Source organism: Drosophila rhopaloa, unplaced genomic scaffold, assembly GCF_018152115.1.
Source record: "Drosophila rhopaloa isolate 14029-0021.01 unplaced genomic scaffold, ASM1815211v1 contig_203, whole genome shotgun sequence".
NCBI lineage: Eukaryota > Metazoa > Arthropoda > Insecta > Diptera > Drosophilidae > Drosophila > Drosophila rhopaloa.
This window is the reverse complement of record NW_025335088.1, coordinates 2,688,948-2,751,781: the sequence shown is the minus strand read 5'-3', so window position 1 is coordinate 2,751,781 and position 62,834 is coordinate 2,688,948. Positions and strand designations below refer to the sequence as shown.

At 36.9% G+C, this 62,834-nt stretch overlaps 1 protein-coding gene across 9 annotated transcripts; it reads right to left on the bottom strand.

The window, feature by feature from the left end:
- Positions 1 to 3,979: 3,979 nt before the first annotated feature.
- On the bottom strand, positions 3,980 to 45,341 carry LOC108040160 (zinc finger protein 646). Of its 9 annotated transcripts, none has more exons than XM_017117446.2 (10): positions 44,972 to 45,341; positions 39,987 to 41,079; positions 34,828 to 34,905; positions 24,822 to 25,107; positions 12,503 to 12,687; positions 12,166 to 12,298; positions 7,839 to 8,177; positions 7,711 to 7,778; positions 7,011 to 7,580; positions 3,980 to 4,971 (listed from the first exon to the last, which is right to left on the bottom strand). In XM_017117446.2, the coding sequence occupies exons 2-10, from the start codon at positions 41,064 to 41,066 to the stop codon at positions 4,327 to 4,329; spliced, it is 3,384 nt and encodes a 1,127-aa protein (XP_016972935.1). In that variant the 5' UTR covers positions 41,067 to 41,079; positions 44,972 to 45,341; the 3' UTR covers positions 3,980 to 4,326. The 9 variants fall into 9 exon arrangements, with proteins under 9 accessions (XP_016972935.1, XP_016972933.1, XP_016972934.1 ...); XM_017117444.2 differs by having other exon boundaries at positions 12,166 to 12,331; positions 44,972 to 45,339; XM_017117445.1 differs by lacking the exon at positions 44,972 to 45,341 and adding an exon at positions 44,374 to 44,471 and having other exon boundaries at positions 12,166 to 12,331.
- Between the last annotated feature and the right edge of the window lie 17,493 nt (positions 45,342 to 62,834).

Below are 62,834 nucleotides of genomic sequence, written 5' to 3'. Positions count from 1 at the left end.
GAAGCGATAACTTTACACAAATAAATTCAATGGTATTGAATTCCTCAAAAAATAACTCCTCTGACGGGAGGTTTGAATCAACTTCAACTCCACCTCCCCGTCTAGAGGGACGGTCATACCTATATATTGTGTACTTACCTGGAAACACTTCGGAGCTAAAGATCTCCGGCTTTAATCAGGTTTCTGTAAACACAGTAATATGAGATGCAAAGGAAAGGCTATCAGAATACAAATACAAGGAGTATGGACACACCAGAACATACTGCACACTTCGATCAGTATGTGTAGATTGTGGAGACTTTCACAATTCCGCCAATTGCCCTGCCAACAAGGAAGACCCCTAAAAGAAGAAATGTGGAAACTGCGGAGGAAATCACACGCAAACTACAGGGGCTGTGTGGTCTACAAGGAGTTGAAAGACCGCATGCGACGAGTGACAACAACGCGTGACCAAAACACGCAAAACGTGTGCACTTACTCAAAAACGACGCCGGAAGTATTTTTCGGGACAGTTCCTGAATGAAAATACAATTTCCAAATAAGAGGCTACACCTTCTACCGCACAGATCATCCAGATGGTAAAGCCCACGGCGGAACAGGCATCCTAATCAAAAACCACTTTCACGAAAGGATTGCAACTAATTACTTGCAGGCCACGTCTATCAAAGTGCAGTCAGATAGCGGTCCCCTTTCCATAGCCGCTGTCTACTGCCCGCCTCGCTTTACAATTACTGAAGGACAATTCATGGATTTTTACAACTTACTTGGAGATCGCTTCATAGCAGCAGGAGATTATAATGCCAAGCATACCCACTGAGGATCACGACTCGTGACTCCCAAAGGAAGGCAATTATATAACGCAATTATAAAACTAAGCAACAAATTGGAATATGTTTCCCCAGGTAGCTCCACATACTGGCCAGCAGACCCCATAAAGGTCCCAGACTTAATAGATTTTGCGGTGACAAAAAACATTCCACGTAATATAATAAGCGCCAAAGCGCTTTCGGACCTTTCATCTGACCACTCGCCAGTGCTAATAACTCTTCTTCAAAGCTCAGAAACTACAGATCACCCCCAGAGACTGACATCGCACAGAACAAACTGGTTAAAATATAAAATGTATGTAAGTTCTCACATCGAACTAACCCCACAGCTTAACATCGAAGCGGACATTGAAAGATCCACTGATACTCTTGAAGATGTACTCGTTGCAGCAGCCATTATTTCAACACCACAATCGAATCAAGCATTTCAAAACTAATCGACGTGCTTGGCAAACCAATAGATCGCCATCTTCAAAACAACGTATTAAGGGAGCAACTCGCACACTAAACCGAGCCCTGAAGAAAGACGCTGAAAATGCACAGCGGTACATCGGAAAACTTTCGCCAACCAGTACAAAACAAAACAAAAACAAAAAAACAGAGGGCTCACCCAAATCTGAGCTCTTCAATCGAAATCCATCAGGTAGCTGGGCCCGCAGCGACGAAGATAGAGCCGAAACTTTTACTTCACATCTCCGAAGCGTTTACCAGGCGAACCCGGCCACTTGTCCATTTCTCCTACCACAAATTGAATCCGAAACTATATCCTTACCAACATTGGTTCAGCCAAAAGGGATCGCGAAAGTGATCGGGGATCTGAAACCGAAAAATTGAACTCCCAAACTCTGCTATTGAGGCTATTTGTAAACTCTTCAATGGGATCATACGTCTCGGCTACTACCCGAGCAAATGGAAAAATCTACTATCATAATGATACCGAAGCCCGGAAAAGTCCACACAATTCCTTCATCCTACAGACCAATAAGTTTACTATCGTGTCTGTCTAAATTGTTCGAAAAATGCCTTCTTACACGCATAATACCATATCTGGAAGCACACAATGTTATCCCGGCACATAAATTTGGCTTCCGTCAAAGACATGGTACAATCGAACAAGTTAACAGAATAACATCGGAAATCCGCACTGCCCTTGAGAATCGGGTATATTGCAGCGATATATTCCTCGATGTATCTCAAGCTTTCGATCTGGCTCGATGACCTCATGCATAAAATCAAAACACACTTGCCTACATACACTCATAAACTACTTAAGTCGTATCTGTACTACAGAGAATTCGCAGTAAGGTGCAACACAACAACATCTGACGACTACATTATCGAAGCTAGAGTCCCGCAAGGAAGCGCACTTCGGCCCTCTGTTCGTCCTATATACAGCGGATATTCCTATAAACGAGCAGCTAACAACATCTACGTTCGCTGACGACACTGCAATCCTCAGTCGCTCGAGGTCCCCAAGCCGAGCAACAACACAATTAGCCAATCACCTCATCGTAGTTGAGAGGTGGCTATCTGATTGGCGTATTAAAATAAATTAACAACAATAAAGGAAAGCTAATTTCGGGCGGAGCCGAAGATGATATACACTTGCAGAATATTATGTACATTATTTTCTCCAAAATTATTCATATGATGCATTCTTAATACTCATAAAAAATCCCAACTTCCTAACTTTAACAAGAGAGAACACTATAGTCGAGTGCCTCGACTATTAGATACCCGTTACTCAGCTAAACAACTTAAAATAAATATGCCTTCTTGAATGTTTTTCGTCGCTCGAATTAGCACCTTGGCCAGCTGTTCCAAAGTCATCCGTTAGATGGCGCTATTGTATTGCGTTTAAGCGTTTAATGGGTTTTTGGGCGTTAGAGTGGGCGTGGCAAACTTTTATTAGGCCAATCGATAGGTATTGACGAAACAAATACATATCAATTAATATTTTCATAATAGCATCAAAACTGTGACCACAGCTTGTGGCTTGTGGGCGTCAGAGGGGGCGTGGCACCATTTTGAAACAAACTTGCGCTGCGTATGAACTCCTAAAATCTACATGAAAATGCCAATCTTCTAGCTTTTATAGTTTCCGAGATCTCAGCGTTCATACGGACAGACAGACAGTCGGACAGACGGACATGGCTAGATCGACTCGGCTAGTGATCCTGAACAAGAATATATATACTTTATAGGGTCGGAAACGCTTCCTTCTACCTGTTACATACTCTTGCACGAATACAATATACCCTTTTCCTCTACTAGTAACGGGTATAAAAACACCAAAGTTATGGCATTTCCAATCGTTCAGTTATATGGCAGCTATGGGATATAGTCGGCCGATCCCGTTCCGACATATATACTGCGTGCAAAGGTAAGAAGGGTGTGTGCAAAGTTTCAATTCGATATCTTTAAAACTGAGAGACTAGTTTGCGTAGAAACAGACAGACGGACAGACGGACATGGCTATATCAACTCAGGAGGTGATCCTGCTCAAGAATATATGTATATACTTTATAGGGTCGGAGATGTCTCCTTCACTGCGTTGCACACTTTTGACCAAAATTATAATACCCTCTGCTAGGGTATAAAAATGTAAACACATAAAGTTTATTCTCAAAAGGCAAACATGCCCTCCACTATCATTGAATAGTACTCCGATTCCCAAAGTCAACGGAGTAACTTAACTCGGCGTCCACCTAGACAGACGACTAGCCTGGAGAAGACACATCGAATGTAAGAAACTACATCTAGAACTAAAAAATAAATAACACATTATTAAAAAATCAAAACTTGAAAAAACAAGTGTCAAAAAAAAAAATTAAAAAGGCCGTCCCAAAAGCGGGTGTTGCCGAAAACCGGAAAGCTTTGCTTAAGAAGTAATTTTGTTCTGATGGAGATCACCCATTCGACCCCCTAAACAACAGCGGTTGCGTCACGACCACGTTGTTGTGCAGTTTAATTAATCTTCAGAAAGTCACGACCGCGACGATCCGCACCTTAAGCCCTAAGCGAGAGCAATTCTCAGTAGGTGGCGCGAAATGCTCATTTTCCTCAGCCACTTAATTATCGATTGATAATTTCCGGACGATTATCGAATTAAAGTGCAACATGCTATTGACCCAATAAAAATCGATTTTAAATGATTTTCGCGCTTTTGTCTTTACTCTTATAATAAACGTAAACATAACACGAAAGTTTTTACATATATTTATCTGCCGACATTGACGTTAGTTTATAATATTGCACAATGAATGGGATCGTTTTTATAACTTAGAGCGTAGTTGTATATTTAAACTTACATACAAACATAATCTCATTTACATCAACGCCTTTTCCATAAATTAATTTATTTATAGAGGCTTACGCATTTATATGTATTAAATCCTATAGTTTCAACTGAAATCGACGCAATAGGGAAATCGTTGTACTTGATTTTGTATCTCCAACATCAATCCACACCTGCCCTACCGGATTCCATTACCAAACTTCACGAGCTCGATGGCAGTTGGTGCTCTTGCTGATGCGAGTGGAATCGATGCTGTTGGTCATTGCTGCTGGCAGTGCCACTACCATTGTCGTGGCTACTAAGCTGCTGCTGATCCGCCTCGCTCTTTACTCCAGAGCCGGGAATAGTGCCGGTGGCCAATCGGAACGCTGCTTCGGTGTGGGAGCGCAAGATCGCTTCAGCCTGGTGCATGCGGAGCGCTGTCTCCGGATCCGGATGGTGGTGGGATGTGTGAAGCGCATGGGGGTGCGGATGCGCCTGCTGGGTGGTGGGGGCCACCGCATGCTGTGAATAGTTGGACGACTGGTGGTGGTGGTGCTGCTGCTGTTGTTGGTGGAGAACTTCTATTGGACGCATTCCACCCACACACGGGTCTGGCTCAAGGGAACCGCGCATCATATGCACGTTCATGTTCATTGCAATCGATGCGGCGGCAGATGATTCGTTTTGCAAACTTGGTACATTTAAATTTGGCGACCGTTGTGAGCGGGAGTTGCTGTTGCTGTGGTGGGTATGCACCAGCAAATGGGACAATTGTTGCTGCTGGTGTTGAGGAGCCTGCTGCTGTTGATGATGATGGGGGTTTAAGTGCGGATGTGAATGATGCGACTGAGTATGATCGCCATGCTGTAAAGTGGGATGGAACATTAATAACAATAATAAAGATGAAGTATAAATGATCAAAATTTCTTCTAATTTTAAATGAAAACGGAAAATAACTTATATTTATACCCGTTACTCGTAGAGTAAAAGGGTATATTGTATTCGTGCAAAAGTATGTAACAGGTAGAAGGAAGCGTTTCCGACCCTATAAAGTATATATATTCTTGTTCAGGATCACTAGCCGAGTCGATCTAGCCATGTCCGTCTGTCCGTCTGTCTGTCCGTCTGTCTGTCCGTCGGTCTGTCCGTATGAACGCTGATATCTCGGAAACTATAAAAGCTAGAAGATTGGCATTTTGCATGTAGATTTTAGGAGTTCCTACGCAGCGCAAGTTTGTTTCAAAATGGTGCCACGCCCCCTCTGACGCCCACAAGCCACAAGCTGTGACCACAGTTTTGATGCTATTATGAAAATTTTAATTGATATGTATTTGTTTCGTCAATACCTATCGATTGGCCTAATACAAGTTTGACACGCCCACTATAACGCCCAAAAACCCATTAAACGCTTAAGCCTGGCTAGCGCCTACATTTCCGCCTTTCATGGCGCCATCTAACGGATGACTTTGGAACAGCTGGCCAAGGTGCTCAACAGAGTCAACGTTAATTCTCGATAAGGATTTCTATTAAAGGAAATTGAGATGGTTTGCATTTGTCAATACCGAACTATATCCCAAGAACTATGCAAATCAAATCAAGTTAGCCAAATTGGAGGTCTTGATCAAACAATGGCGTATGTGTGCATGCTGGTGCAGGACAAAAGCTGTCTGCGCTAAAGCAGCGCTGGTGCTGATGCTCGTGCTGTAAAGCTGCCAGCGCTAAGAGAACGCCTAATTCAAATTGATAATTTGAACTTTTTGTCCTTTTTTCCTGTGGTCACTCTAATTCACATTATGTTAATGCAAAATCTAAAGTTGTTTAGCTGAGTAACGGGTATCTAATAGTCGAGGCACTCGACTATAGCGTTCTCTCTTGTTTTATAATAATACAACACGTGCGAGCTATAAAGGTTCAATGACTTTAAAAAATCAAATAATTACTGTTATTTGTGATCCAAAAATATAAATCTAAAATTACTGATAACAATGAGTTTTTTATTTTACGTAAAAAATATAAAATATTTTCTATCACTCCATGTACCAAAAGCTAATCGCCGTGAAATGTAGTACTGACGTAGACAAAAAGCTACCAAAAAAGAAATCTTGAGCTTTACATTGGTTGGTAAATTTTATGAACCATAGAGCCTAAGGGAACAAACAAAAAAAACATCGATTTTTTCAGAACTTTTAATATTTTTGAAAAGAAACTTTGGTAGAACAGCCACAGTTGCCTTACGTTTTGTTGCTTCAAAATGAACAGCTCACAATAATAGAGGTTAATAGAAAACTGTTATCTTTCCTTGTAGGGAAAAAATTGGAAGAGACCACACATTTTCATGTAGGATTACGCTGCCATCCATACTATATGTGCCACAAAGCAGTTTTTGGAGGACTGTTCAGTGGGCCTCATAAACGGTCGCCTAATTTAATTCACATTAAGTCAATTCTCAAAGTATGGATATCTTAAAGCTAATTATTCTACTGAAGTTGAATGGCTCGACGAGTTAAAGGATTTTTTTCGGCTTACCAAAGTTTGCTTTCTTTCTTGCTTAACTTTCGTGAAAAGTCATTAAATAATAGTTCTTTCGATCAGAATAGAAAAGTTATTTTTTTGAATAAAAGTAGAAAAATATTCATGACTTATAATTAAACTGTGAAAACAACGATAAAAACATATTTTTTAATTTTGAGAACTCAATTTGACCGTATATGTCATATGTGCAATTTTTCGGGCCAAATCTTGATTAGAAATCAAACAGCTTTTATTTGGACCAAAAATGAAAATTATAAAGCAAACTTCAATTATGTTAATAGGAAAACACATCTTGTAAGCAAATCCATTTTCGAGTGAAAACCAAAGTGAGCATGCCAATATGATTCTAAATAAAAAGATTTGATTCTCACATGCTGTTGGTAGGCTGTAGGGCCGTTGCTGGGATTGTTCATCCGCATGGCAGCGGCCAGATTAACCACAGCGGCTTGAACCGCAGCGCTCGGAACTGCTGAATTGTCGACTCCGTCCTGGGGTCGTGATGCAGCAACGGCCGCCGCAGCCGCGGCCATCAACGACATCCTGTTGGCGACGTGCATATCCGTGTCCATCGTGTATTGACCTGAGCTCGGAAGTCGCAACTCGCTCATTTTGTTGGAGTTGTTGTTGTTTGTGCAATTGTTGTTGTTGTTGGTACTGCTGCTGGTGTTGTGCTGGTTGCTATTCTCATTCTCACTCAAGCCATGATCGATGTCCTGGTCTTGATCAGACGTCGTCGACGAAGTAAGACGTCCATTGGAAGAGCATTCGGAGTTTGCCGAAGGGGATGGGCACTTTGAGTTGGATCCCTCCGAGTTGTGAGTCCCTAAAGGTAGGACGATCCCGGCATCTGGAATTCCAATTCTGCCGCCAGTGCCACTGTTGGCAGCTAAGGTTACCGCTAAAAGGGACTCGCGCTCTCGCTGTTCTGCAGCCGCTCGAGACTAAAATGTTAAATTGAATTGGAAAGGAAATGCATTATTATGTATTTTATTCCGAAATTAGAGCTTTATCCATGTTGTAATTCTGCTTTATGTTGGGCCTGCCAAGTTACAATGCATTTGCTTAACATACCAAAACGTACTGAGCCGCAAATTGATGTTTCGGATCCATGCGCATTGACTCCATGTGAGTAAGAAGGCCTTTAAGAAAGAATAGGATTATTTAGATTTCCCTTCTGGATCAAGAACTCTAATGGGTACCATTTTCATGAGTAAAGACTGCCTGGCAAACACTACAAGGCCACATTCGCAGGCTGTTTGTAAGCTGGGAGGTCTCGGCGTGGCATTGTAGATGTTTTCTTAGAGATCCCTCGTTGACATAATGTTTGCCGCACACTGGACAGGGATGGTTGGCTGTTCTTCGTTTGCCTAAATAGCTGTCTATTAAGTTGGAGCCTCCAGTAGTTGCCTGATGGGAGCTTTGTGCGCAGTTTGACTCAGATGTGCACTGTGTAGAGATCTGTTCGTTGCCAATTCCAGTTCCATTTCCGTTACCACTGCCCGTAGCTCCTTGATTTAGCTCGCTAAATTGAGATGAGGCTAAGTAGAAAATTGCATATTTACTTAGAATCATTGAATAAACTTGCTTTGTCAAAATGCATATAGTACATGTTCATAACGGCGGTATTGTGCGCATTGGTGCATCTACCAAAAGATATTTATGGAAAAAATGCGTTATAGGGTCTGCGCAATAAATTGGCAACGTTAGTTATGTAAAAAATATTGTTTTGTCAGACAGGTTTAATTCGTAACGCATATTACTTCAAAAATTTTGTTGGGTTTCGAAAAAGTTCATTCCAGTTCAAATGTAAGTTTTTTTAGCCACTTTAATGCACATACAGTTGCTTTCAACGAAAGGGAAGTGCCTGACTCAGAACTTTGAAAACTATGATAACCTTCTAGTCTTCCAAAATGAGCAAGCGAAAACTTTTTAGAAAGCATAGAATATAAGCTGCAGAAGCCCAGAGAAATCTGTTAGGATTAGCAACTTTCTATGCTTGTATCGATAATGAGTTGAGACATTCATCTGCAGAGCGTGAGGTTTTTACATGCGAACCGTGTTCCTCAGTGGAGGAGACGTCTTCGACCCTATAAAGTATAAATATTCTTGATCGGTATCATAGGAGATCTAACTATGTCCGTCTGTCTGTCTGCCTGTCCGCTTCTACTTCTCTGGTCTCTCAGTTTTAAAGCTATTTATATGAAACTTTTCCATTCGGACGACTTTAATATAAAGCTCCCCTAGGAAAAATTGCAAAAAAACGGGAAATAAAAGTATAACTTCGTTCTTTCTTAACTTATTCCCATAAACTCTGAGATATAGCCATTTTTAAAGAGTTTTATACCCTTGCAGAGGGTATTATTATTTTTGGTCAAAAGTGTGCAACGCAGTGAAGGAGACATCTCCGACCCTATAAAGTATATATATTCTTAAAAAGGTTTAAAGTTTACCACGAAAATTGAATATCGGTTTTTATACCCTTGCAGAGGGTATTATAATTTTGGTCAAAAGTGTGCAACGCAGTGAAGGAGACATCTCCGACCCTATAAAGTATATATATTCGTGATCAGGATCACCTCCTGAGTTGATATAGCCATGTCCGTCTGTCCGTCTGTCTGTCCGTCAGTCTGTTTCTACGCGAACTAGTCTGTCAGTTTTAAAGATATCGAATTGAAACTTTGCACACACCCTTCTTTCCTTTGCACGCAGTATATAAGTCGGAACGGCCGGGATCGGCCGACTATATCCTATAGCTGCCATATAACTGATTGATCGGAAATGCCATAACTCTGCTGTTTGTTAAGTTAGGAAGTTGGGATTTTCTATGGGTTTTATATTTGGCCAATTAATCCGACCTACCAAATTTCAAAAGGATCGGCCGACTATATCTTATAGCTGCCATATAACTGATTGATCGGAAATGCCATAACTTTAGTGTTTGTTAAGTTAGGAAGTTGGAATTTTCTATGGGTTTTATTTTTGCCCAATCAATCCGACATATCAAATTTCATAAGGATCGGCCGACTATATTCTATAGCTGCCATATACATAACTGAACGATTGGAAATGCCATAACTTTGGTGTTTTTAAAGTTAGGAAGTTGGGATTTTTTATGAGTATTAAGAATGCATCATATGAATAATTTTGGAGAATATAATTTGCAGAATATTCTGCAAGGGTATTTCAACTTCGGCTCCGCCCGAAGTTAGCTTTCCTTTCTTGTTTTATCTAAGAAACATATGTTTTCATTTATTCAAGAATATATTTGAACTAAATGTTACTGCATTTTCATTTTCTATTACAAATTAATTTATGCAATGCTTATTTTAAATGGTAAAAGAGTTTACTTATTATTATAAGTACTTGTTAACCTTAACTTTTTTCAAACTTACAAATTATGTTGACGGGATCGGTACTCATTTTTAGGTCTACTACCATTTTTAGGTCTAATCACCGATTTTGCAAGCATTTAGCATTCTTCATATATTTTTTATTCAACACGAATTGTCCTTCATTTCTAAGCAAAAGATTATGAAAATTTGAATTTTAGAGTAAGGAGACATTTGCGACCCTACACAGAAAATAGAATTAGTCTTAAATTTTATATATTTCCTATAAAAATGTACTTTTTTCTAAATCAAAGAAAATACATATTGATTCATAAAATCTAGAAAGTATTTCTTAAATGTAGACACTTTTTCCATAAACTAAAATCGCTCTAAATACAAGAACAAACGCCACTACAAATTGTCTTTGGTTTTGCCATGCGATTCTGAAGTTAAGAATTAGTTCGATAGAAGGTACTTTAAACTTTGGACAGCCATACAAAATAGATGGTGCAAAACTTGGAATAAACGCTCGTTGTTGACTTTGGCTCCTCCATCGAAACTTTTTTTATTTTTAAAAAATGGATGGTATGTTTGTCATGAAATGAATCATATTATGTTATATTCCGTGGGATAACAGAACTTTTACATAACCAAACAGTTATCAGTAAATTACCAAAACAACTAATTAAACACACAAGCACGGTGGCCAGAGATCGTTTAAGGTGATTGGCATCGTCCTGACGAAACTTTTCTAGTACTTGAGTTGCTGGATTATGGCATGCAAAATATGGATTACAGTGATTGGGAGGTATTTGTCAAAAGTATTTCCTAAACTGAATCAGTCAATATCTATAAATTATTTTTTTAATTGGTTAGCTGAGTAACTGGTATCTTATGGTCGAAGTATTGCGGTTATAACATAAACTTCTGATGCTAAACCAAAGCACCTCCTAAAATGTAGACACATACGATATAGTCGCCCGATCCGGCTCTTTCCGACTTATATACTACCTGTAATAAAAAGACAACATGGCTAGATCGACTCTCCTGGTGATGCTGATCAAGAATATATATACTTTATAGGGTCTGAAATGTCTCCTTCACTGCCTTTCAAACTTTTGACTGAAATTATAATACCCTCTGCAAGGGTATAAAAAAGAAATAATAACCAGAAAGGAAAGCTAATTTCGGGCGGAGCCGAAGTTGATATAACCTTGCAGAATATTCTGTAAATTATATTCTCCAAAATTATTCATATGATGCATTCTTAATACTCATAGAAAATCCCAACTTCCTAACTTAACAAACACCAAAGTTATGGCATTTCCAATCGTTCAGTTATATGGCAGCTATAGGATATAGTCGGCCGATCCTTATGAAATTTGGTAGGTCGATTGATTGGCTAGCGTTGCATACTATTGACGAAAATTGTAATACTTCTGTAAGGGTATAAAAATATATTGATATAAAAAAAATTATGTTGTTCTTTTTATACCCTTGCCGAGGTATTTATTTAAATATTATTGCCGGTACCATTTAAATATTATGTAATCACGGTTTTAATTAAATTAAAATCGGACAACAATATCATAAGCTGCCACAGAAACGATGGCAAAATGCTGCGCAAAGTCGACAAGGCTTCATTGTTTTTAGTAATATAGGCATATAAATCGAAATGTAGTAGATTTGTAACAACTGCAAGGGTATATAAACTTCGGCTTGCCGAAGTTTGCTTCCTTTCTTGTTTATGTATGCATATGTCTTACGATGAGTTTGCTGAGCCAGAGTTTCAGTAAAGATTTGGAAACAGTTTAAGTTTCAACTTCACCTTTTTTCGATCAAGGTAAATATATTTAGGTTTTTATAGTACAGTGTTCAATCTCTGATGTAAACAGTACTAAAATTGTTTTCTAAGACTGGATACTATATTTTCTAATAATAAAAATATTTTTGAAGACACAAAAATACTTTTCGGTAGATTCCGAACTTTCTGAGTGTATATTTTTGTGTCAACATTATTACCCGCATGCCACACAAAATACTTCTCTTGGGCCAAAGCACAATGTTTATTTAAAAATGTTGGTGGTTTTTAGAAAAGCAAACTCTAGCTTTGGGTCCTCTTTACCCGGGCTGGAGCATATTATTATTTATTTAGAAACGAATAATATCAATAGGTTCATTTCGGACTCAATCTTACCTGGTCCACTGGGAGTAGGGCTCTTTTCCTTATGCACGTGCTTCATGTGGTCCACAAGAGCCTCGGTGCCGAGGAAGAGTTTATGGCACACAGGACAAGACGTGGCGTTTGGACCACCTATTAGTGCGGCGTGCTGCTGCAAGACACCAAGATGCAGCTGTAGCTCCTGTTCGTAATGCGCGGTGTTTTTCGGTTGCAACAGGGTTTGTGATGGATCGAGAGGGCAAATGGGATCAATACGAAGATCAGATTCGAGGTGAAGGGCGATGTCGAAGGATGTAATATAAAAGCCAATGAAAAAATGCACATGACAAGCCAGATGATAACGCATACTTACTTTCGATGTGTGTGTGCGCAGGCTGGACTCTGTGGCGAATCCCTTTCCACAAATGTTGCAGTGGAACGGACGATTTTTCGCACGTTCCACCTGAGCGTCGTGGTTTCGTAGATGTTGCTGCAGGTTCGAGAGCTGTATGAACGCTCGACCGCAGTCTGGCAAGTGGCATTTGTAGGGTCTTTCTCCTAGAAACAGCAATTATGTAATTCGTTTTTAATATTTCTATATTATTCAAGCGGTAATAAGGGTTAAAGTCCAGATGACAAATGACAAAAAGCTATATAAAGCTGTATATACATATATGATCCGTAAGGACTTAGGATTAAATTTGTATTTTTTAATTTTTAATTTTTTTTTTTTTAATAATTTAAACAAATTTAGACTTTATAGCGATGTAAGCATTGAAATCAAAAATTGGTTATATGTTATTTAAAGTCTGACTCAGTTTACTCCGATGCTTATAGCTTTTTATTCCTTTTGTCTTAAGCTACAATAACCTTAAGGGGGTACAGTATTTAATTATTTTGTTTTCATTTGTTTCTGAATACACAACATTTCAACAATATTGTGCTAACATTTTAGATCGATCCGAGTTAAACTTCTAAAGTTATGGGCAGTTGAACAAAGGTATATTCGATTTTTGGGTGCCCAAAACTTTAAAACGCTCTTTTAAAGAGTTGCCATTTTTAAAGTCGGTTTACACAATCCTGTAAAATCTACTGAACTAATTGTTTTGCACAGTATTTATTTACAAAATTCCTCAGCTAACGTTGCCGAGTTTTCGAGGTTTTTGACATTCAAGTGACTTTAAAATCGGAATTAAAAAATAAAAACTCGACAGCGTTACCTTGGGAAATTTGTCCTTTAAATAATGCAATTTGATTATTTAATTCAGATGATTATGTGATTAGTTACGATGTACACCTCAAACCACCTTTTTTCGACGTGCCGCCGGAAATTGCCTATATCTTACTCACTTTTCAATATTTTTGGATGCAAATTTTCACACATTTGGTTAAGAGTTGTATTATCACACGGGAAAACAAAAGTTTTACTGAAAATATTCGTATCGCAGTTAAAAATGCTTTAAAAGTTACCAATTTTGAGGCTTCCACATCTTAAGTCAGATTTTTATAAAACTAAAATCATATTGCTGAAGTGACTGTGTCCATATATAATAACGATATTTTGGTTTATATAGAATGAACTGTTTTGGAAATATAGATGGCTTTAAAACTTAGTGACTGAGCCGACGACCAAGCGGGCAGACGGACACGGCTATATCAACTCGTCCAGTGCTGCTTATCAAGATTACATTTACTTTTTACACTGCGTTGCCAGCTTTAGACTTAAATTATGCACGGGTGTAATTTTAAAAAATTTCTAAAGCAAAGTAAAAATTTGGTAAACTTATTTAAAATTGAAACAGAAAAGATTTGTATATATATAATTTTGTTTTCAACGGAAAGTTGGTACCGAGTACTTTAAGACCGTACACTACTTTGAAATGTGTCCCCCTCGTAAGTGCATATTTTTTAATCACAAAACGTAGTCCTAATGTTGTATAAAGAAAAAAAATTCAGGGCATTTTAAAAGAAATAAAGTTTAAGGCTAAAAGGAGAAAATAATTTTAAGGAAGTGGGTTGCTCTCGACAAAAAACTATTGATTGTTGACGGTACACTTTTTCCAAATATTAGCAAATCATACTAAAACAAGAAAGGAAGCAAACTTCGGCAAGTCGAAGTTTATATACCCTAGGAGTTATTACAAAACCTCTACATTTCTATGGGAGCTATATATATTCGCCCGATCCGGCTCGTTCCGAATTATATAATTTAGCTTTAAGACTGAGGGACTAGTTTGCGTAGAAACGGACGGAAGGAGCACATAGGCAGGTAGGGTATAAGTCGGAACGAAGGAAGTTTTTTTCCTTACTTGTTAGAAATCAAAACTGAAAGTGGTGTGTGAAGTTTGTCTTTTTAAGCCGACATACCAACTAGACACGTTTTTTAATGACTTAAGCCTAGTATCCAGATCGACAAACGATTACGCTAGCGTAAAAACTTTAGTCTTTCCAGTGTGACCAAAAGTTTGAGAGTTCATCAGATTTAAGCGTGCTACCGTCGTACTGTCAATCAGCTGGGTTTGTTGACAAGCGGTTAAAATTCAAATATCGTAATTGCGGGAAAGAGCCTTTAAAAGATATTATCAAATACCTTGGCAAAACAAGTCTGCCGCTGTACAAAGAAATTAAAAAACAATACAATTTAAATTTAACAGTTGTTTGTTTTAATTTACTGATAATTATCTGCTAATTTAAAGTTCATAGCTGCACTTTTATCGTGTTTTTTCGTACATTCTTGGCCTAAAAAACATTTTGCTCTGACAAGAGGCACCCCAGATAGTATTAATGTTATTTTGTCCTCACATGTAAACACCTGCAATCGACTTTTGTGAGTTTTTTGAGTTTTTCCCACGCCAAAAGATTAAATTTTTTAATTTTTTCGCTAGGGTTCACCCAAAGTTTATTTCCGCAGACTGGCAACGCTATGGAATTTTCTGGTATTTTTTTCGTCGATCAGGGGACCGACGTGAAAAAAAGGCCCGACGAAAAGTGAACGCCAGCTGTTTGCCTCTCGCTCTCTCTCATGACTGGCGTACGGTTTACGTCGAAGTAGATACTAGGCTTTAATAAAATGCCATTTCTGTTTTTTTGGAACTTAGAATTTTAATTAAAATGTTAATTGTTAATGTTAATGTTACGTCCAGGGCTCTCAACAAATTTAAAATACTTAATTTTTTTTGTAAAAGCTCCCTTCCCTTGAATCTCTTTACATTATTTATTTACGATCTCCCTCTAGTCTAGACCTAAATAACCAGCTTACTCTAGTATACATCTTCTAATTAATTTACCATCCAACCTTGGAACGAAGCTTGACAGTACTTTTATTAGAAAACTTATTCAAAGTCTCGAGTTACACGGTCGCGTAAACTTCTCTGTGCCTAATATTTCTCTTACTTTAAATCATTGTAGATCTTACTATGATTTGCATTACCTTTAGAGTGCTGTGTAATGCCTATTATATAGTGTATAGACCACTATTATTTCTACTACCGACTGCTTGACAATCTTAAAAGCATTAATTTAATTAGTATTTTATTTCGTATGATTTTATTTCAGCAAAGATTAATCAGATTTTGTATACAAATATTTAAATGTATAAAAAATATTGTTGTATACATAATATTTTTTAATTAAAGAAGGATATTTTAGGAAATGTCGAAAAAGTCACTTCTGGAGTATCACTTCTTCGTGACTTCTGGAAGTATTCACGACAGGGCGACAGGTGCTAAATTCACTAAATAGTGTCTTCCACGATTGAAAATGCATTCATAAGCAGGCTTAACATTGTTTAAAAAAGTTACATCATTTGTAAAACTAGTGATTTGAAAATGCTTCGTTTTAAAGAGGCTTATTTTTATAAGTTTTAGATAAATATACAACCTACAATATAAAATATAATTTTGGAAAAATTGAGGTACAGCAGTTTGCGAAGTTTTTATATTAAATATGTTCGGAAATGTCTACTTCACTGCAAACTTCTCAGTAATAATTTTTGTTATTTTTTAAGGGGGCAAGTGTATAAAACGACACAGCTTTAAATAACACCAGACGCCCCAGATTCTTAGCTATGTAAAATTGCTGCCCAAAATAGCTAAAGGCTCTTAATTGACTGATTGACTTCATTTAACAAGATTAAAGGAACGCTCGCGAAAATGATGCAGACAGTTGCTTGGAATATTTTGTAGCGCCTCCGACACAATCAAGGCGGTGCAAGAACGGGGCAATGACGCATTTCAGATTTGAAGCCAAATTAATTTCATTTAATCGCGCAATTAAATGAAAAGTGGAAGGTCAGTAACAACTAAGGGGACAGAAGAGCCTGACGACTAAAACGTTTAAGCTACTTAGTGTCACTTTGCCTTCGAGTAACATTAAATACAAATAAATCGTCACAAAGTGCAGTCGTGTAGACGAAACTGCGGTCGAGTCCCGCACTTGGACGCTGAACAACCCTTCGCCAAGTCGTCTAAGGCGACTAAGGAGCTGAACTAAGGAATAGCTGCTGGTTCACACCTCGCAGGCACGTAGTCAGCGCCCACTTCATTTGACCTGTCGCTTTAAGCGTCTTAAAGACTGCACTGGCTGGGTTGCAGCTCCAACGCCTTGGCGGCCCTTCCCGCCTAATGGGTTTCGCTATCCATTATCCATTCCAGCCCGCACCCCGCACCCCGCACCACGCACTTGAGAAAAAGGCCGGCCCGAGACCCTGCATGGTATAATTACCCAATCCAACTCTCGGCGGCGGGAAACGCCGTCCGTTAAAAGGTGGAATTCGGTCGCTGGCTGTGCCACTCTTATTACTGGGGTAAGAGCAAACTGGTTTTCAATTAAAGCGCATTTGATTTCTGGTTCCTGTGTCCCAAAAAGGAGAAAAGGCTCATAGTCAAAAGCGTGGAAATAAAAATCATAAATAGCAATTGTAAAGTTGCAATCAGGTGTTAAAGGGGAATGGTGAGGCTAAGCGGAAATCGGCGGATGTGGAGGATGCGGAGGATCGGGCCGGAATGGGGAAATTAAAACACATTGAATGCAGCTAATGACGTTGAATATTTTCTAGTACTGCCAGATCTGCACATCTATTCATTCCTTTCAGCTGTCCTGAGTCAACAAGCTTCGTGGATTCAAGGAGTAATACGAAGGTGGCAGGGGAGCGGCTACTGACTCAAAAAGCCCTCCAAGTTGATTCAATTATCTTTGTCATTGCCATTTGCAAGTCGACCCGCCGGTTCTGCCAGCTGCAAAGATGTGTTGAATGCGAATGCAAAAGATTTTTAAGAAGAAGTCGAAGACCAAGGTCAGACACGGATTTTACGAGTGCGGAAATCACGAGGATGGCGTTGGACTGAGACTAGTTCCCGTTTTAATTATTCAAGAACGAGCCCTAAGCATTTTTCATCATCTCGGTAATTAAAATTACAATAATTAGAAATAACTCACAAATTGTCAAAATGATGGAACAAAATAACAGACACTTTTTAAAGCCTGGTCGAATTTATTTAAAAGCAGATATTTTCCCCAAGCCGAAAGTTTTGTATCCCTACACGGTCCAGTTTCTCGTCTCACTGTCAAAATTGATGACATCGGATGATGTTGATACCAAGAAAATTTAGTTTTGCCCGAAAAAATAAAACCTGATTAGAAGAGAGCAACTTAAGCAAGTGAAACCATTTCCACAATTTTCTCATTCTATCTGCTGCAGAACCTTTTTACCCATCTAAACCGAAAAAAAATTGATTTTCAATATTAAAAATGTTCAAAATGATAGTACATCTATCATCAATGGAATAATTTTAATCTTAAATTAGTGACAAAAGCATTTCAAATAATTTAAACATGGGGTTGACACAAAATAAAATTCATTTTTACCAGCAGATTATAAGTTAAGTACATAGCTTAATTTAACAATTTTGTTTTGGTTTTTATGGGTGTATTTTTAAAAGTGTAATTTAAGGCGGTAGCTCTTGAATTTAACCAACTTAAAATTTGTTGGCATCTACATAAGGAACCAAAAAATGAACTCAAATCAGTTTCATATTTAGACGGAATAGTGTGAAATTTACTATAAATTGATTCTACAAATAAGTCAATGTATATTGACACATTGGCACGCAAAAACACATGTTAATATTTTTGAAAATGTCAATTGTTCACCATAGATGATTTATTAAAGATTTTGTACCACTTAATAGGGGCACTTTGATACCTAAATGACTTTGTTTATTTATTGATGAATATTTTTTTCAGTGTTGGTATGTCTGACAGCTTACCGACTGAGAAAATCTTAAAAGGAAGCAAACTTTGTCATCCCGAAGTTTACATATCCTTTCAGTTACTACATTTCGAATTTTATGCCTATATTACTAAAAACAACGAAGCTATTTCGATTTTTGCTGCATTTTGCCATTGTTTCTATGGCCGCTATATGAAAGCGTAATTCTGATATAGTAAATTATTACTCTATCTTAAAGGAATATTTTAATAAATAGAAAAACAGCAAAATACTAATTTCTAAAAATTTTGTGATTTTCCTATGGGAGCTATATATGTCCGATTTAAATTTAATTAAAACCGTAATTCCATAGTATTTAAATATTACCAAATCCCAAAAAAAAAAAATTAAAAACATCAAAACGATGTCAAAATGCAGCTCGAAATCGACATAGCTTCATTGTTTTTAGTAATATAGGCATAGAAATCGAAATGCAGTCGTTTTGTAATAACTGCAAGGGTATATAAACTTCGGCTTGCGAATATATTCAATAATATATTCAAAATTTGTTATATGTTTCTTAGTAAATTTTAGACTTTTAGGAAAGACTTTTAAGTTTTTCGGTTGAAAATGTAATATTTTGAAAGTTATATAAATTTAAACTTTGTTTCGCAATTCTGACTTAAAGTTGTAACAGACATTTTAATAGACATGCTATGGTAAATTACTTTGTTTAATTGGAAATTTTGATGTTGCTGTAAGGTACTCCCAATTTTGAATCCTAATATCCTCCAGGTTAAGAGGGAATATTTTCAGGTCGATCAAGGATTTAGTTGATTTTTCTCGATGCGCTTTGTCACTACACTCATACCAAAATTAACCCTAAAAACAAGAAATTCGCCTTATTTTTGTCTTCAAAGGCATCGCACCTTAAATTTTAGGGTACATTTTTCTAAAATTAAGGGCGTTACTTTCTAAAATCTAAGGCAAAGGGCCCTAACAACAAGAAAAACTTTTCTAAAAAATAGAAAAATATTTTTTAAAAGTTAGATGCGCTTAACCATAAATTTTAGGGTATTTTTTCTAAAAAATAGAAAAATGTGCCTACATTCATCATGTGTAATTTTTCATTCAGGATTTATGGACATATGTATATTTATCAGTGGCGGATCCACGGGGGGGGGGAAATTAGGTAAATTTCCCCCCCCTTGGAACCGCAGAACCTGAAAATTTCACTTGTTTGCTAGAAAAATATTCTCTGTTCAAATATTCTCATTCAATTTCCCCCCCCAAGAATCGTCTCTGGATCCGCCACTGTATTTATGTATGTGTATACATATGTACATATATGATTTAAGCACTTCGTTTTTCATTCAGAAAAGTCACAAAGTTTGTATTAGTATTGCACTATTGAATTGCCAATTCGATATTTCAACTGTAATTCTGTGGGGTAGAGAGAGAGAAATTGAGTACAATTATGATTTATTCCAGTTCTTACAAGTAAAATCCGATAAGTATCTTATCCGCAAAAACTTAAATTTTATTCGTCCGTCGGTGGGATTCGAACCCAGGTCTCCCGCGCGTGAGTTCAAAGACTTTGAATGGAGTCAAGAAGAACGCACGGCAAACCAAATACTATATGATGGGGCGTTTGCGAAGAATATTAGTTTAAACGAGGACGGAAGCTAACTTCGGCAAGCCGAAGTTTTAATACCCTTGCAGACTTTGCCGAAATTGCTAAAACTGAAAAAGTAGCGAAAGGAATAAGGTATACATAAATAAACTAGATTTGCATCGTTTAATGTCAATTGCTTTTATACTGCAAAAATGTCATATAAAAATAGAAAAAAAGGGATACTTTCGCAGCCTTTAACTATTTTTCCTACGGAAGCTATAAGAAATAGACGTCCGATCGGCAAGCGCTTTTACCCTAATCCAGATATGCGTAAATAAATAAGACTTTGAAAAATGTATGTCAATAGCTTATACACTGCGCGAAATATTCTAAAAAACATGAAATTTTTACCGATTTCACCGTATTGTTCCTATGGGAGCTATAGGATATTGACGTCCGATCAGCACGCGCTTTTACCTTGATGAAGGAATGCATAAAAAAATACGATTTGAAAAAATGTACAGCAATAGCTTTTACACATCGCGAAATATTCTGAAAAACATCAAATTTGGACCGATTTTACCCTATTGTTCCTATGGGAGCTATAGGATATAGACGTCCGATCGTCACGCGCTTTTACCCTGATCAAGGTACGCATAAAAAAATAAGATTTGGAAAGATTTATGTCAATAGCTTTTACACTGCGCGAAATATCCTAAAAATCATTAAATTTTAACCGATTTTACCCTGTTGTTCCTATGGGAGCTATAGGATATAGACGTCCGATCGCCACGCGCTTTTACCCTGATCAAGGTATGCATAAAAAAATACGATTTGTAAAGATTAATGTCAATAGTTTTTACACTGCGCGAAATATCATAAATTCTTGCAAGATATATCCAATTGTTCCTATGGGAGCTATAGGATATAGACGTCCGATCGGGGCGATTTTCAAACTTGATCTGCGTACACATGTTTTAGGACGATTGTGAAAGTTTCAGATCGCTAGCTTTTAAACTGAGCTCGCAAACGGTATTGAAACAGACGGACAGACGGACAGACGGACAGACGGACATGGCTATATCGACTCCCCTATTGATCCTGATCAAGAATATATATACTTTATGGGGTCGGAAACGTCTCCTTCACTGCGTTACAAACTTCTGACCAAAATTATAATACCCTCTGCAAGGGTATAAAAAGTTTTTAGAACTCGTTAAGTCGAAACTGTGAAAGTTGAAATATTTAAAATAAATTTTCTAAGATGATATTTCATATGACAAAAATTATTTTAATTACTTTTCAATAAAGGGTTAAAGCTTTAGTCGTTTTAAGCATAACTTCTCATCTGTGTTTATAACACAAGTAAAAACGAGGACGGAAGCTAACTTCGGCAAGCCGAAGTTTTAATACCCTTGCAGACTTTGCCGAAATTGCTAAAAGTGAAAAAGTAGCGAAAGGAATAAGGTATACATAAGTAAACTAGATTTGCATCGTTTCAAGTCAATTGCTTTTATACGGCAAAAATGTCATATACAAATAGAAAACAAGAAAGGAAAGCTAACTTCGGGCGGAGCCGAAGTTGATATACCCTTGCAGAATACTCTGTAAATTATATTCTCCAAAAATTATTGATATGATGCATTCTTAATACTCATAAAAAATCCCAACTTCCTAACTTTAAAAACACCAAAGTTATGGCATTTCCGATCAATCAGTTAAATGGCAGCTATAGGATATAGTCGGCCGATCCTTATGAACTTTTGTAGGTCGGATTGATTGGCCAAAAATAAAACACATAGAAAATCCCAACTTCCTAACTTAACAAACACCAAAGTTATGGCATTTCCGATTAATCAGTTATATGGCGGCTATAGGATATAGTCGGCCGATCCTTATGAAATTTGGTAAGTCGGATTGATTGGCCAAATATAAAACCGATAGAAAATCCCAACTTCCTAACTTTACAAACACTAAAGTTATGGCATTTCCGATCAATCAGTTATATGGCAGCTATAAGATATAGTCGGCCGATCCTTATGAAATTTGGTAGGTCGGATTGATTGGCCAAATATAAAACCCATAGAAAATTCCAACTTTCTAACTTTACAAACACCAAAGTTATAGCATTTCCGATCAATCAGTTATATGGCAGCTATAGGATATAGTCGGCCGATCCCGGCCGTTCCGACATATATACTGCGTGCAAAGGAAAGAAGGCTGTGTGCAAAGTTTCAACTCGATAGCTTTAAAACTGAGAGACTAGTTTGCGTAGAAACAGACAGACGGACAGACGGACATGGCTATATCAACTCAGGAGGTGATCCTGATCAAGAATATATATACTTTATAGGGTCGGAGATGTCTCCTTCACTGCGTTGCACACTTTTGACCAAAATTATAATACCCTCTGCAAGGGTATAAAAAGGGATGCTTTCGCAGCCTTTAACCATTTTTCCTATCTCCTTTAAGATATAGACTTCCGAGCGGCAAGCGCTTTTACCCTAATCAAGATATGCGTAAATAAATAAGAATTGGAAAAATGTATGTTAGTAGCTTACACACTGCGTGAAATATTCTGATAATCATCAAATTTGGACCGATTTTACCCTATTGTTCCTATGGGAGCTATAGGATATAGACGTCCGATCGGCACGCGCTTTTACCCTGATCAAGGTATGCATAAAACAAGAAAGGAAAGCTAACTTCGGGCGGAGCCGAAGTTGAAATACCCTTGCAGAATATTCTTCAAATTATATTCTCCAAAATTATTCATATGATGCATTCTTAATACTCATAAAAAATCCCAACTTCCCAACTTTAAAAACACCAAAGTTATGGCATTTCCAATCGTTCAGTTTGTATATGGCAGCTATAGAATATAGTCGGCCGATCCTTATGAAATTTGATATGTCGGATTGATTGGGTAAAAATAAAACCCATAGAAAATCCCAACTTCCTAACTTAACAAACACTAAAGCTATGGCATTTCCGATCAATCAGTTATATGGCAGCTATAAGATATAGTCGGCCGATCCTTATGAAATTTGGTAGGTCGGATTAATTGGCCAAATATAAATCCCATAGAAAATCCCAACTTCCTAACTTTACAAACACCAAAGTTATGGCATTTCCGATCAATCAGTTATATAGCAGCTATAGGATATAGTCGGCCGATCCTTATGAAATTTGGTACGTCGGATTGATTGGCCAAATATAATACCCATAGAGAGTCCCAACTTCCTAACTTAACAAACAGCAGAGTTATGGCATTTCCGATCAATCAGTTATATGGCAGCTATAGGATATAGTCGGCCGATCCCGGCCGTTCCGACTTATATACTGCGTGCAAAGGAAAGAAGGGTGTGTGCAAAGTTTCAATTCGATATCTTTAAAACTGAGAGACTAGTTGGCGTAGAAACAGACAGACGGACAGACAGACGGACAGACAGACGGACAGACAGACGGACAGACAGACGGACAGACGGACAGACGGACAGACGGACAGACGGACATGGCTATATCAACTCAGGAGGTGATCCTGATCAAGAATATATATACTTTATAGGGTCGGAGATGTCTCCTTCACTGCGTTGCACACTTTTGACCAAAATTATAATACCCTCTGCAAGGGTATAAAAATACGATTTGGAAAGATTCATGACAATAGCTTGTATACTGCGCGAAATATCCTTAAAATCATTAAATTGTAACCGATTTTACCCTTTTGTTCCTATGGGAGCTATAGGATATAGACGCCCGATCGTCACGCGCTTTTACCCTGATCAAGGTACGCATAAAAAAATAAGATTTGGAAAGATTTATGTCAATAGCTTTTACACTGCGCGAAATATCTTCTATTCTTGCAAGTTATATCCGATTGTTCCTATGGGAGCTATAGGATATAGACATCCGAACGGGGCGGTTTTCAAACTTGATCTGCGTACACTTGTTTTAGGACGACTGTGAAAGTTTCAGATCGCTAGCTTTTATACTGAGCTCGCAAACGGTATTGAAACAGACGGACAGACGGACGGACGGACAGACGGACATGGCTATATCGACTCCCCTATTGATCCTGATCAAGAATATATATACTTTATAGGGTCGGAAACGTCTCCTTCACTGCGTTACAAACTCCTGACCAAAATTATAATACCCTCTGCAAGGGTATAAAAATAAAATAAGAAAGATGTCGGCAGCTGAAATTGAACTTGTGGTGCTTAGATTTCTGGTCAGACGTTTAGAACAATTTTATGGTCATTTTAGAACATGTTTCCTATGTTATAGAAAATATTTCTATATTTTGGGATTAATTTTTATTTTTTAGATAATATTTCTATATTTAGGAAAATATTTCTATATTTAAGAAAGCGTTTCTATTTTTTAGGGTTATCGAATTTTTAAGGTTAATTTGAGAAAAAATTTTTAATTTTTACGGTAAATAATTTTTTAGGGCAGAATTCCTAATTTTAAGAAAAAAATTTCTAAAAACAAGTACCATTTTTACTAAAATATATTTATATTTTTACTAAAATTTCTACATTAGAGAAACACTTTCTTGATTCAAGAAAAGTTTTGTTGTTTTGAGAAAAAAATTCCTTGAAAATAGAAATCTTTTCTTGGATTAAGAAAAAAAAGTTTTATGACGAATTTCTAAAATTTATGGTTAATTTTGCTATGAGTGTAGGCGGACGGCTATCCTCAGTGCTAACAATAATGACTATACAACGCTCTTACGCTTTTGTTCACTGGTAGCTGCTTGAAATAAGTGTTTAGAGGCAGAAATCGATTTCTGCATCGGGACCGTGCCTCTAGGACAACAAGACCCTACCTTTCAGGGGCCGACTGCGCAGTGCGACTACTCACCTGTGTGCAAGCGCGTGTGCTGCTGGACATGCGACAGCTGCTTAAATCTACGATCACAGTAGGAGCACTTGTAGGGCTTCTCTCCGGTGTGCACGCGGATGTGCTGCACGAGCTGGTGGTTACTGGAGAAGCTCTTCATGCACTGCTGGCACTGGTGCGGCTTGGTGTCCGAGCCAGGCGTGATGCTGCCGCCCAAGGCGGCCGAGCCGGCCACGCCGTGGGTTCCTAGGCCGACGCGGGGAATCTGCTGCTGTATTTGCTGCATCGCGCTTTTGTGCATGAAGAGCTGCAAGTGCAAACAACACGTTAAAACGGTGCAAAGTAGTTTAACAAACAGATATGCAATGAACTCTTGGCCGTAGGCAGTGTACACTTCAAACCCGCGAACCCATTGATTCATTAACTTCGGGTCTTACTGTCAGTACGTCTGTCCCGACCAGTTATATTTATAGACTTTTTTCTTCACCCGTTGTGCCAGTTTTGGATGTTTTTTATGAGTTTATTTTAAAAATGTGTACCGTTGCATGTCGTACAACCGAAAAACATGTCAGCGAAATCAGAACTTTTTGTGAAGAGTCACAAATTAAAATTATTTAATGTAAATAAACAATTATGTGTATGGTGAGGGTAAAGTTTTTAGATGCGAATAAGCTGCTTACTCACATTGTGAGGTCATCATTCGTTTTGCTGATTTTTGATAAAATATCATTGGGGCCAAAACCACACCATAAGTAAGATTGAACATGAAAAATGCACAATACATTTCTCTCTTTTCGACTATCCACCAAGCATAGCTATTAAATATATATATTTCAAAATGTGATTTGGTCAAGCCGATGAATTTTCCCATGCACCTATTTTTATTAAGTTGCGAAGGGAGGTTGCGGCTCTGCCAAAATTAGTAGAACAAAATTTAGAGAACTTAAAAATTAATTATAATGGAATAAACAAGAAAGGAAAGCTAACTTCGGGCGGAGCCGAAGTTGAAATACCCTTGCAGAATATTCTGTAAATTATATTCTCCAAAATTATTCATATGATGCATTCTTAACACTCATAAAAATCCCAACTTCCTAACTTTAAAAACACCAAAGCTATGGCATTTCCAATCGTTTAGTTATATGGCAGCTATAGAATATAGTCGGCCGATCCATATGAAATTTGGTAGGTCGGATTAATTGGCCAAAAATAAAACCCATAGGAAATCCCAACTTTCTAACTTTACAAACACCAAAGTTATGGCATTTCCGATCAATCAGTTATATGGCAGCTATAGGATATAGTCGGCCGATCCTTATGAAATTTGGTAGGTCGGATTGATTGGCCAAATATAAAACCCATAGAAAATCCCAACTTCCTAACTTTACAAACACCAAAGTTATGGCATTTCCGATCAATCAGTTATATAGCGGCTATAGGATATAGTCGCCCGATACTTATGAAATTTGGTAGGTCGGATAAATTGGCCAAATATAAAATCCATAAAAAAATCCAACTTCCTAACCTTACAAATACCAAAGTTATGGCATTTCCGATCAATCAGTTATATGGCAGCTATAGGATATAGTCGGCCAATCCTTATGAAATTTGGTAAGTCGGATTGATTGGCCAAATATAAATCCCATAGAAAATCCCAACTTCCTAACTTTACAAACACCAAAGTTATGGCATTTCCGATCGTTCAGTTATATGGCAGCTATAGGATATAGTCGGCCGATCCCGGCCATTCCGACTTATATACTGCGTGCAAAGGAAAGAAGGGTGTGTGCAAAGTTTCAATTCGATATCTTTAAAACTGAGAGACTAGTTCGCGTAGAAACAGACAGACGGACAGACAGACGGACAGACGGACAGACGGACAGACGGACATGGCTATATCAACTCAGGAGGTGATCCTGATCAAGAATATATATACTTTATAGGGTCGGAGATGTCTCCTTCACTGCGTTGCACACTTTTGACCAAAATTATAATACCCTCTGCAAGGGTATAAATATAGCAAATAATTATATTGGAATATAGATATATATATAAAATTATTTCTTGTTTTCTCCAAAGAAGATTCGTATTTGTATACCCTTGTAGATAAGAAGGATTTAGTCAAAAGTATGCAACGTATGAAGGAGACATTTCCGACCCTTTAAATTATATATATTCTTGATCAGCATCACTAAAGGAGTTGATCTAGTCATGCAAGTCATGCCAGCGTGAATTACCTTTAATCATTTTTGTAATATTTATAAAATATAGTTTTAAGTTTTAGAGGACCAATGAAGTCGGGTCTCAATCTATTTAACATATTTAAAAATAAAATATTAAAAATAAATATAAATATTTTATAGCCGGTTGCAAGGGAAAACATCAAGAATATTTAAAGAGTGGTGATTGTTAGTTTTTTAGTCATGTGATATGCACGTCTTTCGTAACTCGTCAAAAGTGGTTTTGTTTTGTATTTCAACACCTAATTAATAACGAGGACTGAAGCTAACTTTGGCAAGCCGAAGTTTTAATACTCTTGGACTCTTTGCCGAAATTGCTAAAATTGCAAAAGTAGCGAGAAGAATAATAAAAGTGTAAAATAAACTCGAAGTCTTCTTAATACAAATGCCAAAGAACAAATATGCCAAAAACTGTATCGGGAGTCACCACACTCCCTCAAGAAGATGACCCTTCTAATTGCGTGCCCCCATTGAGAAAGAAAATATAAGTCAACGAGGGGAAGCTAACTTCGGCGAGCCAAAGTTTTAATACCGTTGCAGACTTTGACGAAATTGCTAAAAATTTAAAAAGTAGCGAAAAGAATAAGGTATACATAAATAAATTAGATATATATATATACTTTATGGGGTCGGAAACGTCTCCTTCACTGCGTTACAAACTTCTGATTAAAATTATTATACCTTTTGAAAGGGTATTAAATGCCAGCCCAGCTCTTTATGCGCGAAAATGTAAATAATCTTATTCTGTAACCAAATATATTCATTTCGATTTCATTTCATTTGCATCCTCGGCTTAAGTTTCTTAAATAAAAAAACATTTACCAATCTTGGCAACGTCTTGGCCACTAAAACTACACCTACAAATTGATATCTGTTTTCATACAAAAGTTATTTAATTTCTCAAAAGATTGTTGAACTAGACAAGAAGTAAATATATTCTTGATTAGCACCACAATGCGATTAATTCTATTAATTAATTTCTAGCCATGTCAGTCTGTTTTTTCATTTTTACGAAAACTGATCTCTTAGCATTACAGTTATCTGGATCAAAAATATTTTCTGATGTAAGTATCTAATAGGTGGACCATATCATATAGCTGTCATAGGAACAGTCGAAAAAACAATTGAGCAAAATAATGCTTCGTTGTTTTTAAGCATGCACTACTAGATACAGCATTGTTTTAAATTTAAAATAAATTCGTTGTTTAAAATAATCATATAACTTTCATAACCGATTGATGCAGTTGTTGGAAAACTTAAATAGCTACGCTGTATTTTAACATAAACTCATAAAAATCGATATAGTCTATGTATAAACATCACCGTGCTTTCTATCTAGTTTATCTTGTTGTTTTGGTTGATTGAATTATTTATTACTAATTCAGACTTCAAGAGATGTTGATAAAGTAGATCAAATTAAATATCAATTGTGAGGAGTAGACTACTACTGTATAGCTGCAGAATTGAAAACTGAGTGAATTACTGCTTTAATGAAGAGGATTGCATATCAAGACTTTAATAAAATCAAATACGCATCGAATGGCTTCGAACTTGCTGCACTAAATTCATTTTTGTTGGGGATTTCCATCCATTATTATAACCGTTTACACGTTTCTACGCAAACTATAAGCTATCTGCTTGAAACTCTCCTAAAAGTTGTCTTTTTATTGCAGGTAGTATATAAGTCGGAACGAGCTGGATCGAGAGACTATGTCATATAGCTCCCATAGGAACAATCAGAAAAAAAAGTTTTAAAAATAACTTTGTTGATTTACATTTTTTTTGTTTTTTCTTTGGCATTTAATATTTTAATACTACAGAATTAAAGTTTTTATTAAATTAAAATCGGACATCTATATCATATAGCTCCCATAGGAAACAAATTTTTATTTTGCTTTTTTTCCATTAATCAAAATATTCCTTTGAGATATAGTATTAATTTACTATATCAAAATTACGCTTTTATTTTTGTCAAAATCGGACAACAATATCATATAGCTGACATGGAAACGATGGCAAAATGCAGCGCAAAATCGTCATAGCTTCATTGTTTTTAGTAATATAGGCATAGAAATAGAAATGTTGTCGTTTTGTATATAAACTTCGGCTTCTAAGGAACCCTCTACTCTAAGTCACAGGCACTTGAAAGTATTGACAAAGGTGCACCCAAAGTTCATTTCGGGAAGCTGGCAACGCTATGTTATTTTTATACCCTTGCAGAGGGTATTATAATTTTGGTCAAAAGTGTGCAACGCAGTGAAGGAGACGTCTCCGACCCTATAAAGTATATATATTCTTGATCAGGATCACCTCCTGAGTTGATATAGCGATGTCCGTCTGTCCGTCTGTCTGTTTCTACGCAAACTAGTCTCTCAGTTTTAAAGCTATCAAATTGAAACTTTGCACACACCCTTCTTTCCTTTGCACGCAGTATATATGTCGGAACGGCCGGGATCAGCCGACTATATCCTATAGCTGCCATATAACTTATTGATCGGAAATGCAATAACTTTGGTGTTTGTAAAGTTAGAAAGTTGGGATTTTCTATGGGTTTTATATTTGGCCAATTAATCCCACCTACCAAATTTCAAAAGGATCGGCCGACTATATCTTATAGCTGCCATATAACTGATTGATCGGAAATGCCATAACTTTAGTGTTTGTTAAGTTAGGAAGTTGGGATTTTCTATGGGTTTTATTTTTGCCCAATCAATCCGACATATCAAATTTCATAAGGATCTAGGATCTGCAAGGGTATATCAACTTCGGCTCCGCCCGAACTTAGCTTTCCTTTCTTGTTTCGGTATTTTTTGTCGATTGTTTTCCTTTCTCTCTCTCTTATAGCTGACGTCGATCTGAGTACTTGACTCAAATGCCTGGAGGTACATATTGTTAAAAATATTTTTTTTTACTTTTTCTTGGCATTATTTCTCAAATTAATAACAACGAAATTATAGCTAAAGTTAGTTTCTGAGTTCACGTTCTATCAATTTTTATTAAAACGCGGTTTGCGATTTCTTTCTCGAGTTCTTGAGTTCTTATAATTCTTGATATATAACATTTTTATCTCTAAACACTTACGGTTGGTAATTATTTAGCGTTACAATTCAAATAAAGTTCTTGTATCAACAACATCTAGTTACGTATAAAAGTCTGAACTAACTTTATCATCCAAAATTTCGCACAATAAATTACTCATAAAAAATCCCAACTTCCTAACTTTACAAACACCAAAGTTATGGCATTTCCGATCAATCAGATATATGGCGGCTATAGGATATAGTCGGCCGATCCCGGCTGTTCCGACTTATATACTGCGTGCAAAGGAACGAAGGGTGTTTGCGTAGAAACAGAGAGACGGACATGCTTATATCGACTCAGGAGGTGATCCTGATCAAGAATATATATACTTTATAGGGTCGGAGATGTCTTTACTGCCTTGCACACTTTTGACCAAAATTATAATACCCTCGGCAAGGGTATAAAAAAACGTTCTGCTGCCCGCGCAAAAAAATTTTATATATTATATTTTATATTATATTATATATAGATTATAGTATTGTTCAGAAAATACCACAACACCATACAAATTTATTATTTCAGGTACAGGTCCGGAGTTTCAGATGTCCCACCAGATCATCAATGTTTATCAGCCTCACACTTCTTTTAATTCGGCGTAGGTGGTTTCCAAAAATTAGAACATATACTTCAATATAGGAATAAAAAATTGTCAATGCTTAAATAAATTTGAACTACAATTTGTTTATCCTAAGCTCCCTTGACATGCTTGCTTCTCAGAACGTATTGGTCACCTTATCTCAAGCAAGTCTTTCAGTTCTAAAACCCGCAAGGTTAATTATATAAATGTATAACTTGCTTGGCAATGTTTTTTTAAAAAAATTCTGTCCCTTTTTTGTGCTCTCTTGTGTATTACTATCAGTGAAACTTAGTACCAGTGATACTAACTATCACATGCTTCTTTTTGTTTTTCTGAAGAAGTAATGGAGATTGATAAAAATATTCGCAAAAAAGAACAGATGTAGGTGCATTGTGGAAGCAGGGGAAAAGGCGAGGCAATTTCGTGTAGCTCTCTGGTTGGTTGTCGGCCAAGCGACGGTTGATTCCACTGGTAGCTGCTTCAGCAACCTTCCATCGTATCGCCACTCGGCTTTGTCCGAGACAGACTGCACTTTTTATTTACTTGGTCCTGGTAGGTATGGTATGTGGATGGCTGGGGCCCGACTACAGCCGTCTTTCTTTGTCCGTTACCCTCAGACTTGGAATCGCGAAAAAAATCAAATAACACCACAGGCCCAACTGTCGACGTGTCCAGCCAGATTCGGCCAACAGCAGTTGCGAATTGTCGGCAAATGGGATTGCGATGAAATAACAGGTCCAGCACAGACGTTTTAGGGACAGCACAAGGCGTGTCTCAGCCTGTGGCCGTTTATACGAGACTAGCAATGGAGGTAAAATTCAGCAACTAGATGACATTTTGAAATTTAAGTGGATAAGTGGAGCATGATGCAACATTTTTTAGTGACTACTAAATTGTCAAAAACTACGTCTTTAATCCAATATTCCCATAACAGCTATCGTTAAGGAAGGCAATGTTTAAGATAGAAAATATTAAATACTACAAAATATTTTGGTAAACTGAAGGTTTTTCTGTGACAATACAATTTGCTACATTGTTACAATAATTAATCTGCCGCACAAAATTATGCAATAAAAAGAAGTGCTGTATATTTTATAGCAGGGACACATAAGCTTTTATAAACATTTTATATCTTCTTTAAAGACTGCATTATATTAAGGCGTTGATCAGAGTTTGAGTGACGTTGAACTAAAACTATTAATATATAATAATTAGTTTTCAATTATAGTTCAAATATCAACAAATGAACTAAATTAATAAATTTTATTTACATTTTATTTATTTACGGAGAGGAAAAATATGAAAAGGGCGAAAGAGAGAGAAAATAGAGAGCGATGAAGAGAGCGCGCTTAGATAGTCACAATGAACTTCATACATGCATTTTTCTACTTGGTTCCCCTTTTTAAGCCCTGCCATCCTCGCTCGTTTCGTTTTTGTTTTTGTCTTGCCTCGCCTCGCCCTCTATTCCCTCCGCCAATACTCGACCCCTAGCACCAAGGGACGCAAACTCGGAGAGGGATGGACTTAGGTCCGCCGGACGCTTCTTTCACTCTATCTTAGGGGTAGCAGGAGGCGGCAACCATCGCTATCGCTTCTTTTCGCTTTGCTCGGCGTGTGGTCGAGGTGAGTGAAATAAAAATGGTCGAAAAAAACGTGAGGGGTGGACAAATGAGTTCGTTCGGCTGGGTGCGAGTTCGCTTGTTCGTGTGTAAGCGGCGCACACACACGTGTAAAAGTATATATCCAAACATATCCACATAAATAAGGACTTGCGAATGTGCTTGTCTGCGCCTTAACCGTCGAAGACAAAACATTCGAGAGAAGGTCAAACGTTCAGAACGCCGGACTCCTCTAAAATATGGAGAAGTCGTTGTTGTCTATTATGTTTTCTACACCATTTTTCGAAAGTTTTTTTTTGTGAATAAATGTTTTAATAAAATATATGTAGATATGGTTTATTCAAAGGGCGTCGCACCACAAGTTAGTAAGGGTGGCTTTTACCCAAAAAGCAATAGATAAATCACCCATTTTTGAAACACTAAGTTTTTAGAAAAAAAGCTCTCCTGACTATTCATACCTACTTTGTAAACACCCCATTTAGTAAATATTCCCAATGAATCAAAACATTTCAAATGATACCGAAAGCACTTTTTATCTGGTAACTAAACGGATAAAAATAGATAAACGAATCACTTGTCGCCACTGGGCAATAGATCGTCAGAGATATCATTAACGACGACTTTATAATTCTTTTGCCAAACTACAAAAATTTATCTTTCAAGTTTTGGCTCGAAACTAAGTCCGTTTTTGACTATAAAATAAGCTTTAAATGGTTGTTCGATTTTTTACAAATGTAACCTCCTCTTCGTCCTCAATTTGTATACCCTTGCAGAGGGTATTATAGGAAAAGAAGAGTAGGTCTAGCCATGTCCGTTTGTCCGTCCGTCTTTCCATCCGTTTCTACGCAGACTAGTCCCTCAGTTTTAAAGCTATCTTTCCATTGCAGGTAGTATATATGTCGGAATGAGCCGAATCGGGCGACTATATCATATAGCTCCCATAGGACCAATCGGAAAAAAATAAAAATAAAAGAAAAAGTATAACTTTGTTGTTTTTAATACAAAATGGCTAAATGCAGCGCAAAATCGACATAGCTTCATTGTTTTTAGTAGCATAGGCATAGAAATCAAAATGTAGTCGTTTTGTAATAACTGCAAGGTATATACCCTTCAGATTGCCGAAGTTTGCTTCCTTTCTTGTTTTCTATCGCTTATCTTCCCTTACCGACTGTCCGTCCCTTTATCCGTCCGTCCCTTTATCCGTCCGTCAGTCCATCCTTCCGACTGCCCTTCCGTCAGGTAATATATTCGTAGGATCAGGCCGGATCGGCTGCCATAGGAACGATCGAAAAATGTATCGAAAATCGGCATTGCTTCATTGATGTTAAACAATATTTCATTTTTGTAATATTGTTAAAATAAACGTTAACCTAATGACTTTTTGTATAATTAGAAAGGATAAATTCAATCATTATTTCAGTCAATTTCAAAAATCCGTATTTTAGGAAACTTAAAAGGAAATTATTGTACTTTCACTTATCCTAACCTTGTTTTAACGCAATACGATTATAGAAAATCAATAGAATTATTTATAAAGAAAAATTAAAAGTGGGCCATGCTCTTCTAAAAAATTCGACTTTTTCAATTTTTTTTTTTTTGAAACTTAAGAGTAGGCGCTTTGCTATGATTTTAAAACATCTTGGAAATGATCGATTTATATCTCTAATCTGGGGAGCACCTTACTAACAGTATTTAATCCTCATAAGAAACTACTGTGGTCAAATCACAACGATGATTCATAAGCGCTTGTCGTTTAGTCAACAGTAATCAAATCCATATAGTGATTGATTTAGCTTCAATCTTGACATTGCACTAACAACAACACTGCCTTACTAGCTAGTTGTGAAAATTGTAATTAATAAACATAAGATGTCACTTTTAAATGAAAATGTTCAAATTGTCTAAGACTGGCCCAAACCAAATGATCAAATTTGAGAAAATTAAATAAAACATTGCATAATTTTACAGATACACAATTTAATTTATAAATTCTTTTTTCTCCTTACATGTTTAAAAGAATGAAAAGGTTGATACATAATATATACTTTGTTTATACGTCCAGTTTATTCGCACAGAAGAGTTACTGATGCATAAAATTGAGCCATTCAACAGCTGGCTTTATATATATTTATTTGCAGTATTAGCAATTAAAAAAAAAAATCAGTGTTTTTTGTTTTCAGATAAAGTGTGCGTATAAACTGAGTAATAGTACACTAAAAGTAAAATAAATATTAAGGTTAAATTAAACAAAAACAAATAACTGGAAGTAATTTTAAGCATAAATTTCGCTATAAAAAAACTGATAGTGATCAATTACTGGGTCCTTGGAAAGCGCTTCATGGTTCGGGTAAGTTTTTCTAAATGCATGGATGTACGTAGGTACATCTGCGTACAGTTGCATGTTATTTGTGCGTAAAGTGTTGGGGGATGTGCTGTGCTGCGCTGCAGCTGTGTACTTGTGTCTTTTACGAGGAAGAGTACTATACACAACGGAACAGATGCCAACTCACTCGTTGCAGGGTTGACCAACATTCTTCAAGGGTGCGTTCACTGATCGCGGCTGCGCTGCTCGACCGGGAAAGCTGAAGCTGGAAAACAGTCGAAGGGATACATTGTTAGTTAGAAATAAGACTGACCACATTCGTTTCTTATATACTGCGAAATTAGATGTGAAATTTGAAATTGCGATCCAACTTGACTGATGGCAGCGAGAAAATGAGTGACTTAAGCAGTGTTTTGGAAATTATTTATTATTCCTATTTTTATTATTATTGATGTATGCTACTACTAAGTTTGGACCAAATTCGTTATCTAAATAATTGGTTTCCAATTAAGACTTAATGACTTATTTTTATCTAGGTCAACAACACTTTACCTTCCCCAACACTTGCCAAAAGTCGAAAATTACGTTTTTGTACAAGCTTTTATGCCCTGGTATTATTATTTAGTCAAAACCTTGCCCAAAAGTGAGGGAGACGTTTCCGACCCTGGAAAGTAGATGCATTCTTGATCATTCTTGATCAGCATCCCCAGGAGAGTCGATCTAGCCACGTTTGCCTGTCCTTTTCTCCGCAAAACTGGTCTGCCAATTTAAGAACTATATTCCCAAAAGTCTTAATTGTATTGCAGTTATTAAATAAGTCGGACTACTGTATTATATAGCTCCCATAGAAACAATCAGAAAAGTGAATGAAAAATAATCATAGCTTTCATGTTTTTTCACACATACAAATAACTGTGAGATAATTTTGAACGATTACAGAACAATGGTTTTATTTTATAATATCATATAGCTGCCATCGAAAAATGTATAGGAAAAGCGACATATCTTCATTGTTTTAAAAAACAATATTTAATCCGGTTTGCCGAAGTTTGCTATCTTTCTTGTATATATATGTTGTGTATTTATTTTTAAAATTGTATTGTGAAAAGTTCAAAATCTTCTTTATAAAGTGCAATTGAAAGATATCTTCAATGTTATTTATTACTACTACATTCAAATTTTGTTGAAAAAAATAAATACCACCGTCAAATCCGCTTAACTGATATACTTTAGCTAACATATCGGAAATATTCAGAAATAAGTCATTAATTTGTCTATCGTCTATTTAATACATTTTTAAAAGATACTGTGTAATTAAATATTCTGTAATGTCCCTTGCTGCAATGATTATTTATTAAAACAAATATTTATATTAAAATCAAACATTTTGAAAAGTGATAATGAAAAATTACATCGTGCTCCTTTTCACAGTCAAGTGTCATTGTATTTACGATAACGATCTAGATAACCGATCGTGAAACGAAACAAATCGGAACGAATACAACACAGTTCCCTTGCGGTGTAAATTTTCGTATTTTAATTATTATTTCGGCGACTTATTTTCTTGTTCATGTCTTTGATTTTGAAATTTGCGAACTGTGCGGCACTTCTATATCATGTAGGGCGGATTCCTGCATCGGTTAGTTGCACGAACGACGCAATCCCATCAGCTGCCTTCAGCATTGAAGGAAGCCTCTCCATCTTTACTTTGTGGATCGGAAGACTTTCGATGTTAGAAAAACTCTAATAATAGGTATGCATTTTAACCGCGACTGTCTTCAATGAATGCAGATTAATGGTGGTCTTGTTCTTTAAAATTACTTGGTTTCGCGACTACGAAAATAGCTGGTGCACGGACGAACTGATTTTAGTTTCGTTAGATTATTTAGTTACGCGAGGCAGACCGGGGCACACAACCTTTCGGTCTGATGTCCTTTGAACTTCTGCCGGTTCGGCGAATTATCATCAGCAAACGGGACATTGCGTGAGTGCCAGGGGGTTCTTCTTAAACTATCCTGTTTTTGCGGCGTCGTCGTCGTCGTCGACGACGACGTCTCTGTCGCTGCCGCAGTTGAGCTTCTAATTCGGCATCTCTTTCTCTATGCGTTATTATTGTTTTCTTGAAGAAATAAGCACGGACGGAGTTATACAAACGACGGAAAGAAAAAGCTCCCGAAAGAATGGCATCTTGCGCTCTCTTTTCTCTTTTCCTAATGCATAGAGAGTGTTTGTGGGTTGCGGGAAGGAGGGACAAGTCCAGTAAAAACAAAAATTATGGCAGAGTTTACGTCTGGCCTAGGAACAGTGAACTGTCTTGTTTATATGTGTATGTGTGTTATTAAACTGAACCTGAACTTGCATCCCCGTTTCGGCTCATAACATACTGTATACGTGAGCTGAGGTGAAGAATCTTTCACACCAACAAACACACTTGCTCATGGAAGGAACAGCAAGAAAGAAAGAACTCGACAATGGGGGTTACTTCAAGAAAAAGCAGAGCTAAAAACTAAGCAAAGGATAAGACTGCTCCTGGTCCGTCCCTCTCTTTTTCTCTTACGCTTTCGGGCCGTCGCTCTCCCTTTCTCTCCCTCGCTCTCACTCCCTTCCAACCGACAACTTATCGCCTCATGCTCTCCCCTCCCCTAACGTTAGTAATTTGACAAACCCTCACCCCCTTCATTTTTCATTACCCCTCACTAATTTCCAAGCCTCTTTCTCGGGCCAGGCGGGACTTTAAGGTGCAGAGAGAGGTTTAGATGGGCACAGGAATAAGCGATACCTACAGAGAAGGGCTGTCGTCAGAGCTAGTTAAACGCCAAGAAAACTGGCGCAGGACTCAGGCTTCAAAGACCATGTGCAAAGCAGCTACTTGAGAGTTGAGTAAGTGGTCGAAATTTACCCCTTTGAACTGGAACGAAATGGAGCTTTCAAAATTTCCCTCGTGTAAGAGGGGTTGTTATAGGGATGTTTTAATATACTCTTAAAACCAAAAGCGCACAGATTTAAGAGAAAGAAATGGAGAGTCCTTGGATCAAATACAAATTATTTGAATAATAACATTAATGGAAAGAGAAAAAAATCATTGAACCCGCTCTCTTCAAGAAAAAATATCAGTGGTCCGAAACGAGTTCACTTTGAAACTTTTGGATAAAAATGAACAGACCAAAACTTTCAAGGCCGTTGACACATACATAGTCCGATTTACTGGTCTGATAAAGAGACATACTTAAACATTAAGTCCGCAGAATTATCAAATCTTTTACATTTATTTTAATATTAATTCCGTTTTTTATTAATAAAAGATTAATAAAAGGATAAGCTCTTAGGATCTGAACGAAAAAAAAATTATAACTCTCACTCTCTAAAGCTTCCTTTTGCGTGGAAGTGAAAAAGTTTGGAAGACGGCCGATTCGTAAAAATTATATAAATTCCTATCCAGCATGTCATGTTGGTCAGCTGCCTGTCCGTCCTTACCAAATGAATGTCTAAGAGCTAGGGAAATTCAATTTTAAAGGTGCGAGTTGTGCTACAAAAACTCAACCACTTTACCATTTTTTATTCAAGTTATTTCATATTTAAGCATTGCTTGTGCAGCTGGTCAAATGTTCTTTGTAAAAATAGGTGATTGCGATTTCGCTCATTCATCAGGAGCGTTTTTACCCTAGATAGCTTTGACCTTAATATTACTTCACCATTTTTTAATTGGCTTAATTTTGCGATCTGTCCACTTGGCACTGAGCCCATTTAGCCAGCTTAAGGTCAAGTATTGGCCTAGACTCAAAGCAAATCTAAGGTGCGAATTTATTGCAACACTTACAAAACGAGGGACGAGGCGTCGACGACCATACATGTTTCATTAGATACGGTATCGGTATTATCATTTTAAGTTTACATTAGAATTTAATATATATCTTTAACATTTTCGGTATGATAACATAATATTAATAATATTTCGGTAACATAATATTAATAATATAACATAATATTAATAAATAGTTTCATTTCCTTCAACGTCTTAAAAGTGATAAGAATATTGATAAACGAGGACGGAAGCTAACTTCGGCAAGCCGAAGTTTTAATACCCTTGCAGACTTTGCCGAAATTGCTAAAAGTGAAAAAGTAGCGAAAGGAATAAGGTATACATAAGTAAACTAGATTTGCATCGTTTCAAGTTAATTGCTTTTATACTGCAAAAATGTCATATACAAATAGAAAAAAAGGGATACTTTCGCAGCCTTAAACAATTTTTCCTATTTCCTTTAAGATATAGACTTCCGAGCGGCAAGCGCTTTTACCCTAATCAAGATATGCGTAAATGAATAAGAATTGGAAAAATTTATGATAGTAGTATTGATAATCATCAAATTTGGACCGATTTTACCCTATTGTTCCTATGGGAGCTATAGGATATAGACGTCCGATCGGCACGCGCTTTCACCTTGATCAATGTATGCATAAAAAAATACAATTTAGAAAGATTCATGTCAATAGCTTGTATACTGCGCGAAATATCCTTAAAATCATTAAATATTAACTGATTTTACCCTTTTGTTCCTATGGGAGCTATAGGATATAGGCGTCCGATCGCCACGCGCTTTTACCCTGATCAAGGTATGCATAAAAAAATACGATTTGGAAAGATTCATGTCAATAGCTTTTACACTGCGCGAAATATCTTCCATTCTTGCAAGTTATATCCGATTGTTCCTATGGGAGCTATAGGATATAGACATCCGATCGGGGCGGTTTTCAAACTTGATCTGCGTGCACTTGTTTTAGGACGAGTGTGAAAGTTTCAGATCGCTAGCTTTTAAACTGAGCTCGCAAACGGTATTGAAACAGACGGACAGACGGACAGACGGACATGGCTATATCGACTCCCCTATTGATCCTGATCAAGAATATATATACTTTATAGGGTCGGAAACGTCTCCTTCACTGCGTTACAAACTTCTCACCAAAATTATAATACCCTCTGCAAGGGTATAAAAAACCAAAAGTAATAAATTACAAAAAAAACATATTCAAAAACAAATGACCCATTTCAATCAGACATTTTAAATTTATATTAAATTTAAAAACAAATCAAATTTGACAAATTTTATATTAAATTGAATTTAAATTTTAAATTTTAATTAAACTTGAATTATCGAAGACATTGCAGCCCACAAATCAAACTGAAATTGTTCAAAGAAAAAACCCAAGTAAACATTCTTTTCCAAGATACTCTGTTTTTCGAACTGCTCTAACTATCCCTGTCTCACTCTACCTGCACATCTTTAGAATAGTTGTCTGGTGGCGACATAAGCCACAAACACTTTTTGAAACAGAACAAATCGATTTTACCTGAATTTCACTGGCCATTTTGTCGTTGTTGAATTTAATGTCGGGCGTCGTGCTGCCGCCGGAAGGCGTCGAGGAGTGCTGAGGAGACTGCTGGCCCAGCGACAAGGTCTTGTTGCTCATCGTTGGTCCAGGCCTGGGTCCTGCTCCCGTTCCCGTTCCTGTTCCTGTTCCCGAGCTCGAACTGCCACCTATCCGCGGGGACATTGGCTTTCCCTGCGGCGTCTGCAGGCCCCTTCCTCCCATCGCCTGCTGCTGGGCCTGCGGAGTGGACAAGGACTCGTCGGCGGATCCCATGGCCAGGACACGGCCCTCGGCTTCGGCGGCCTCCGTCGCAGGCGCCTCGCCCACGTCGTAGAAGTCCCCGGCGTAGGAGGGCTGGGGCTGCGCCTGCGCCTGCGCCAGCGGCTGGCGGCCGTCGTCCAGTGGCTTGGCGTCCATTTCCTGCTTGGGCTTGATCCCGCAGAGGGCGTTCAGGGAGCTGTGGCCGTAGGTGCGGAGGGCCCCCTGCGCCTGGTCTCCCATCGGGGAGAGGTTGTTTTGCATGGCCGTGGACTTGAGGTGGGCAGCCGCGGCGGCTGCTGCGGCCGCGTTGAACAGCAGGTGATGGCTGCTCAGCTGGGGCGACTGCGTGCCCCGGAAGGAGTCGCCGTAGGACTGCTGCTCCGAGTGCTGCTGCAGGATGTGGCTGGACTCGACCTTGTTGCTCAGCGGGGCGAGGGGGTTGCTGCTGTTCACTGGACCGGAGCCGGGGACTGGGCCTCCTGGGTGGACGTCGGCCAGGAGCTCGTGCTCCTGCGGCATGGAGTGGTGCAGGGTGTGATGGGCAGCTTGCTGTTGGTTCGGGGGCGAGTTGTACTGATGAAGCGTCGTTTGCAGGCCGAATGGGGCTCGCGCCTGCTGCCAGAAGTCCGCGGCGTCCATCTTAAACATTCGAAGCAAGTTCTCCGGGAGGCGGCCAATACGTTTTTCCCAGGTAACTGGGACTGGCCGATCGGTCCGACCTTTGCTTTCGATCCTGCACTCAGATCTGGGCTGCCAACTGCGAATGGTTTGGGCCTGGCTAAAGCATCTTAATTTCATATCATGTCACTTCCTGTGAAATAAAAGAAATCGTTCTAACTACGAATTCTACGCTTACACAGCAAATCACTAAAATCGATTAAAACAAACAGAGACGTCTTTTCTTTTCTTGTGTACTCTTGCAGAGGAAAATATAAATATATATCCAAGCCCAACAATGTAATTAGAAACTAATAAAATTAGTAACTGGGAATATAAAATAAAAAGCGTTTAGAAACAGCCCGACTTGGAGATGCTCTTTTACAACCTGCTCAAGCTGTTAAGTTTCGCAATAATTATAAATATATCTTTTACTTTTATAAAAAAAAAAAAAAGATGCTCTTATCTTAGTTAGGTGTTGCGTAATGTTAAGAATAATAATATTTGATTGATGCAACCACAATGGTCCAATTTAACCAAACTTATTTGTCTTCCATGGAGACCGAGCTCTAAAACTTATTTTTCAATGAATATATATAAATTAACTCTACTAGTAACAGGTAAAAACAACAACACAAATCGTTTGTGGGGTGGAACCGTCGTTGATTCGTACTGGAAATTTATTTAGGTGAATATATAAAAGCACAATCTATTAAAAAATTGATTAAAAAAACATCACCTAGTAAAGTTTTAATATATAGTCGCATAAAAAGGTCAATAAACCATTTATATTAATATGAGTTTAAAGTTTCTTTAACAATTGTCCATTCAAAAAAATTGGTTTAAAAATAGGGATAGAACTGTTACAAACTGAATAAGCTTAACAAAAAAATAAACATATATGACTTGAGTCCTAATTTTGGAGAAAAACAATCTAAGATCAATATAATTGTCCTGAAATCATTTATAAAAGCATTATAATTTCCGTAAAATATTACTCTATGACGCATCAATAGACTGAAATGTTACCTTTCCCATTAATCTGAAATAAATGCAAATAAATATCGCTAACGTTTTTTAATAAAATGTAATATTGAGAGTGATAAAAAAAATGAATTTATTAAATCATGAACAAAAAAATTCTTCGAAAATGCATTGCAATAAAAAACAAGAGAGAACGCTATAGTCGAGTGCCTCGACTATTAGATACCCGTTACTCAGCTAAACAACTTAATATAAATATGGTTCTTGTATGTTTTTCGCCGCTCGAATTAGCACCTTGGCCAGCTGTTCCAAAGTCATCCGTTAGATGGCGCTGCCGTGGTACCACGGGCCATGAAAGGCGGAAATGTAGGCGCTAGCCAGGTTTAAGCGTTTAATGGGTTTTTGGGCGTTAGAGTGGGCGTGGCAAACTTTTATTAGGCCAATCGATAGGTATTGACGAAATAAATACATATCAATTAAAATTTTCATAATAGCATCAAAACTGTGGCCACTGCTTGTGACTTGTGGGCGTCAGAGGGGGCGTGGCACCATTTTGAAACAAACTTGCGCTGCGTAGGAACTCCTAAAATCTACTTGCAAAATGCCAATCTTCTAGCTTTTATAGTTTCCGAGATCTCAGCGTTCATACGGACAGAAAGACAGACGGACAGACAGACGAACAGACGGACATGGCTAGATCGACTCGGCTAGTGATCCTGAACAAGAATATATATACTTTATAGGGTCGGAAACGCTTCCTTCTACCTGTTACATACTTTTGCACGAATACAATATACCCTTTTACTCTACGAGTAACGGGTATAACAAGAAAGGGAGCAAACTATACCTTTGCAGATATTACAAATCGACTACATTTCGATTTCTTAGCCTATATTACTAAAAACAATTAGATGTGTATATTATTATTACTGCAAGGGTAGATAAACTTCGGCTTTCCGAAGTTGGCTTCCCTTCTTGGTTAATACTAAAATTATTATTTTATAACAGTTCCTTTAAAAAAGAACAAATATATTTCCGCTTCGTTTTTACCTCAAGACAAAAATATTTTTTTGAATAAAATAGGACTTATACTTTATGTTATATATTTTAAAAGTAAATTACATGAAAATGGTTTGAAATTGTTGAACATATTAAATTTAGGCACAGTTAACAGAACGGTTGTGACTGACACAAAAATTGGATTCTTAACGATCTTCTGGTAATACCAAACCTTGTTACTTTAAATCCAGTTGTAAAAAGATATTAATTAACTTGACGGGCGATGCTAGATCAGACCAGTTAAATATTAATGGCTATATTTAATCCACCATTTTATTCTTTGCAAATCTGACTCTTAGGTCCAATCAGAGTTTGCGAAAATTTACAAATGGTTCCTAGGAAAATATACCCCAAATTAATTTGAAAAAAAAACATTTTAAAACTTATCGCGAAAGAAAACTAAAATTTGTGAACTTGTATAATACTTTAATGATAATCTTAGATAAGTTATAATACCTACTTTAAAGGGTCGAAATTGTTCCCCGACTTAGTTACGAATTTCATACCATATTAATACTTTCTGCGATGGTGTAAGTAGTATAAATAAGTTTGAAACTTTTTAATTTTACAGTTTAATGAAAACATAATAATGTAGTTGTATTCTGTTTAATAGAACTGTAGACGGATCTCGTTAGTGTCAACTGACAGTGAGAGCTTTCAATAAAAACATATAGACCAAGGATCAGATTTAAACTCCACTGTAAGTGAAATAATTTTCTAAAGAAATGTGGATGGAGTGAAAAAGAACGATCTTGTAAATAACCCAGCCGAATATAATAAAATAGACATCAAAAACCGTTTTTTTTATACTCGAAGATTGGAAAAACAATGGTTTTGTCTTTATGGCAAAAGCTTTAAACTTTAATGAATAGTTCAATTGTAATGAATAGTTCAAACCTGAAGTTAAGATTTTCGTATAACCTTTAGGTAATTAAAGCACTTCTCTTGAAAATCCAAGTTTTCGGAGATATTCTGACACATTTTTAGTTGATTAAGTTGTACACAATTATTTTATATGATGCTATATAATTGTGGCTTTGAACACTAGCACAAGTTTGACGTTTGATGGTGGTCGAAAAACTCCCCGTCTTTTTCATCACTAGTATTCTTTAAAATAATACACAAAATTCTTAAGCTTAAACTAATGTTGTAAGTCCGGAAAAAGAGGGCTTTCCTATTTTAAAGCATTTGATGAAAACTATGCTAAGCTAAGCAGAAAACTTATATTAAATCAGGAAATATAATATATAATAATATCAAATAGTAATGATAAAAATATTTGAAATTATATATAAAATGTCGCAAATAAACTTTTGAATATAATATGTTTTATTATTTACTATACTTTATTAAGTATCAGTATTCGAACTTTTAGGGATTTTAGTGTGTTCTCGCCCTCGTTTACCTCTTTGCGAGGTTATTTTGGCAGACAAATAAAATAATGAATATCTGTATGCACGGCCTCGATTACGGTTACGGTTACGGTTACAGCTGAGACTTTGGAGTCGCTCCCAGTAAACAAGTACAGATAACCTGGCGGCGCGCGAGTCATAGAAAAACTAATTTGGCCGCCGCCTCGGCCAAGTATAAATATGACTGTTGCTGGGGGTTCAGACACGTCTCGTTTAGAAATAGAACTTGTACACAAAAGTGGAGTCGGCTTGAAGTCGAGTCATCGCCATCGTCCTCGCAAAGTAAGCCAACGTCTTCGTTTCAGGACGCGGTTGGAACCTTCGGCTAAGAGTCTTCGTTGCGTCTTCGTGTCCACCAACACCAACACTAACACCAGCATCTTCGCTCAGCAGCACCAATTTTAACGGGTATCAATGCTCTCTTAACTTGCTCTTAGTTAACAAATCGGACAACATCGGAATAATGGTCGACCGGCGGGGCATTGGGTCATCTTTGTAGTGGAAGTCAAAGTATGATCGTCGATGTTGTTGTTCAGTCGGTTTTCCGGCTGGGACTCAAGCTAAATATTAGGACTCGGATTCAGTAGTTACCTCAGAGATAAACATAGATCCTCTCTTGTGATTGTAGTACGAAGACGGTAGCAACGTCGCTGAAGATGATGAGGAGCATGCAAATCGAATGGTTAACGTTCCACGAGCACCTGGTAATTTCCTTATAAATTACTTTTTACAAGTGGCTTTTCTTATAGTTAATAGGTTATGGTTTGATTTAAATTATTTTTGATGTGTTATTGAAAGTCATTTAAACATAAGGCCGGAATAAGGCACACGTTACGGTGTCGCGATATATTCGTTACGAAAAGTCATTAATCGCCTATTTTCGGTGTAACTCTCAAAATTACAGTACCCCCTCTCTGTACCGTCATGGAGCTAGACAGATTAAGTCTCTATTTGGATTTTATTAGCTTTTAATTTTTGTAAATTTTAAATCACAATTTGTTACCCGATACCTTTACTTATTTTCTCGCCCAAAAAGTATCACCTAACTATCGGAAATGTATTTTTCGCCTATTGCCTATTTCTCTCGTCCACTACAATTTAAGGTATATAAAAATATAATTTTATTTAATAAAGTTTCAGAGTTTTTTTAGCCTGGATCACCAAAAATTGGCTACAAATACGTTTATATACCGACTTAAATAAATATCTAATTAAAAAATCTCCCATTTATTTTAGTGAAATATGGTATTATAGTGGTTTAAGTGGATTAGTTGGTAGCGTTATAGAACTACGATATATTTTATTTTACGTACTGTTGTCTAGATTAATTTATATTTCGCTCTCCAGGTTTTATCGTGTAATTACAATTGATATTTTTGAAAATTGCTCTTATTATAAGAAAGTCTATCGTGATTTTCTTCTGGAGTGTGTAGTTAAATATGGGTATAAATATAGCCACTTTTGTGTCAAATACTAGCTGTAGGGTATGTGGTAGTCAAAACTGTCTGTTCCGGTGTCAGTGTGTCTTGAATAAGCATTCGGGGAATGTATTTTGTAGCTGTGGAAATGTATCCTCTGTGATAACTTTGGAAATCTCGGTGTAGCTCGTAACACACAAACTCTTAACCTTAGATATAGAATGTTAGCTAGCTATACAATTTAAACGTCTATATATATACATAAGTAAGTTAGTTTTTTTTAGTCCGTGGCCTAGGTCAAATTCTCACGCAATCCTTACTCAAACCTACAGTTCAAAGATAAAAAGTGTTTTCTGCGTAAAATTGTTTATGGTTTTCGTTTAAGTTCCTTTTGTATTTTTAATAAATTTATAAATTTTTTTCGTAATTAATTTATGTGGTTTTGTACTTTTGATTTCAATTTTGCAACATTTTGGTTGTTGTAAATTATGTTTTTATTTCATTTGTCTAACATAGAAATTTGAGATGGTTTTTAGCGGTTTATTCTCGTTGGTCGGTTTTTATGTTGGGTTACATTGATTTATTTGTTATAATTTTCTTAGATTCGTGATGAAGGTTAAGTTGATGTTGATATTCCGTTTTAGTAATGTGAGTACTTAAATCAGAGAATTAATTGCATCTGTTCTATTGCTTTAAAACTTAAAAATGGTTGTTGAGTTAGGTTGGATGATTTTATCGCTTGATACGGATTCTTGTATTTGTATTAAAAACGTTTTTGGTCTATTGTTTTTGTTAAAATTATGATGATCTGAAATAAAATAAATAGAAAAAGTTTTTTAAGATTTTTAATTTGAAGCAGTAAAACACAAATAATATTGCCCAATTGCTACGCAATTCATTGGTGCTTTGCTTCTTTATCTATCATCTTTTTTTTTGGTTTTTTGGTTTATTTTTATCACAAATCCACAATAATTTTAAATCTAGTTTATGCACATTTGATAAAATAAAAATGCTCCGCGAGGTCAGGACGATCCGCAGTCGGCTGTTCTACTCCATGGAATATTGCGTTTGTGAATGCCGCATCCAAAATAATTGAGAATAAAAATCATCGCCTCGGCAATACGTTGTTTGGTGAGCTGGAGAAGGGACAACGAGTGGCCAAAAGGGGGGAACGACTGGGAGTCAGCGGTGTGCTTATTATAAGATAAAAATTGTGTGTGTTAAACAAAAAGTGACAGCAGCGGCAGCGACTGCAGCAACGAAAGCGGCGGATGTGGATGTGGATGTGGATTCAGGTCCTTGCACTCGGACAGGCCAGCGCCGGCGCTCTTGGCAACTGCAGTTGCAATGCCAGTTGCTTCTGCACTTGTAGTTGCAGTTTCACACTCAAAGAAAATTAAAGCTTTTACAGGCGTCGCCTCTTACACCTCAACTCCTCATCTAACTCAGTAATGCCAACATCAAACATGTTAAGTAGTATAATGCCCTGCAAAGTTTTTTTCAAAATCCGCCGACTTACAGTGTACTTTCTATATTTGTTATAGGAAGATCAGGGCATTACTGATTACTATTGCCCTTAATTCCACCATCACTATGTAAAAAGGCTTACCGGCGCCTACTTTTTAAAAATAATAAATCTATTCAAATTCTAGTTTATGTCCAGTCCCCTCCTAATAAAAAAACTAGCAAAATTGATAATTTTGACCCTACAATCATAAAGATTCCTCAAATTAGTTTTACAATCCTAATATGACCCTAAATTGATCCTAGAAATAAAGTCAATCGTCTTGATATTTTCGAAAATATTTTATTTTATTAATTTATACAACCTTTAAAAAAACAAGAAAGGAAGCAAATTTCTATGCCTTTATTACTGAAAACAATGAAGCTACATATGTCGATTTTGCATTTTGTCATCGTCACCTATATGATATTGTTGTCCGATTTTGAGAAAAATAAAAGCGTAATTCTGATTTAGTAAATAATTCAAATATCTCAAAGGAATATTTTGATAAACAGAAAAACAGCAAAACAAAAAGTTTTTTAAAATTTTTTTCTTTTTAATTTTTTCATTTTTTAATGGGTGCTATATGATATAGATGTCCGATTTTAATTTAATTAAAACCATAATTCCTTAATATTTAAATATTACCAAATCCCAAAGAACAAACAAAAAAATTGGTTTTTTCGTTCCGACTTATATACTACCTGCAATAGAAAGACAACTAGCCTTAAAATGCCTTTAAAACTGAGGGACTAGTAGGGATTTGATCTGCGGTCTCTGGATCGTCAAGCGCTTACCAAAGCCACTAAGCCATTGACTTAATTTAATCATTAATGGCAGTTAGCATACATCATATCTTTATAACTTCCTCATAAAATGTTGTTCTTTTATAACAATTTCTGGCCAACAGTCTTAGCCGCAAGGAAAATCATAACTAAGAGCCGGATCGAATTCCGAAAATCGAAACAAGCGATTATTGGTATTGAAGTAACCCTGGGGATTCATAATATTTATACCATCATAATACTATACTATTTCCAAATTATACACAGTATACATATATTCTTAAGAAAACAAAAAAAAAATAACAAGGTACGCACAATAGAACAAACTTCAGCTTTCTTTTAATGGAGAAAAACTTTGTGTATGTATCTACGATCCAGTTTTTTCGAGTGTATGCAACTGCATGCTGTCGATGCCCAGAGACCATTCGTTCCCCGCGAGTGTGTGTGTGAACCAAATATGTCTGGCCCATGCCGCGTTTCAGATGCGTTTTCGTTGCATCATCCCTTACGCCACCCCCGCCAACTGATTACTCTCACACAGAGTGGCGAGGGGGCAGCAAGTGCTGTTTTGGCTGCACTCGGTGTCGGCCGGTCATCGTTGCACTTTCCGCAGTAACATCCCTTATATGGCGGCGGTGCAGCCGTGATGACCACTGCAACCACCCAATGAACCCCCCTTTCACTCCCCTCCCCCCCCGCTGCAACCGCAACGGAGCCGGTCCTGGTCGGTGGTATGCAAATTTGTGCATGATTTAATGTCTACTTCAAGGCCTCTCTGGCACCTCCTGTCCCCGCTCTTGTCCTGCTGTCTCCCTCTCTCCTTCTGGTTGCCGCCGTCTCGACTCTTTTACCGGTTTCTGTCTAGCTTGTGTTTGTGCGCTGCACTTCGCTGTGTCTGTGCATGTGTGTGTGGTTTCGTGTGTGTGCATGCAATCTGGATGCATTTCTGGTCGGCGTCACGGTGTAGCTGTATGCATTTTAATGTATATGTGAAAATCCTTATGTGCAAAACATTCACGTATGCAGCACAGACATACACACGTAAGCACCCGACAAACACTATCGAACCCTTAATGATTTAAATATATGTATGTGCTTATTTAGTATATACGCAAACATATATGCTGCAGCATGTATATACATACATATGTACACACATAGGTAGAATTAGCTGCCTTCTCTCCTGTTCAATCGATTTTATTCTGTGCTCAGTCCATTTATATCGACCTCTATTGATTTTCTTAAATATTATACATTGACAACTAACAGTGGCAAAGCTCTTGAGCTAAGCGATTTACATTTGAAACTGAGAAACAAGAGATACAAACTACATCAAATCCTTCAAAAATAAGAATAAATAAATTTAAACATTTTTTAATTAGATTATCTAAAGTATTATCTCTAAAATGTTCAAAATTAACGCCTCTAAAGTAAACAAAATGAGGTCCAATCCAATCAGTATTTGTTCATGCTTAGCAACAGATGGTTATTATGACACTGGTAGGCTCGTCTTGCCAATATACTTGAGAATATCCTCTCAAGGACCTTCCTGTAGATTTATTTTTACACTCTTGCAGAGGGTATTATAATTTTGGTCAAAAGTGTGCAACGCAGAGAAGGAGACATCTCTGACCCTATAAAGTATGTATGTATATACATATGTATATTCTGGATCAGCAACAACAGGAGAGTCAATCTAGCCATGTCCGTCTGTCTGTCCGTCCGTTTCTACGCAAACTAGTCCCTCAGTTTTAAAGCTATCTGCTTGATCGGGACCCTATATCATATAGCTGCCATATAACTGAGCGATCGGAAATGCGTGTTTTTAAAGTTAGGAAGTTGTGATTTTTTATGGATTTTATATTTGGCCAATCAATCCGACCTACTAAATTTCTTAAGGATCGGCCGACTATATCCTATGGCCGCCATATAACTGATTGATCGGAAATGCCACAACTTTGGTGTTTGTAAAGTTTGGATTTTCTATGTGTTTTTTTTTCAATCAATCCGACCTACCAAACTATGCCATATAACTGAACGATTGGAAATGCCATAACTTTGGTGTTTTTAAAGTTTGGAAGTTGGGATTTTTTAAGAGTATAAGGAATGCATCATATGAATAATTTTGGAGAATATTATTTACAGAATATTCTGCAAGGGTATATCAACTTTGGCTCCGCCCGAAGCTAGTTTTCCTTTCTAGTCTTAATTTTCTTTCGTTCTTTGGGATTTGGTAATATTTAAATATTATAGAATTACGGTCATAATTAAATTAAAATCGGACATCTATATCATATAGCTCCCATAGGAAAATCGAATATTCTTCTAAATTATATTCTCCAAAATTAAACATATGATGCATTCATAATACTCATAAAAAAATCCCAACTTCCTATCTTTAAAAAGAAAGAAAAAGAAAGAGACTAGTTCGCGTAGAAACAGACAGACAGACGGACATGCTTATATCAACTCAGGACGCGATCCTGATCAAAAATAAATATACTTTATAAGGTCGGAGATGTCTCCTTCACTGGGTTGCACACTTTTGACCAAAATTATAATACCCTTTGCAAGGGTATAACAATGTAGCTATGTCGATTTTGCAATTCATTTTGCCATTGTTTTTATGACCGCTATATTATATTGTTGTCCGATTTTAATTTAATTAAAACCGTTTGGTAATTATTAAATATTACCAAATCCCAAAGAACGAAAAGAAAATTAAAAACAACAAAGTTATAATTTTTTTGAATTTTTTCTTCCGATTGTTCTTATAGGAGCTATATGATATAGTCGCCCTATCCGGCTCGTTCCGACTTATATACTACCTGCAATAGAAAAACAACTTTTTGGAAAGTTTCAAGCAGATAGCTTTAAAACTGAGGGACTAGTTTGCGTAGGGACGGACGGACGAACGGACAAGCGGACATGGCTAGATCGACTCTCCTGGTGATGCTGATCAAGAATTTATATACTTTATAGGGTCGGAAATGTCTCCTTTACTGCGTTGCGAACTTTTGACTGAAATTGTAATACCCTCTGCAAGGGTATAAAAATGTGAAAAAATTGTATTATGGTGTTTTCTATTTATTAAAATATTCCTTTGAGATTTAGTAATCATTTACTGTTTCAGAATTACGCTTTTAGTTTTGTCAAAATCGGACAACAATATCATATGGCTGCCATAGAAACGATGGCAAAATGAAGCGAAAAATCGACATAGCTTCATTGTTTCTATTACTAAGTAATATAGGCATAGAAAGCAAAATGTAGTAGATCTGTAATAACTGCAAGGGTATATAAACTTCGGCTTGCCGAAGTTTTCTTTCATTTTTGTTAAGCTTAACGTAATACAAAATGTTTATAAGTAGAGATAATTAAAAAAATTGTCATGATATAATGGATTGAATAAGGCAAATTTCGAGGTTATAGGGATAAGTTGCATTTTTTTGACAAAAGCGCATTTAAAATGTTCTGTATTTGCAAATAGCAGGCAGATTGTTCCGACCGACCCTGTAAACATGTCTCGAGATCTACATTAGATATCGAGATAAAAGCATGTGAGTGTGTGTGCATACATAAATGTATGGGCAAATGCAAATGCAAAAGTGTGTATGAATAAACTGATTGTAGGTTTGTATGTATGGTGCAGCTTCGGTGTGTGTGTACGGTCATAATGGTGCATTTCCACTCTGCGGCCAGCCTGCACGAATTAATACTTATAAATTAATAAACACATTCCGCGCATCTTTCCCTATCTCGCTCTCTGCCTATGTACACTTACCTATGTACTTTTGTCTGTACATATGTATAAATAGATGTATTGGTTCATCTGATGGAGGTATTTGAACACCGAACCAGTTTAAACATTAAATGAACGTGCACAAAATTAAGATTATGCGAATGTGAAGTAATCCCAGGCAATGCTTTTTATACCCTTTCACAGGGTATTATAATTTCAGTCAAAAGTTTGCAACGCAGTGAAGGAGAGATTTCCGACTCTGTAAAGTATACATATATATTCGGGATCAGCAACAACAGGAGAGTCAATCTAGCCATGTCCGTCTGTTTGTCCGTCCGTCCGTTTCTACGCAAACTAGTCCCTCAGTTTTAAAGCTATGTATCTGCTTGAAAAAAGTTTTTAAAAGTTGTGTTTCTATAGCAGATAGTATATATGTAAGTCGGATCCAGCCGAATTAGTATAGCTCCAATAGAAACAATAGGAAGAAAATGCAAAAAATTATAATTTTGTTGTTTTTAAAATTTTGTTCTTTGGAATTTGGTAGTACATATTTAAATATTATGGAATTGCGGTTTTAGGTAAATTAAAATCGGAAATCTATATCATAACTCCCATAGGAACAATCAGAAACATTTTTATTTAATAGCTGGTGTTTTTAAATTGTTGTTGTTCTTTGGTAATATTTAAATATTATGGAATTACGGTCTTAATTAAATTAAAATCGGACATCTATATTATATGCTCCTATAGAAAAATCGAAAAATTGAAAAAAATAAAAACGAGAAACATTTTATTTTGGTGTTTTTCTATTTATCAAAATATTCCTTTGAATTACGCTTTTAGTTTTGTCAAAATTGGACAACAATATCATATAGTTGCCATAGAAACGATTGCAAAATGCAGTGCAAAATCGACATAGCTTTATTGTTTTTAGTAATAATGGAAATATAAGAAATCGGAAGGTAGTCATTTTCTAATAACTGCAAGGGTATATAAACTTCGGCTTGTCGAAGTTTGCTTTCTTGTTATACCCTTGCAGAGGGTATTATAATTTCAGTCAAAAGTTTGCAACGCAGTGAAGGAGACATTTCCGACCCTATAAAGTATATATATTCTTGATCAGCATCACCAGGAGAGTCGATCTAGCCATGTCCGTCTGTCCGTCCGTCTGTCCGTCTGTCCGTCTGTCCGTCCGTTTCTACGCAAACTAGTCCCTCAGTTTTAAAGCTATCTGCTTGAAACTTTCCCAAAAGTTGTCTTTCTATTGCAGGTAGTATATAAGTCGGAACGAGCCGGATCGGGCCACTATATCATATAGCTGCCATATAACTGAACGATCGGAAAAGCCATAACTTTGGTGTTTTTAAAGTTAGGAAGTTGGGATTTTCTATGGGTTTTATTTTTGGCTAATCAATTCGACCTACCAAATTTCATAGGGATCGGACGACTATATCCTATAGCCGCCATATAACTGATTGATCGGAAATGCCATAGCTTTGGTGTTTGTAAAGTTAGGAAGTTGGGATTTTCTATGGGTTTTATTTTTGGCCAATCAATCCGACCTACCGAATTTCATAAGGATCGGCCGAATATATCTTATAGCTGCCATATAACTGAACGATTGGAAATGACATAACTTTGGTGTTTTTAAAGTTAGGAAGTTGGGACATTTTATGAGTATTAAGAATACATCATATGAATAATTTTGGACAATATAATTTATAAAATATTCTGCAAGGGTATATCAACTTCGGCTCCGCCCGAAGTTAGCTTTCCTTTCTTGTTTTTATTTAGTTTCACAAATATTAATTTTTGTCGCTTCCGTTTCTAGATAAACAAGTCTATCAGAACTAAAGACATAATTTTGCAGGTAGTAAAGAAATCGTAGCACGAAGAAGTTTTCCTCAATTTAGAAAAATATTTTTTGAGTGTTATCTTCAAAATATTTATTTTTGAAAACTATCCGCCAGATTTCTTATTTGCGATTTCGTATGTATCGCCTATTAACCGTCGACAACATCGCGCATACGTACATTTCACAGCTGCAAACAACGGTGCGAGATGTGTAAATGCAATTTGTTTTTCATAAATAATGGCCAAGTAAAAAAATGCAGTTCCATAAGTGCGTTGCTATGCATGTATGCATGTTTATACCAAATGTATATAACTATACCATACAAGAACAGCAACGGATGTATGTGAATAATGTGTGGCGGGAATCCTTGCATGCATATTAACATTCGTGGGACGCTCTTCTTGTATTCTATGTGACAAAATTCAGCTGCACGTTATGTGTATATGTGTGCATATGATTGTTTATATTAATTATCTGAAGCTGATTTTATTTTGACTAATTGGAATCCTTTTTACAAAATTTCAGGGAAACGCCGTCCCTTTTAAAAAGTGCGGAAGGAGTTTACTATAGAAGTATAGCCGCGGAATCAAAAATTAGCCACGACTGTCCCAACAGAACAAACATTACATGTATTTTGGAAAAAATCAATTTTCAATTGCAGAGTTCTGAATGGGAAAATTGTCAAAAGTGTATTTATTTAGTCATTTTACGTCACACAATTTTTTATCAGAAATGTTTTATGCTGAAGAAGCGATCGTCAAGACTTTTTATACCCTTGCAGAGGGTATTATAATTTCGGTCAAAAGTTTGCAACTCAGTGAAGGAGACATCTCTGACCCTATAAAGTATATATATATATTCTTTATTAGCATCACCTGGAGAGTCGTTCTAGCCATGTCCGTCTGTTTGTCCGTCCGTCCGTTTCTACGCAAACTAGTCCCTCAGTTTTAAAGCTATCTGATTGAATCTTTTCCAAAAGTTGTCATTTAATTGCAGGTTGTTTTACGTCGAAACGAACCGGATCGGGCGACTATATCATATAGCTCCCTTAGGAACAATCGGAAGAAAAACAATTTTAAAAAGTATATCTTTTGTTATATCCTTGCAGAGGGTATTATAATTTCAGTCAAAAGTTTGCAACGCAGTGAAGGAGACATTTCCGACCCTATAAAGGATATATATTCTTGATCAGCATCACCAGGAGAGTCGATCTAGCCATGTCCGTCTGTCCGTCCGTCTGTCCGTTTCTATGCAAACTAGTCCCTCAGTTTTCCAAAAGTTCTCTTTTAATTGCAGGTTGTTTTAAGTCGGAACGAACCGGATCGGGCGACTATATCATATAGCTCCCTTAGGAACAATCGGAAGAAAAACAATTTTAACAAGAAATGTAAGCTAACTTCGGGCGGAACTGAAGTTGATAAACCCTTGCAGAATATTCTGTAAATTATATTTTCAAAAATCGGATTGATTGGCCAAAAATACAACCCATTGAAAATCAAAACTTCCTAACTTTACAAACACCAATGTTAGAAAGTAGAAACAGACGGACGGACAGAAAGACGGACAGACGGACATGCTTATATCAACTCAGGACGCGATCCTGATCATGAATATATATATATACCTTATGTGTCCTTCACTGCCTTGCACACTTTCGACCAAAAGTGTATAAAAAGGGTATAAAAAGTTAATACTGCGTGCTGCCGATAGAAAAGAGAGAGAGAGGTGAATGTTTTTTAACATTCGGTATTTTGTATTATGAGTAAAAATTTTACATGCAGCTGCGGCCAGTCCGATCCGGCTCGTTCCGACTTGTAGACTACCTGCAATAAAAAGGCAACTTTTGGGAAAGTTTCAAGCAGATAATATAGCTCCCATGGGCTCGATCCGACTTAATACTCTATTATCATCGACAAAATTAAATAGATTTTTAAATTAATACTTAACTTAATACTCTATTATCATCGACAAAATTAAATAGATTTTTTAACAAAAATCTTTTCCGAATATGGGTAATATAGTGCCGAAAATATCGTGTTCAAAAGTATGACATATGTACATGTATGAATACACATACAATTTCAAGTACAAGTAGGTATATGCATAAATATAATAATCGGATGCACATGTAAATGCTTTCATACATTGCAAGAGTATGCACATGGTAAGCTGTATGTATTACAAATACTTATATATGTTTGGCCGTGTACTGTATATGTACATATTTTATATAAAATGATTCAGGTAATAATAATCGTTGTATTTTGGTGTATGAGCATGCATGGGTAGATATATTGATTTGCATTGAATTTTAGTTGCTTATCTGTACTTTCACAAATCAAAGCGACTACACTAAAATGTCTATTAAAATGAGTTTTGGACTAATTATAATACGCTCTGCAAGGTTGTTTGTGTAAATATGGTGGGCACTTCAAAATTAAAAAAGTTATATATATTTAAAATATATCAAATAAATTTAAAAATCGCATTATTTAAAGGACAAATTTGTTGTTATAAAAATAATAAATTTTCCCAAAAATAAATAAAACTCGACAGCATTACCTGAGGAACTTAGTAAAGATCTAACACGGTTCGTCCCGTAGATTTTTCAGGATAGTGAAAACCGACTTTGAAAACGGCCACATTTTAGCAGAGCGTTTTAAAGTTTTGGACTTAACTATGTTCAACTCCCCATAACTTTAAAAGTTTTACTCGGATCAAGCTCAAATTTTAGCACAATCTTCTTGAAATGATGTGCATTCAGTAAATCATTTGTGTCATATTAAATCAATCATCTTATTTTTTTTGGCAAAAGCGGTTTCTTTGTTGGGAAACGTATCAGAGACCCATTTTTAAATGAACCATAAAATAATCTTATAGTTTCTTCAAAAAATGGGTATTTGTATATAAGACATTTTTCAAAGTTGAATGATTCAAGTTTAAAACGATTAAAGCAATTTAAATTTTTGGGTAGTTTAGTCCGCTTTTAAGTAGAATCTTAAATAATTAGTTAACCATTTTTGAGCTTTGTTGGAAACAAACTGAAAGATATATGTGTATAAAATACCATTTTTGTCAATTAATATGTTCTAAATATGTTTTTCAATTATTATTCTTCATATTTTGAAATATCCAGCTGCCTATGCATGCGAGTGTATGAATGCTTTAAGCAAAAAGGGTTAAAAAGACATGACTTTAGAAATTGTATGTTTAAGAACATTCCCATGTTTAGATTTAGTGCAACTTGGATATATCAGAGCTCATTGAGCATTTCCTTGTTACACTTTGTCATAGTTCTTTAAGGGGGAGGGGGTATGGTTAATTCGGCCAAAAAAAGTACTATTTTCATGAATTTTTTCACACGATACGGTTAATGTTAGATCAATTATTTTATAAGCATATTAAAGTACAACATTTAAACTATGTTTTCACAAATTTGCATTAAAAACCAGAAAGGAAAGCTAACTTCGGGCGGAGCCGAAGTTGATATACCCTTGCAGAATACTCTGTAAATCATATTCTTCAAAATTATTCATATGATGCATTCTTAATACTCATAAAAAATCCCAACTTCCTAACTTTAAAAACACCAAAGTTATGGCATTTTTAATCGTTCAGTTATATGACAGCTATAGGATATAGTCGGCCGATCCTTATGAAATTTGTAGGTCGGATTGATTCGCCAAATATAAAACCCATAGAAAATCCCAACTTCCTAACTTTACAAACACCAAAGTTATGGCACATCCGATCAATCAGTTATGTGGCAGCTATAGGAAATAGTCGGCCGATCCTTATGAAACTTAGAAAGTCGGATTGATTGTCCAAAAATAAAACCCATAGAGAATCCCAATTTCCTAACTTTAAAAATACCAAAGTTATGGCCTTTCCGAGCGTTCAGTTATATGGCAGCTATAGGATATAGTCCGCCGATCCGGCTCGTTCCGACTTACTACCTGCAATAGAAAGACAACTATTGGGAAAGCAGATATCTTTAAAACTGAGGGACTAGTTTGCGCAGAAACGGACAGACGGACAAACAGACGGACATGGCTAGAACGACTCTCCAGGTGATGCTAATAAAGAATATATATCCTTTATAGGGTCGGGAAGTTTGTAACGCAGTGAAGGAGACATCTCCGACCCTATAAAGTATATATATTCTTGATCAGGATCACTTCCTGAGTTGATATAGCCCGTCTGTCCGTCTGTCTGTTTCTACGCAAACTAGTCTCTCAGTTTTAAAGATATCGAACTGAAACTTTGCACACACCCTTATTTCCTTTGCACGCAGTATATATGTCGGAACGGCCGGGATCGGCCGACTATATCCTATAGCTGCCATATAACTGATTGATCTGAAATGCCATAACATTGATGTTTGTAAAGTTAGGAAGCTGGGATTTTCTATGGGTTTTATTTTTGGACAATCAATCCGACCTATCAAATTTCATAAGGATCAGCCGACTATATCCTATAGCTGCCATATAACTGAACGATTGGAAATGCCATAACATTGGTGTTTTTAAAGTTAGGAAGTTGGGATTTTTTATGAGTATTAAGAATGCATCTTATGAATAATTTTGGAGAATATAATGTACATAATATTCTGCAAGGGTATATCAACTTCGGCTCCGCCCGATGTTAGCTTTCCTTTCTTCTTTTTAAATCGTTTTTTTGAGTGTATTGGCGTCAAGCCGTATTTTCTAAAATTGTAAAAAAAACTGTATCGCGACGATATTCGGGTAAGTTTTTAAATTATTTGATTTAAATACTACTTGCAAGAAAAATATGACTTTTCAAAAACTGTTAAAGCAATGATTTTCTTGTTTTTGAAGAAACAGATGGACTGGCATGGCCAGTTCTTCAACTTCGTTGCAATCTTTTGACAGAAATTTGTGTACCCAATGAAAGGGTATACAAATCTTTATAAAATATGTTTTACATTTTCATTTCTCTCAATTATTTATTCACCATACAATTTTTATAGGCAGTAACGCAATTTCGTCCAAATACTTTATACGAGATATCCAACAAAAATACATACATATAGCACAACTTTCCCCACAAGCGGTTTTTTTTTAAAAGTGTTAGAAAATAATAATCCATGGGACATTAAAGTATTTCATTTAAAATCGAGTATATTTATATCAATTCTGCATCTGCGGCACTATGTCCTCCCGCACACTATCGCTGCGATCAATGCCATCGAAAAAATTATAAATTTAATTTTGTTTGCTTTTATAATTATAAAAATCTTAATGGCTGCATCAATATAACATTATATCAAATATAATACAGGTTAATTGTGACTTAAGTTAAATATAATGTTTCAAATCCGAATTGGCTTTCCACTTTGCCACGGCCAAAGGTCTCGAGTGTACAAAATTAAATCAGCTACAACTTCGACAGCTTTCGGATTTTCCGTTAAAAATGTTGGTAAATTTTTCCAAACTATTTAAGACTACATATGTTTGAAGGAAAAAAAAACAACATAAAGACGAATTTTGAGACCTTAAATACCAGATTAATAATTGATTTTTCAATTGATTTTTCAAAAGTCCAGGTACGCACACCTCTAAGCAAAAAGGAAAACTCTGGATCGGTATATTACCTTTTCTGATCGATCCATCACAGCCGTCTCCTCCCGGACACTCGCGGTGCTCCTCGCCTCTGCGTCTAGTGGTTTTACCCCTGCAAGCCCATCGTTAAGATACAGGACCGAATGCACAAGTGGGAATGCCTTCAACATACTGTTACATCCATTAATAACTAAAAAGAAACTAAGTGGCGGCATCGAAGCCTGGAATCGCGATCACGATTTGCGGTCAGAAGCAGATGGTGGAATACTGACCCACCGAAAGGTACGCAGAAAGAATAAAAAGCATAAATTTAGCAGGGGCACAAACGGGAATGGAGCAAAGTGACCTGTTAAATATGCGTATGCGTACATCTACGGGCATCTGCGAATACACATCTGTTTCCGCGACATCACCTTGAGAAACAGGAAGGGTCGAAAAATGTATTACTGTTTTTGCATCTATGCTGGCTTATATGCTGTCTTTGATTATAGTTTTATTTTTACCAATTTTAACAAAGCCAAATCAAAAAATAATTTATTTTAAACTGATTGTTTACCATCCACACTGACTCTGGCAATTTTATATCAAATGTTGTACTGTAAAGCTAAGCAAACTCTGTCAGTAGAGCGGCAGATGTAAGCCGTCGACCACCGCAGGTAATAGCAGTGCGGAACGATTTCAGAGATGGCACACTAGTAATTTGCATGCACTGAGAAAAAATTCAAGTTTCGTTTTGAAGATTTATTGCAAAAAAAACAAGAAAGGAAAGCTAACTTCGGGCGGAGCCGAAGTTGATATACCCTTGCAGAATACTCTGTAAATTATATTCTCCAAAATTATTCATATGATGCATTCTTAATACTCATAAAAAATCCCAACTTCCTAACTTTAAAAACACCAAAGTTATGGCATTTCCAATCGTTCAGTTTTATGGCAGCTATAGGATATAGTCGGCCGATCCATATGGAATTTGGTAGGTCGGATTAATTGGCCAAAAATAAAACCCATAGGAAATCCCAACTTTCTAACTTTACAAACACCAAAGTTATGGCATTTCCGATCAATCAGTTATATGGCAGCTTTAGAATATAGTCGGCCGATCCTTATAAAATTTGGTAGGTCGGATTGATTGGCCAAATATAAAACCCATAGGAAATCCCAGCTTCATAACTTCACAAACACCAAAGTTATGGCATTTTCGATCAATCAGTTATATGGCAGCTATAGGATATAGTCGGCCGATCCTTATGAAATTTGGTAGGTCGGATTGATTGGCCAAATATAAAACCCATAGTAAGTCACAGCTTCCTAACTTTAAAAACACCAAAGTTATGGCATTTCCGATCAATCAGTTATATGGCAGCTATAGGATATAGTCGGCCGATCCCGGCCGTTCCGACATATATACTGCGTGCAAAGGAAAGAAGGGTGTGTGCAAAGTTTGAATTCGATATCTTTAAAACTGAGAGACTAGTTTGCGTAGAAACAGACAGACGGACAGACGGACAGACAGACGGACAGACGGACATGGCTATATCAACTCAGGAGATGATCCTGATCAAGAATATATATACTTTATAGGGTCGGAGATGTCTCCTTCACTGCGTTGCACACTTTTGACCAAAATTATAATACCCTCTGCAAGGGTATAAAAAGTTTCAAAAATACTCAAATTTAAGGAAAAGTACCTAAAAAGGCGCAACCACCATTATTACTCGTTGTGCGCTTACATTTTATGAATAACAAGAGAGAACGCTTTAGTTGGGTGCCCCGACTATCAGATACCCGTTACTCAGGTAAAGGGAGTGCGAGGGAGATGGAGATAGAAACTTTGATCACGCATAACTTTTTAACGAATGGTCCGATTTGAAAAATTTCTTCTACATTTCGATAGGTATTGATAAACACAATAAAACTGCATTTTTACTTTTCCGAAATATTTAAATTTTTAAAATCGTATATAAGCGATTGTGGGCGTTAAAGGGGGCGTGGCACCAGTTTGAAACAAACTTGCGCTGCGTAGGAACTCCTAAAATCTACATGCAAAATGCCAATCTTCTAGCTTTTATAGTTTCCGAGATCTCAGCGTTCATACGGACAGACAGACGGACAGACGGACAGACGGACAGACGGACAGACGGACAGACGGACAGACGGACAGACGGACAGACGGACATGGCTATATCGACTCGGCTATTGACCCTGATCAAGAATATATATACTTTATAGGGTCGGAAACGCTTCCTTCTAGCTGTTGCATACTTTTGCACGAATACAATATACCCTTTTACTCTACGAGTAACGGGTATAAAAACTGGCAGAGCATTTTTTTGAATTCTTGAATTAAAATATATGAATAGGTTAGCAACATGATTTTTTGTTTAATTCTTATAAGTAAATTCTGATAACTTTAATATATAACTTGCACTTTTATTAGTCTTCCGCTGAGAATCGAACAGAACGACCTGATCAAGAGGCGGCTGTAGCGACCTCAGCTACAGTTCTATGCAATAGATTTTCAGAATTTTGTAATGGACTACAGTTTACAAAACTTCGTAAAACTTTTGTCCACACATTACCTGAAAAGTAGAAATATGATCCGTATTTAAGTGTTTATTTGTTGGACCAACCTTGATTTGTTTGTCTTGCTTTCGGGACGTTATTCCCGATGCAAGAGTAATTTTTCACTGTGCATAAACGCCCAGATACACATGTGTGCAGGGTCACGCAGGCGCAAGCGCAGGCAATCGGCTGCAGCAGCAACCCCTGAAGGGTTAGGTCACCCAGCCCCAATCCGGTCCAGTCCCCTCCGACCCATTCCCGTTCGGGTTTCAAAGGGGACGGCCCCGGAGGAAGTACCAGATGGCTCCGGCGCCGGTGCGAACGCGGCTCCAGTGCGTAACGGTACTGCGGACGGTACCGGCATCGGCATCGGCACCGGTACCGGTATCAGCGATCAGTGTCAGTGGTGCCCGGCTGCGCATAGGGTCGCTGCCACTGACTAATTTATGCATAATGCGGACAGCAAAAGGGTCAGGAGACCGCCGAGGACAAAGGGAAGGCAATCACTATGACAGACATATGTAGGTAGATGGGTCAGGCAAACGCAGGACCTGGGATTGCTAAAGGGTTGATGCTCGGACACTGATTTGCCCATTGCTTTACATCCCTCGGACTTAGATCATTTACATATTCAACGTTCAAATCCATTTCGAATGTTGAACGTTCCAAACAAACCCGCGGCTACACTCAGATAAAAGTAAGCGCTAAAATGATGTATAAAATTGAGAGCCAAAGACATAAGTTAGTTAAAAACAAGAAAGGAAAGCTAACTTCGGGCGGAGCCGAAGTTGAAATACCCTTGCAGAATATTCTGCAAATTATATTCTCCAAAATTATTCATATAATGCATTTTTAATACTCATAAAAAATCCCACCTTCCTAACTTTAAAAACACAAAAGTTATTTCAGTTCCGATCAATCAGTTATATGGCAGCTATAGGATATAGTCGGCCGATCCTTATGAAATTTAATATGTCGAATTGATTGGGCAAAAATAAAACCCATA

What these genes read in the sequence shown, in the direction of transcription:
- LOC108040160 (XM_017117444.2), bottom strand. Translation starts at nt 41,066, where the DNA reads ATGAAATTAAGATGCTTTAGCCAGGCCCAAACCATTCGCAGTTGGCAG. An exon ending in AAATGGCCAGTGAAATTCAG is followed by an intron (nt 34,906 to 39,986) that starts GTAAAATCGATT and finishes ACTGTTTTCCAG; the next exon opens with CTTCAGCTTTCCCGGTCGAG. An exon ending in CTACAGCCTACCAACAGCAT is followed by an intron (nt 4,972 to 7,010) that starts GTGAGAATCAAA and finishes CCCACTTTACAG; the next exon opens with CATGGCGATCATACTCAGTC.